This window comes from Miniopterus natalensis, chromosome 3 (genome assembly GCF_054644295.1).
Source record: "Miniopterus natalensis isolate mMinNat1 chromosome 3, mMinNat1.hap1, whole genome shotgun sequence".
In the NCBI taxonomy this organism is placed as follows: Eukaryota; Metazoa; Chordata; class Mammalia; order Chiroptera; family Miniopteridae; genus Miniopterus; species Miniopterus natalensis.
Genome location: NC_142083.1, coordinates 88,072,177 through 88,143,852, shown reverse-complemented (window position 1 = coordinate 88,143,852; position 71,676 = coordinate 88,072,177). Strand labels below are relative to the sequence as shown.

At 48.3% G+C, this 71,676-nt stretch overlaps 4 pseudogenes; 2 read left to right on the top strand and 2 right to left on the bottom strand.

Annotated features, from left to right (window-relative positions):
* Nucleotides 1–26,745: 26,745 nt before the first annotated feature.
* On the bottom strand, nucleotides 26,746–32,011 carry LOC148093551 (glutamate-rich protein 4-like; annotated as a pseudogene).
* Nucleotides 32,012–34,147: 2,136 nt separating this feature from the next.
* Nucleotides 34,148–35,758, bottom strand: LOC107538411 (elongation factor 1-alpha 1 pseudogene; annotated as a pseudogene).
* A 13,580-nt stretch (nucleotides 35,759–49,338) lies between these two features.
* Nucleotides 49,339–51,401, top strand: LOC107538035 (eukaryotic translation initiation factor 4B pseudogene; annotated as a pseudogene).
* Nucleotides 51,402–57,833: 6,432 nt separating this feature from the next.
* LOC107546521 (glutamate-rich protein 4-like) lies at nucleotides 57,834–68,718 on the top strand (annotated as a pseudogene).
* Nucleotides 68,719–71,676: the final 2,958 nt, after the last annotated feature.

Genomic DNA, 71,676 nt, shown 5'->3' with positions numbered 1-71,676 from the left:
GGGAGGGAAACAATTGAAATTTCCTCCTTGAAGTCCAAGGTATTGCTCTTCTAGATTGGGATGGATTTAGGGGTGCAATATGGAGAATGGAGGAATGGGCAAGGACTTGAAAACTCACATGAACCCGCCCGGCGTGGCTCAGCAGTTGAGAATCAACCTATGATCCAGGTGATCACAGTTCCAATAGTGGCCAGGGCACATGTCTGGGCTTCGGGCTCGATTCCCAGTAGGGGGCATGCAGGAGGCAGCCGATCAATGACTCATCATTGATGTTGCTCTCTCTCTCTTCCCCTCTCCCTTCCTCTCTCTAAAATAAATAAAGACATGTTAAAAAAGAAAGAAAGGAAGAAAACTCAGATTAGTGCTCTGACGTTGGGAACAAGAGGGAGCCCCAGATGTACAGGCCAACAGGGGCCATGAGAGAAAAGCCAAGTGGGAGAGGGACAGGGGCATCCAATGTGTGTGTGTGGGGGGGAGTTCTATGGGTCTGGAGAGCGATGAGGGATTGGCAAACTGAGGAGGCCATGAACACAGAAGATGAGCTGAGGGTGTTTGGGGACTTGATTCAGGAAGGGAGTTTGAGTGTGAGGTAATCAGACTCGAAAAGGAATTGGGATGGCAGTCTGGGGAAGGTGATGGGTGGGCTACAGAAAAGCAAAATGCTGCCCTCTTTTCAAAATCCTCCTTTATTTCAATAAACAAGCTAACCACGTCCCAAGCATTTGTACCTGAGTGTGTAAGGCTGAACAGGAGTTTTGACAGGTGGGTAAACTATGACTGCGTCAGGGATCGAGGTAAAGCATCATTTTGGAGCATGTGTCCCCTTTCCCTTCTTTGTTGACTTGTCAGAGTGAACTTCTGTGAGTCTGCAGGGGAGAGATGTGTGACAGGTCGCAGTGCTAGACCGGTAGGTGCCAATTGTCTTGGCCACCTGTCCTTGTCTAATCCAGGCTGTAACACTTCCACTTGTGGATGCTGCTCTCCCACCTGTCCTTAGGTTGGTGGGTGGGATAGAACCCAGGCCATGATCAGCAGTTCTTGCTACCGGGCATGTTCATCCTCCATGTCTCCTGAAGCTAGAAGCAGGTCAGGAATGTTGTTCTATTGCTGTAGAAACATGGCCTTGCTCCACACCCTGGGCATCTGCATGTTATTCTCTTATTAGGTCCCACCAGTGGCTTCAAAACTGGCCTTTCATCCTTCTAACATGGATTAGATAGAGGTTCAAGTGCGGCAACGGGTCCTTTACTCTGGAGGGTACGTTCCGCATGGCCCAGACTAATGGAGCCCTAAAAGCCTCATAGATGTAGCAGATCCCTGAATGGTCGCAGATGTGCACGTCCCTGTGTTATCGGCAAGAGGAGCGACCTCAGTTCTTTTCTCCTTGAATGAAAGATTCTATTCAAGAGACAAAGTGCATCAAAGCAAGCAAGAATTTATTGGCTGCAGCAAAAACAACTCAGGGCAGTGAACCAAGGAAGGGCCTAGAAGGAGCAACAGGAGAGCCCAGGCAGGGCGGCTTTGGCTCCCTGGGAAGTCAGAGAAAATGGGGCCTCGGAGACAGGTTCAGGGGGTGAGCCAGGGACAAGCTGCCATTGCCCATTGCTCCCCTTGTTGCAAGTCTCATGGGATCTGTTGGAGTTTAGGAGATACGTGTCTGTGGGGGAAGGGGAAGGGAATGGCATGGGCGTGCTCCCTGGTGGGAGAGGGCACCCTGGGTCTTTTGCATTGAGGGTATTTATCTCTCTCTTGCAAGTGGAAATCTTGGGGTGGGGGGGTGTCTCAGGGTAGGATCTGAATAGAATATCAGATTTCCAGATGTGCTCTTTCAGGGTCCTGGTCCCCACTGGTTGGCCAGCGCTTGGGCAGGGGGTCATTAGGCAATAGAACTGGTCGTGGGGCAGCCATGGTGTCACTTGTCTAATTTTGCTGCTTTTCTGGTTTTGGCAGCTGAAATACAACTTAGGACTAGATGTTACCTTCAGGGAGGAAATGCCAGGGGGTGTAAACCGCAGGACCATCAATATAAAAGGTCAGGAGTCCAAACCACATGACTAGCAATGTGCTGGGGGAGGAAAGGTGACCCTGGGGGTGAGGTCCTTTTCCCCCAGTTTTGCCCCTTGCTAGGCACCCAGGGCTTTGTGCCCTGGTGAGCTTCTCTACCTGGCCCATCATCCTTGCTCTGCTCGTGTCTGTCTAGCTGCCTATTATACCTATAGCTCATGGAACTCTCACACTTTGCTTAAATTGCTGATCGCTGGAGCTGATTCTGTCAGTGGCATCATTCTTGTCAGTGGATCTGATTGCCTTGGCTGTTGTCATTGACCATCAAGGAAGATAAGGCCCCGGGTCTTCCTCAGGCATTCCGAATACTTGCAATTTCTGGTTCAGATAGTCTGCTCATCGTGTGTCATCACTATAATGGACCAGCGATTTTCAACCAGTGGGCTGCAAGGATTTTTAAAGCATGCACTACCTAACTATCTAGTCAGGGCGACTGACTTCTTTTCCTTTAGATTGTCAAATAAAAAAATGCAACAGCCAACATGACAATAGCCATGTGGTGTGAAGGAATCAAAATTATACCTATTTTTTTGTCACATCAGCAACAAATATATTTTTTGTTGTGCCTCAGAATTTTAGTAATTAGTTTGTGAGCCATGAGATGAGAAAGGTTGAAAATCGCTGTAATGGACCAATGTGATGTCCTGAAATTGCCCAGAATCCTGTGGGCTACCCAGGTGGAGAGTGAGAGACCATGAATGGGTAGTTTTGGTGCCTTGTAAACGCACACTGTTGCTGAACCAGTTCCTGGTGAGTTTTGGAAAGACTGTTTTCAGATCAACAGCTGCCTAGCATGTATGTGAATGGTTAGCTGCTCTAGTTATCATACAACATTTGTCACAAAATGACAAGTTTTGTTTAAATTAGGTTGTGTTTGTGGTAATGCAGTGTTATCTGCCATTACCCATCTGGGTTTTGGAGATACTAATGAATTAAATGGGGGTATGCCGGGAACCGTGACCCCTGTATCCTTCATTTGGATGATGGCTCTAATCTCTCTCATTTGCCCTGGGACGCGATACGTTTTTCTTTTACTGAATTGTTAGTGGAGGAGAGAGAGTGATTGAGAAGCCTTCACTAAGCATCGTTTGTTTTTCCTACAGTGATAGCTTTTACCTACAGATCTAGAAACCACTGTGAGGATTCTCTTAACTGCTCTGTATATCCATTCTGTTTTAAGTTCAATCTTTATTGTTGAGAGTAGAACAGATGTCCCCTCCTTTTTCCCCCCCACTGTGCCCCTCCACCCGGATCCCACCCTGCCCCAGGCCTTCAGCACCCTGCTGTCTGTGACCAGGGGTAATGCATGTGTGCATATAAGTACTTTGGTTAATCTCTTCCCGGCCCCTCTCCCCCTTCTCTCTGAGATTCCTGTCTGTTCCATGTTTCCATGCCTAGGGTTCTATTTTATTCATCAGTTTATTTTGTTCATTAGATTCCTTGTTCATTTATTTTGATTTTTAGATTCATTTGTTGATAGATATGGATTTATTGCCATTTTATTGTTCATACTTTGCATCTTTTTTCTTCTCCTTAAAGAAGACCCTTCAACATTTCCTGTAGTGCTGGTCTGGTGGTGATAAACTCCTTTAGCTTTTTCTTGTCTGGGAAGCTCTTTATCTGACCTTCAGTTCTAAATGACAGCTTTGCTGGGTAGAGCAATCCTGTAGGCTCAGCAGTTGTACATTGAATTATGACCCAGGAGACCGAGGTTCGGTTCCTGGTCAGGGCACATGCTTGGGTTGTGGGCTCGATCCCTAGTAGGGGACGTGCAGGAGGCAGCCGATTAATAATTCTCAGCATTGATGTTTATATATCTCTCCCTCTCCCTCCCTCTCTGAAATCAATAAAGATATATTTTTTAAAAAATCACACGTGTGGTGAATGACCCACTCCTGGCTAGAGAGCTGGAAGGACCCTAACCACCAACACTGTACAATTCCACTTGCATCTTTGCCTCCATGTAAGAAAGCAGAAGCAAAAATCTTTCAAGATATTCTGTTATTGACACTGTGTGGGGTGTATGGGGTGTAAGGACTCCTTAAAGAGGCGGAAGAGTGGGGAGTCTCTACTAGACAGTCACATGTCCACCTGGGTATGCGCTCCTAATGCCTCCACTGCCCTGTGATCACCGGGTGCCCTCCAGGGGCTCAGCCACAACACAGGAGACCTTCTTGGCTTTCTATGTCATTTTCAAAAACTTTGTATGCCTGTTTCAAAGAGAGACCACAAACAGGATACAGGGTATTGGGAAATAGACCCTATCTTTGACATTCTGTTGGGCTTTGTTGGCTCTGGTTAGCTTCTGAGCATAGAGAAAATGCTAGAGAGACCTGCAGGCCAGATGGCCTTCAGAGACCAGGGGGCTGCAAGAGTGGGCAAGAAGGGCAGAGTTCCATGGTGACTGTAATCATTAAAGAGGAAGAGAGGAAAGGAGGGGCAGAGTTTGTTACTCTGGTGTCGGTGAAGGGCATGTAGAAGGTATTAGGAGGGGAGGTAGTGTGCAGGGGAAGCGAAGGACTCCAAATTGGGGTGGGGTTTGAATGGTGGGCCCACCCTCAGAGGAGTCCCTGGAGCTGGAGGAGGGGTTGGGAGAAAGAGGGAGCCATTCTTCCAGACCCGGGTGTGGTCTTGAGAGGCAGGGTGGCTTTTTGGAAGAAAGAGTTAGATTCTTGAAGACTCAGATGGGTGACTTTGATCGTGGGCCCAAACAAGTGATTTGGGGAACACATGGTGGGGTGTGCACGCCTGTAGGTGGGGGGGAAACACAGGAAAACATTTAGGAAAAAAAGGAAGGAAAAAGTACAGGGGCATGGGTGGGGGTTGAGGGGTGTGAGTCCTTAAAAACAGGTAGAGGGAGAAAGGTGGGACACTTATGACTAGAGGCCCACAGTTTAGGACTTGGCAGCCCCAAGGGAAGGGGCATCGGACCCTGGGAGAGCTGGGAGAAGGCGACTGGCGGCCACTGGGGGACCGGGAGCCTAGAGAGCAAGGAGGGATGGGAGGGCTTGAGGGACACGCAGGTGCAGGTGGGCTAGAAAAAGGCGGGTAGAGACCCTAAGGAGGGAGGAGGTGGGGGAAAGGGGTAGTGCAGGGGAGGGGTCTGCGCTTGGTGTCGGAGCTGAGCAGGGTTCCCAAACTCCTTCCTGGGGGAAGGGTGGGAAAGGAGGGCAGCAGGTGTTGGAAGGAGCACAGGAGAGAGACCAGGGCTCCGGGTTTCCAGGTTGAGAGCCAGGGTTTTCAATGTCTGGCTCCCGACCAGGGCGAGACTGGTGCTGCTCCTTCCCCAAGGTGTGTCTGGGTCGTGTAATTTCAGCTTCTCCCGGAAGCGCCCTCGAAACACAAACTGTCATCTCCCCAGTACCCCAAGACCTCTGACCCCCAGGCTGCAATTGGGAGTCAGTGCACAGGAAGGAGGCAGCGAGTGGAGGCTGAGCAGCGGCCTGGTGGTGGGTGTTGGGCTGCCTGACGGAAGGGGGGAGAGGCAGGTGTCCAAGGTGTCCTTGGAGCTGGCTGGGCCCAAGGGAGTGAGGAAGGCGGTGAGGAGGGTTGGGGACCCAGGACCTCAGATGCCTGCGGTCAACTTGAGGCGGGGTCCTCTGCAGGGGTCAGAGCTATCTGCTCAGATACAGTTCATGGTACCTGAAGGACCTCTGCAGTATAACGTGTCCTTGTCCTCTGAGCATGCCCGTCACTGCACTGTTTTCTCGAGAGGGCTGGTTGGATGCTGAGCCAACTAGTTTTCCACAGTTGTGTATTCAGGGGAACGTGCAGGGATCAGTCCCGGTCTCAAGACTTCCCACCAGGAGCACCTCCAGCCACCCAGGGGGTGCTGACAGAACCCTGAGAAGGGGTGCATCTGCGTGGCCGGCGTGGCTCAGTGGTTGAGCATCGACCTGGGATCCAGGAGATCCCTCTCCCTTCCTCTCTCCAAAATCAATAAAGATACATTAAAATATATACATATATTCTCTCATAGGAGTCTCTCTTTATCTTCAGAATCATAAACCATGGCTTTATTTCTTAAGTATGAATCTACTCCCACCGAAATGGACTGGTTGGGGACTGGACAGTGCCGGGCCTCACTCCTGGCACCTGTGGGCTGACAGCACCCTGTCCCCGCCCCTGGGTCCCTCTCTGAACCACACGCACCTTTGAGGCTCCCTCATTAAGGGAACAAGGGTTCTTTGTAGTGTCCTCACTGTTTGTCCCTCCAAATCTCAGACTCTGGGGCACAATTTGCTGTCCACTCTTGGGGGTGATACTTAAATTACCAGCTTCCAATGACTTTCATCCATCCTCACATGTGACAGACCCGGGAAGCGCCTTCTGCAGGTGATTTTGAAGGAAAAGTTCTCAAAAACAGTTGCCTTTGCCCACATAGCCGCATTTGTACACTTTTAGGGGTTTTGGGTGGTCAGATGCTTTCCAGCTCTAGGGGAACATGCGACTCTCTGTGTACCGGGATGAGGAGCCAGAATGGACAGAGACATCGTGTTAGCGTTCACAGAAGATGCTCCCTGTGAACCCTCGAGAGCTTAAAATCATGGGTGAGTCAACATAAAATCCCCATTCCAGTGCTAAAAGCATGGATGGGGCAGCTTTCACAGTTTCCTAAGAGCTAAGCCTCAAAAAGTGAACTAGAAAAGTAACAATGAACTAGAAAAGTAAAACATGCATCACGGTTACTGACAAATTTAAAAGGATTGTTTGCTTTCCTTTAAAGAGCACCCAGGGCATCCTTTTCATCCTGCAATGATGGAAGAGCGCCCTTCTGACAATAGGCTACCTACAATTTTGACCTAGTAGGAATTACTCTGTTTTTCCCCCTTTAACCTCAAATACAAAACTAGAGGCCCTGACCCAGGCCGCTCCGCCTAAGAACAGCAGCAGGAAGTGCTGAGGCCTGGGCTCCTCTGGTCCTCAGACAGCAGGGGCTCCCTGAGGCTGTCCCTGGGGGCACTGGTTAGCAGGTTGGGCCGTGCTCTTCGTGGCTCAAACCCTACCACCGGGCAGTGTCCAAGGACAACTAGAAGCTCCTGAAGCCCAGACCCTACTGGAAAGGACCAAAGTACACTCAGGTCTCTTGGCACCTCACGGAGCGGGGTGGGGAGGGGGGGACACCGCGACCCCCAGCTGCTGAACTAGAGGTGCCAGTGCCTGCAGGTGGCAGTCACTGAGACTTGGAGTCACTTTCCCACAACCTGACCCGGATCCCATCACCTGGCCCTTCTCTCGGATGGATGGCGGGAGGGTTACTGAGGCACAGGGTTTGGTCACATTGCACCTTGAGTGCGGGGACCCTGTGCCAGAGAGGCCCTGCTGAGGCCTGGGGCAGGGCAAGGAGGGGGTGTGGAGTCCGAGGTTGACCAGGAACCTGCAGTGAGAGCAGGAGGTGGAGCCAGAGCCCTGGCATCTGGGATCAGCCCCTGATGACAGATGGGAAGGTCCAGTCCTTGTGCCCAGGCAGGAACTCGGCAGAACTGTGGACTCAACTCCAGCGACAGTATCTGTGAGGGCGAGACAGAAGCCAGGCGGATATCCAGCTCTGCCTGTCTGCACCCTCGCTCATGCGTCTCAAACATGGTTAAATGGCTGAGGGACACCACACAACAGAAGCATGTCACTCCGTGTGACACCTGGGGTCAGAGCATGTTCCCTGTAGACCAGGGCCTGGGGTCAGCATGGGAGGAGGCCAGCAAGTGTCCGCGGCTGTCCCTGGGATGAGCCTCTACCCCTCAGACAGTTAGGAGGGAGGACGGGGTCTCCTAACACTAAGGGGTCTTGGGACAGTATAGGGGTTGTCCTAACAAGGCGTGTGTGTGTGTGTGTGTGTGTGTGTGTGTGTGTGTGTGTGGTTGAGAATCACAGCTAAAGAAGTCGAAGCCTCAGCAGTTCCCAGGAAAGAGAAAGGTAGAGGGAATGAAGAGGGAAGGAGGGGACAGGGGATTCAAGAATGAGACAGGAGGGAGAAGGAGGGTCCTAGGGAGAGACCCTGCCCCTCCCCCATGACCCAGGAAGGGCTCTGCCCTGAAAGGACGGCAGATTCCACAGGATGGGACAAAGGTGCCTGTGAGCTTTGCTGGACCCCAAGCACTGACTTGTGTGACTAGCAGGATATTAAGGGAATTACAGTGTGTGACTTCATAAGAGACAGCTCTGTCTTGCTGCCTTTTGAGTCACCTACTCCGAGGGGAAGCCATCTGCCATGTGGCGAGGACATGCGAGCAGCCGATGGAGGGGTCCATGTGGTGAGCTGCTGCCTCCTGCCAGCAGCCGCCACTAAGTTCCAGGCACGTGAGCCAACCCAGCCTTGGCAAAGGACCCACCAGCCCAAGTCAAGTCTTCAGATGACGGCGACTGTAGCCAACATCTTGACTACAACTTCACGAGAGACCCTGCGCTGGAACCATCCAGCTCAGCCACTTTTAGATTCCTGACTGACAGAAACTGTGAGATAATAAATGACTATTGCTTAGAGCCACTGAATCTGGGGTTATTTGTTACACAGCTAATACTTGTGCCTACCTCATAGTTTTGTGAAGATTCAATTTAATAATGTATATGAGAGCTTAGCATAGGGCCTTATATAAGTGTTGGTTTATGTCTGTAAATAAACATAATGTACACACATGCACAGAGACCACAGACTAATAGCGACCCCTGGGACAGTGGCAGAGTGACAAGGGCCATCAGAATGTCTTGAGGGAAGCTGACCAGTGTGGCTCAGCAGTTGAGCATCGACCCTTGAACCTGGAGATTATAGTTCGATTACCAGTGAGGGCACATGCCCAGGTTGCAGGCTCGATCCCCAGTCAGGGGCGTGCAGGAGGCAGCTGATCAATGACTCTTTCATCCTTGATGTTTCTATCTCTCTCCCTCTCCCTTCCTCTCTCTGAAATCAATAGATATATTTTTTTAAAGAAATGAAGTCACAGTGTACAACTCAAGAAATTGTTTTGACCCCTGGCCAGGTAGCTCAGTTGGTTAGAGTGTCATCCCAATACACCAAGGATGAGGGTTCGACCCCCCAGTCAGGGCACATACAAGAAGCAACCAATAAATACATAAATAAGTGGCACCACAAGATGGATCCATCTCTCTCTCTCTAAAAAAGGAAAAAAGAGCCCAACCCATGGTGGCTCAGTGGTTGAACATCGACCTAGAATCCAGGAGATCGCTGTTGGATTCCTAGTCAGGGCACATGCCCAGGTTACGGGCTCAATCCCCAGTCGGGGGCGTGCAGGAGGCGGCTGATCAATGACTCTCTCAACATTGATGTTTCTATCTCTGTCTCCTTCTTTCTTCTCTCTGAAATCAATAAAGATATTTTTTTTAAAATAGAATCCTCCACAGGCCAAAGAGGGTATCATTTGAGTATAGATAAGGATAACTGAGATGGATTGAAACATAGCAAATATATTTAAATCCATAAATTCATAGTCATACTTTTATTTATTTATTTAATATATCTTTATTGATTTCAGAGAGAGGACAGGAGAGGGAGAGAGAGACAGAAACATCAATGATGAGAGAGTCATTGATCGGCTGCCTAGCCCGCAACCTGGGCATGTGCCCCGACCGGGAATTGAACCCTGATCGCCTGGATCCTAGGTCGATGCTCAACTGCTGAGCAATCATACTTTGTTTAAAAAGCCTCACCTTGGAGGTTGCTAACTAACCAACTCATTATTTTGAAAACTGGTACGTCAAGGGCAAGAAACAAGCATCTGTTCTGCCTTTCTTCTCTGAATGGCACCTCGAGATAACCAAAGAGTGGATTAATGGAAGATCCTATCTGACATACGAAGAAGGAATCATTGATTCCGATTGTGACCATTTTTGCAACTTTTCATGAATTAGTACTCTGAGGCAATGAATGGCATCCAACATGACAAAAAGAGAGACAACAGGAGATGGTGTGCTTCCAGAAAGAAATATGCTTGCCATCCTGATGAAGTAGTCTGCCAAAACATGGAATCTGATTCTGATCAAGCCATTGGATCTATAGATTGTGGGAGAGCCTGGCACGGATCGCATTACTATGAGCTTTGTCAAAGGGATTGATCTTAAGTGCCAATTTAATGGAAGTACAGAGAACAGAGGGACATATAAGTGACATAGCCATGCATGCAATCAGCAAAACCTTACAATGAAAAAGAGAGAGACGGGCGGAACCAATACTAAAAGGGACTTAGCCACGTCAAGCCACTGAATGGACCTTATTTGTATATTGATCCAAACAAACAGTAAAACAACCTGAGAAATCTGAACATGACTGAATAGTTTATTGCATTAAGAAATTTCTGTTGAAATTATTACATGTGATGATGGTATTGTGACTATGATCTTTAGAAAGAGTCCTTATATGTTTGAGGTCCATTCTGAAATATTTATGAATGAAATAATGAAGTGCCAAAGTAATCTTTTGGGAGTAAGAAATGGGTGGGGTGGAGATGACACAAGGCTGGCCGTGAGCTGAGAGTGGGTGAAGCTGGGTGCTGGGCACAGGGTGGGGTCATTATACTGTTCTACTTTGGCATATGTTTGAAATTTTTCTCAAGAAAATTTAAAAACAGTGTGTATGTGGGAAAGGAGAGGATGTGTAAAACTAGTTGCTAGGATATGCAGACCATCCCTGGAAGGACAAAGGAGTTGCTGACAATGTTGACATGTGGGGTGAGAATTGTGGGGAGAGAGACAGGTGAAGGAGGGAGCCTTTTCTCTATTTCTTCTTTATGTCTGTTAAGCATACACACGTTTGATCTAAAAAAATGGATTAAAGGTAAGTCAGAATGCCTGGGGCAGGAGCAGAAAGAAGGGTGGTGCTTCAATCCACAGAGCAGAAAAGGACCATTTTGGACTGAGGACAGGGGAGAGACAGGTGACGGCGGCTGTGGTCCCTGCGTATCGGAGCCGAGGCCTCCACCTGGGGCTGAGTGAGGGCGCAGGATGGACGATGGACGAGAGGGACCTGCGGGGGCTGCATCCCGACAAAACACACCACAGAATCTCCCATCCCCGCTTCACAGGTGAGGAAGCAAAGGCAGGAGAGGTGAAGGGACTTGCAAATGGCAGAGCTAAGGCTGAACCCAGGCTTCCTGGAGCCCCGAGCAGGATAGAAGCAGCAGAGGATTCCAGAGCCTCAGAGGCCACGTAACCCAGATGGTGGACCCATGGCAACCATGTGGGTCAGTGACAGAGGGGACACTTTGGCACCTGCAAGGCTCCAGGACCACAGCACAGACATGGAGAGAGAGGGGCGGGTGTCCCAGGAAGGACGCAGGTTCAGAGGAACCTGAGCTCTAGAAGACAGGGAGTGAGCATTTTGCACAGCGCATTTGTGGCCTGTATTGCAGCAATGGGCCCTGGAAGCAGACGAGCCTAGGAGTCCATCTCACTGTGGCTCCACTGTGTGGCCTGTAAAATGGGATTAATAAGGATCCACTTCCTCGGATCACTGAGATAATGTAAAGGTACAGTACATATAAAACATTTAGCACATTAGATGAAGGCATGGGCATGAAGGGGACCAATTTTAGGTAAGGAGATGTTAGACTTCTCTGAAAAGGGTGTTTATATTGCGGTGTGAAGAGCAAGGAGGTATTAGCCAGGGAGTGAGCGGTGTGTTGGATGCTATAACGGTAAACCGGATGCTCTAACTGTACCTAATATAAATGAACCCACATGACAAAGGAGCTGGAGCTGCCATGCCAGAGGAAATGCTTTGCATGTCTTATACCTCAAACCTTAGAGTATTAAACACAGGGCAAAATAACCTAAGGCAGCACTGTGTTGCAAAGAACCATTTGCAAAGACAAGAAAGCAGTCATTATGTCTCCTGCACCGATGACGCCTGGACTGAAAATTAAAACATTGTTTAGCGTTACCATCACTGTTATGTTATTGGCACCAATAGAAACCCCTTCCTCCCACTGAAGTAATTGTTCCCCTTCCCCTTCTCATAAATACCCATCGCCTTTGTCTCTTAACAGGAACACTATTTGGGCTTCTGCCTGAATTAAGGATTCTGGAATAGTTATTCTCACTGATCTCAAATAAATGCTGTGGCCTCTCACTTTGAAAGGTCTTTTTAAGTTAGCTTAGAATAGGTAGCCTGTTCTCAGAAGGGCGCTCTCCCATCACTGCACAATGAAAATGATGCCCTGGATGTTCTCTAAAGGGAAGCAAACAATCCTTTCACTTCCTCCCCCTGCCCCCCACAGTATAAGGACGCTTTTATTTGGATTGAGGGGCGGCCCGGAAGAGGTGCTGCGTAAACCCAGTCACGCGGGGCGTCGCCTCCTGATCTCTTTTCCTTCCGGAAGCGGCCGCCCGCCGGCCCCGCCCCGTCCGCCCCCCCCCCCGCCGGTGGTTGGTCCAGCTGGGGCAGGCCCGCTGGCTTCCTGCGGCCGCCGACGAATCCAAGCGCCTGGATGAGGCCCTGCCTCCCGTAAGACGTAGACCCAGACGCCCGCAGGCTAGGACATGCCCAACCGCGCCTGCGCCCGGAGCGCCTGCCCCGCACCCTTGCCTACATCCGGGAGCCCTGGTCTGACCCGAGCTCTGGACCCGCCCTGCCCGCCGGGCAGCCACACCGGCTTCGGCCTCTAAGAGAATTCCTGTTTTACTTTTCTCGTTATTGTTAAGGCCACTTTTTGAGACTTAGCTCTTAGGAAACCGTGCAAGCTGCCCCATCCATGCTTTTAGCACTGGAATGGGGGTTTTATGTGGACTCACCCATGATTTTCAGCTCTCGAGGGTTCACAGGGAGCATCTTCTGTGAACGCTAACACGGTGTCTCTGTCCATTCTGGCTCCTCATCCCGGTACACAGAGAGTCGCATGTTCCCCTAGAGCTGGAAAGCATCTGACCACCCAAAACCCCTAAAAGTGTTCAAATGCGGCTATGTGGACAAAGACAACTGTTTTTGAGAACTTTTCCCTCAAAATCACCTGCAGAAGGCGCTTCCCGGGTCTGTCACATGTGGGGATGGATGAAAGTCATTGGAAGCTGGTAATTTAAGTATCACCCCCAAGAGTGGACAGCAAATTGTGCCCCAGAGTCTGAGGTTTGGAGGGACAAACAGTGAGGACACTACAAAGAACCCTTGTTCCCTTAATGAGGGAGCCTCAAAGGTGCGTGTGGTTCAGAGAGGGACCCAGGGGCGGGGACAGGGTGCTGTCAGCCCACAGGTGCCAGGAGGAGGCCCGGCACTGTCCAGTCCCCAGCCAGTCCATTTCGGTGGGAGTAGATCCATACTTAAGAAATAAAGCCATGGTTTATGATTCTGAAGATAAAGAGAGACTCCTATGAGAGAATATATGTATATATTTTAATGTATCTTTATTGATTTTGGAGAGAGGAAGGGAGAGGGATCTCCTGGATCCCAGGTCGATGCTCAGCCGCTGAGCCACGCTGGCCAGGCAGATGCACCCCTTCTCAGGGTTCTGTCAGCACCCCCTGGGTGGCTGGAGGCGCTCCTGGTGGGAAGTCTTGAGACCGGGACTGATCCCTGCATGTTCCCCTGAATACACAACTGTGGAAAATTAGTTGGCTCAGCATCCAACCAGCCCTCTCGGGAAAACAGTGCAGTGACGGGCATGCTCAGAGGACAAGGACACATTATACTGCAGAGGTCCTTCAGGTACCATGAACTATATATGAGCAGATAGCTCTGACCCCTGCAGAGGACCCTGCCTCAAGTTGACCGCAGGCATCTGAGGTCCTGGGTGCCCAACCTTCCTCACCGCTTTCCTCACTCCCTTGGGCCCAGCCAGCTCCAAGGACACCTTGGACACCTGCCTCTCCCCCCTTCCGTCAGGCAGCCCAACACCCACCACCAGGCCGCTGCTCAGCCTCCACTCGCTGCCTCCTTCCTGTGCACTGACTCCCAATTGCAGCCTGGGGGTCAGAGGTCTTGGGGTACTGGGGAGATGACAGTTTGTGTTTCGAGGGTGCTTCCAAGAGAAGCTGAAATTACACGACCCAGACACACCTTGGGGAAGGAGCAGCACCAGTCTCGCCCTGGTCGGGAGCCAGACATTGAAAACCCTGGCTCTCAGTCTGGAAACCCAGAGCTCTGGTCTCTCTCCTGTGCTCCCTCCAACACCTGCTGCCCACCTTTCCCACCCTTCCCACAGGAAGGAGTTTGGGAACCCTGCTCAGCTCCGACACCAAGCGCAGACCCCTCCCCTGCACTACCCCTTTCCCCCACTTCCTCCTTAGGGTCTCTACCAGCCTTTTTCTAGCCCACCGCACCTGGGTGTCCCTCAAGCCCTCCCATCCCTCCTTGCTCTCTAGGCTCCTGGTCCCCCAGTGGCCGCCAGTCCCCTTCTCCCAGCTCTCCCAGGGTCCGATGCCCCTTCCCCTGGGGTTGCCAAATCCTAAACTGTGGGCCTCTAGTCATAAGCGTCCCGCCTTTCTCCCTCTACCTGTTTTTAAGGACTCACCTCCTCAACCGCATCCCTGCCCCCTTTTTTTCTTTCCTTTTTTCTTTAAATGCTTTTCTGTGTTTCCCCCCACCTACAGGCGTGCACACCCCACCGTGGGCTTCCCAAATCACTTGTTTGGGCCCAGGATCAAAGGCACCCATCTGAGTCTTCAAGAGTCTAACTCTTTCTTCCAGAAAGCCACCCTGCCTCTCAAGACCACACCCGGGTCTGGAAGAATGGCTCCCTCTTTCTCCCAACCCCTCCTCCAGCTCCAGGGTCGCCTCTGAGGGTGGGCCCACCATGCAAACCCCACTCCAATTTGGAGGCCTCCGCCTCCCCCGTGCAGTAGCTCCCCGCTCCCCTCCTAATACCCGCTACATGCCTTTCACTGACACCAGAGTAACAAACTCTGCCCCTCCTTTCCTCTCTTCCTCTTTAATGATTACAGTCACCATGGAACTCTGCCCTTCTTGCCCGCTCTTGCAGCCCCCTGGTCTTTGAAGGCCATCTGGCCTGCAGGTCTCTCTAGCATTTTCTCTATGCTCAGAAGCTAACCAGAGCCAACAAAGCCCAACAGAATGTCAAAGATAGAGTCTATTTCCCAGACCCTGTATCCTATTTGTGGTCTCTCTTTGAAACAGGCATACAAAGTTTTTGAAAATGACATAGAAAGCCAACAATGTCTCCTGTGTTGTGGCTGAGCCCCTGGAGGGCACCCGGTGATCACAGGGCAGTGGAGGCATTAGGAGCGCATGCCCAGGTGGACATGTGACTGTCCAGTAGAGACTCCCCACTCTTCTGCCTCTTCAAGGAGTCCTTACACCCCATACACCCCACACAGTGTCGACAACAGAATATCTTGAAAGATTTTTTGCTTCTGCTTTCTTACATGGAGGCAAAGATGCAAGTGGAATTGCTACAGTGTTGGTGGTTAGGGTCCTTCCAGCTCTTTAGCCAGGAGTGGGTCATTCACCACACGTGTGATTTTTTTAAAAAAATATCTTTATTGATTTCAGAGAGGGAGGGAGAGGGAGAGATATATAAACATCAATGCTGAGAATTATTAATCGGCTGCCTCCTGCACGTCCCCTACTAGGGATCGAGCCCACAACCCAAGCATGTGCCCTGACCAGGAACCGAACTTCGATCTCCTGGGTCATAATTCAATGTACAACTGCTGAGCCTACAGGATTACTCTACCCAGGAAAGCTGTCATTTAGAACTGAAGGTCAGATAAAGAGCTTCCCAGACAAGAAAAAGCTAAAGGAGTTCATCACCACCAGACCAGCACTACAGGAAATGTTGAAGGGTCTTCTTTAAGGAGAAGAAAAAAGATGCAAAGTATGAACAATAAAATGGCAATAAATACATATCTATCAACAAATGAATCTAAAAATCAAAATAAATGAACAAGGAATCTAATGAACAAAATAAACTGATGAATAAAATAGAACCATAGGCATGGACACATGGAACAGACAGGAATCTCAGAGAGAAGGGGGAGAGGGGCCGGGAAGAGATTAACCAAAGTACTTATATGCACACATGCATTACCCCTGGTCACAGACAGCAGGGTGCTGAAGGCCTGGGGCAGGGTGGGATCCGGGTGGAGGGGCACAGTGGGGGGGAAAAAGGAGGGGACATCTGTTCTACTCTCAACAATAAAGATTGAACTTAAAACAGAATGGATATACAGAGCAGTTAAGAGAATCCTCACAGTGGTTTCTAGATCTGTAGGTAAAAGCTATCACTGTAGGAAAAACAAACGATGCTTAGTGAAGACTTCTCAATCACTCTCTCCTCCACTAACAATTCAGTAAAGGAAAAACATATCGCGTCCCAGGGCAAATGAGAGAGATTAGAGCCATCATCCAAATGAAGGATACAGGGGTCACGGTTCCCGGCATACCCCCATTTAATTCATTAGTATCTCCAAAACCCAGATGGGTAATGGCAGATAACACTGCATTACCACAAACACAACCTAATTTAAACAAAACTTATGGTTTTTGTGACAAATGTTGTATGATAACTAGAGCAGTTAACCATTCACATACGTGCTAGGCAGCTGTTGATCTGAAAACATAGCCTTTCCAAAACTCATCAGGAAGTGGTTCAGCAACAGTGTGCGTTTACATGGCACCAAAACTACACATTCATGGTCTCTCACTCTCCACCTGCGTAGCCCACAGGATTCTGGGCAATTTCAGGACATCACATTGGTTCATTACAGCGATTTTCAATCTTTCTCATCTCATGGCTCACATAAACTAATTACTAAAATCCTGAAGCACAACAAAAAATATATTTGTTGCTGATGTGACAAAAAAATAGGTATAATTTTGATTCCTTCACACCACATGGCTATTATGTTGGCTGTTGCACTTTTTTATTTGACAATCTAAAGGAAAAGAAGTCAGTCGCCCTGACTAGATAGTTAGGTAGTGCATGCTTTAAAAATCCTTGCAGCCCACTGGTTGAAAATCGCTGGTCCATTATATTGATGACACACGATGAGCAGACTATCTGAACCTGAAATTGCAAGTATTCAGAATGCCTGAGGAAGACCCGGGGCCTTATCTTCCTTGATGGTCAATGACAACAGCCAAGGCAATCAGATCCACTGACAGAATCAGCTCCAGCGATCAGCAATTTAAGCAAAGTGTGAGAGTTCCATGAGCTATAGGTATAATAGGCAGCTAGACAGACACGAGCAGAGCAAGGATGATGGGCCAGGTAGAGAAGCTCACCAGGGCACAAAGCCCTGGGTGCCTAGCAAGGGGCAAAACTGGGGGAAAAGGACCTCACCCCCAGGGTCACCTTTCCTCCCCCAGCACATTGCTAGTCCTGTGGTTTGGACTCCTGACCTTTTATATTGATGGTCATGCGGTTTAGACCCCCTGGCCTTTCCTCCCTGAAGGTAACATCTAGTCCTAAGTTGTATTTCAGCTCCCAAAACCAGAAAAGCAGCAAAATTAGTCAAGGGACACCATGGCTGCCCCACCACCAGTTCTATTGCCTAATGACCCCCTGCCCAAGTGCTGGCCAATCAGTGGGGACCAGGACCCTGAAAGAGCACATCTGGAAAGCTGATATTCTATTCAAATCCTACCCTGAGACACCCCCCCACCCCAAGATTTCCACTTGCAAGAGAGAGATAAATACCCTCAATGCAAAAGACCCAGGGTGCCCTCTCCCACCAGGGAGCACGCCCATGCCATTCCCTTTCCCTTCTCCTTCCCCCACAGGCACGTATCTCCTAAACTCCAACGGACCCCATGAGACTTGCAACAAGGGGAGCAATGGGCAATGGCAGCTTGTCCCTGGCTCACCCCCTGAACCTGACTCTGAGCCCCCAATTTCTCTGACTTCCCAGTGAGCCAAAGCTGCCCCACCTGGGCTCTGCTGTTGCTCCTTCTAGGCCCTTCCTTGTCTCACTGTCCTGAGTGTGTTTTTGCTGCGGCCAATAAATTCTTGCTTGCTTTGATGCACTTTGCCTCTTGAATAGAGTCTTTCATTCAAGGAGAAACAAACTGAAGTCGCCTCCTCTCGCCGATAACACAGGGATGTGAACATCTGCGATCATTCAGGGATCCACTACATCTATGAGGCTGTTAGGGCTCCATTAGTCTGGGCCATGCTGGACGTACTCTCCAGAGTAAAGGACCCGTTGCCGCACTTGAACCTCTATCTAATCCATGTTAGAAGGATGAAAGGCCAGTTTTGAAGCCTCTGGTGGGACCTAATAAGAGAATGGCATGCAGATGCCCAGGGTTTGGAGCAAGGCCATGTTTCTACAGCAATAGAACAACATTCCTGACCTGCTTCTCGCTTCAGGAGACATGGAGGATGAACATGCCCGGTAGCAAGAACTGCTGATCATGGCCTGGGTTCTATCCCACCCACCAACCTAAGGACAGGTGGGAGAGCAGCATCCACAACAAGTGGAAGTGTTACAGCCTGGATTAGACAAGGACAGGTGGCCAAGACAATTGGCACCTACCGGTCCAGCACTGCGACCTGTCACACATCTCTCCCCTGCAGACTCACAGAAGTTCACTCTGACAAGTCAACAAAGAAGGGAAAGGGGACACATGCTTCAAAATGATGCTTTACCTTGATCCCTGATGCAGTCATAGTTTCCCCACCTGTCGAAACTCCTGTTCAGCCTTACACACTCATGTACAAATGCTTGGGACGTGGTTAGCTTGTTTATTGAAATAAAGGAGGACTTTGAAAAGAGGGCAACATTTTGCTTTTGCAGCATGCCCCCTACTGGAAATTGAGCCCGCAACCCAGACATGTGCCCTGACCACTATTCGAACTGTGATCACCTGGGTCATAGGTTGATTCTCAACCGCTGAGTCACACGGGCCAGTCTCTTGTGAGTTTTCAAGTCCTTGTCCATTCCTCCATTCTCCATATTGCACCCCTAAATCCATCCCAATCTAGAAGAGCAATACCTTGGACTTCAAGGAGGAAATTTCAGTTGTTCCCTCTGAGATGGCAGGTCCACCCCTTATCCAGGGTCCTCATCTTCACCCTTAAGCCCCTCCTCCAAAAAGCCCTCCTCCCTGGCACCACTCCACTCACCTAATCCCCAATATATCCAACATCCCAAACCCCACCCAGGCTTTACAATTGGCTTATCCCGACTGCACAGGAGCCCATCCCTTCATGCTATTCTCTGCTGCCCATCTCTGGTCTCAACTCCCCACCTCTGGGTCAGATCCTCTAGGATTCAACCCAATGCTCGCTGGCCATCAGGAGGGACAAGCAAGACAACTCACAAGGTAGAAGCTCTTTCTCAGCTTCTGAGTGGTTTTTGCACTGTTTCAGATAGGCACGGCGAATCTGTGAAATGAACGGAGACAGCCCACACTTGAGAACCCAAATGTCAGCCCTGAGGTGGAAACCCAGGTGGGCACTGGGGAGAGAGCCTGCGGTGAGGCCATGGGCAGCTGACAGCAGCCGGGACCCTATTCCACCAGAGGGGGACGGCCGATGGCTTTGTAAGGGGTCATTACAATAAGCAGGCTGTCATCGTTATGACAAAATAGCTGTTAACATCTGTGTGATCCTGTTTCTCAAAGCAAAATGAATACATGGAATTACAACAATGTTGGCACTTAGGGCTGCTGCAGGGCTGCACCCTTCCCGGCCTCTACCAGGTCAGCCGGCTTCAGCTGCTGGGGACAGAGGCTGGCTCTTGGGGACCCTGTTTAGCCCATCACAGCATTAGAAGAACTTCCATAGTCAATCTTCCTATGCAAACAATGTTGGTCCTGTAGGAGGACTATATGCTCCCCGGTATTGTGTGTGATGTGGCCGGATGTGACATCCCGTCATTCCCTCCAAATTGACTGACGTTATGGCGCCCCAATCAGCTGCGCAGGAAGAGGAGTTTCGGAATCTGGCGAGTGAGGACCACAAAAAAATACCAGGACAACAACAAGGAAATGGCTTCCATGCTAGAAGTTGTAGAGACCCTTCTCCGGAGGCGCGTAGAAGAAGTTGGGGCTATTTTCAATAGGCGCAGAGAGGAGGTTTGGGCTTCCCTGTTTTCTGCTTTTTCTAAGTACTTATGGACTTTCTTAAGAAATAGACTGACAGCCCTGGGATTTGAGCAAGCCAGGCTTTTAGACCCATACGCTCCGGTCGCCATCGAGGTTTCTATGCTTCTTGTAGCCAGAGCGATTTTAGAGGCGTATAACTGATAGGACATGAAATGTTTACTTTAGAAAGATAATACTTTACGTTACTTTAGAAAGATAATACTTTACGTTACTCTAGAAAGATAATACTTTACGTTACTCTAGAAAGATAATACTTCAACTAGAAGAAGTGACTGTGCTTTAATTTCGGCTTATGAATCCTGCTTGCGTCTACACAATCCTTGTGAAATCTTAAAAGAGAAACTGACACTTGTATGGGATTCCCGGGGGGCGTCCTCCCGAGGCTGCGGAAGCGCCGGCAGGGATGTGCCCTTCTGAAGTTGGCCGTCGCCGTCCTACCACCAGCACCTTGAGCCTGACAGGGCAAAGGAGGCCCGACAAGAGTGTGGGGTCAGGGCCGGTTGTCGGGTGACTTTCTTCTCCTTGTGAGGTGAGTCTCTGGCCCGGGCGCTGAACAGGGAAGGGGTGGGGGGTCCGGAGGGAACCGCCGCGAGGGGCCGGAGGGAACCGGGAGACGAACATGGGGCAGGAGGACACACCCAGGGGGCAGGAGGTGCCAGCTCTGAGCCTGCGTGGGGCCTGGGGGATAGGGAGATTTTAGGGGGATAGGGAATTCTGTAATGGCGTCACCAGCCTTTGTAAACATGGCGTCAGTGAAACACGTGACGGCGCCACCCGGAAGAAGACATGAAGGCGTGGCTGCCACGAAGGCAGCGGAGAGGAGGGGAGCAGAGGGGAGGGGGGAGAGGAAGTGGGAGGGGAGGGAGGGGAGGGGAGGGGAGGGGCGGGGGAAGGGGAGGAGAGGGGGAAGGGGAGGGGAGGGGAGAGGGGGGAGGAGAGGGGGGAGGGGGGAGGGGAGGCCACTTCCGGGTTAGCGGGGAGACGTGGACAGGATGGCGGCGCAGAGAACATTCTCCCTAATGCAGTGGGTGCTGGGAAGAGGGCCCCCAGAGGGTCTTGGGCAGGAGGTCTTCAAGGTCAGGAGGGAACCGCCGCGAGGGGCCGGAGGGAACCGGGAGACGAACATGGGGCAGGAGGACACACCCAGGGGGCAGGAGGTGCCAGCTCTGAGCCTGCGTGGGGCCTGGGGGATAGGGAGATTTTAGGGGGATAGGGAATTCTGTAATGGAGTCACCAGCCTTTGAAAACAAGGCGTCAGGTGAAACACGTGACGGCACCACCCGGAAGAAGACATGAAGGCGTGGCTGCCACGAAGGCAGCGGAGAGGAGGGGAGCGGAGGGGAGGGGGGAGGGGAAGTGGGAGGGGAGGGGAGGGGAAAGGGGAGGGGAGGGGCGGGGGGAGGGGAGGGGCGGGGGAGGGGCGGGGGGAGGGGAGGGGCGGGGGAGGGGCGGGGGAGGGGAGGGGCGGGGGGAGGGGAGGGGCGGGGAGAGGGGGGAGGGGAGGGGAGGCCAGGCCACTTCCGGGTTAGCGGGGAGACGTGGACAGGATGCCGGCGCAGAGAACATTCTTAGTAACGCAGTGGGTGCTGGGAAGAGGGCCCCCAGCGGGTCTTGGGCAGGAGGCCTTCAAGGTCCTGGCTGCCGCCAGCGGGCCTGCGCACCGAAGGGTCACAGGCTGGTACCCGGGCTGCAGATTTCCCCGCCTCCTGGGGGCGGGCGGGTGAGCCAACCAGCCAGTGTGTCTCACATCCATCTCTCTCTCTCCTCCTCCCTCCCTCCCCCCTCTCTGAGAACACAGTGGAGCCGGGCCGGGCGTGGCTCAGCGGTTGGGCTTCGACCTAGGATCCAGGCTATCGGGGTTCCATTCCCAGTCGGGGCACATGCCTGGGTTTCCCGCTCCAGCCCCAGTGGGGGGCTTGCAAGAGGCATCCGATCAATGACTCTCATCACTGATGTTTCTATCTTTTTCCCTCCCTCTCCTTTTCTCTCTCTGAAATCAATAAAGATATATTTTAAAAAAACAAAAAACACAATGGAAGAAATATCCTCAGGTGAGGATTAACAACAAGAAGGGACAAGTGACAGTAGGGACGGAGGGAAGATGAAGCTCCGTGCTGCAGAGGATCCCCCAGAAGTTTAGAGACAGACTTTGGCTGGGCAGCGTGTGGACTTGAACAACCCCTACGCCGCCCTCAAGGGGGCGCTTAGACCTACAGTTTAAACAGCCTAGGATATGACTGAGGCCTCTGGGCAAGTAGTCCAAGCCCTGTAGGATAATCTCTCACCCCGAGATTGACCCCCCTGCTCCAGGGAATGGCCTTTCTTCATCCTTCCCTCACCCCTTTCTTCTTGCCCTCTCCCCCTCCCTCTCTTTTCTATATTCCTCTGGGCTCTGCCCATCCTGGCCCTCCAGGCCACAGCCCTCCATCTCCATTTTCCAGATTTTCCTGGGCTCCCTACACTCCAGGTCTCCCCGGTCCTCTATTCCCCTCCACCACAGCCTTCCCTGCTTTCTACATTCTTCTGCCTTCAGAACTCCAAGGTCTTCCCGCCCTCACCCTGCCCCCTTACCTCTCACAGGCTCCTTTTCAGCCTCCATATGGGGCCTCGGTTAGTTTCACGTACAGATCTTGGCATCTTGCTAACTGGAAAGCTTGGCTGAAGGACGTCTTGAAGCTCAGAGGTTGATATTAGCTTTCCTATCCACAACCAGAGACGCCACAACCACCCAACCCGTGGATGCCTTTGAAATCAACTGCATCACAGCCTGGTCGGAGTGCTAACTGGAAGCTGCCCCACTGCGGAAACAGGTACTTTTTCTGTCACACCCACGGGCCAGGGCAGGAAATACACCATATCCTGTTTTGAAGTGACCAACACCCTCCACCTCTGTCTCCACAGGGTCTGGATGTCATTCTCCAGTCCCTGCCCAGCCTCTGGATTTCTAGCCCCATCTGAAATTGAATCTCCCTCTTCACCTTTGTCCCTGTCTCCTCTCCCTTGTCGGTCTGTCCAGTGAGTCTTACTCCTCAACCTGCCAGCTCCTGCACCCCTGGAGTTTGCCCCTCTGTGTCCCTTAGTGTAACTCAACACATGCAGACACACATACACACAGTTACACATACATACGCATAATCGTGCTCATACACATGTACATAGACACACATATACACAGATATAGATACAGACACACACAATTACACATATATATATAACTGTGGTTGGCAGTTAGGCAGACATGAGCAGAGCAAGGACCATAGGCCAGGTACAGAAGGTCACCAGGGCAGAAATCCCTGGGTGCCCAGCAATGAGAAAAACTGGGAAACAAGGACCTCGTGCCCAGGGTGACCTTTCCTCCCCTAGTATATCGCTGGTCATGCAGTTTAGACCCTCCCCTGACCTTTCCTCTCCTGGCATGTGGCTAGTCGTGCTATAGACCCTCTTTGAGGGGGAATGAACAAAGGGCCGGAGAATAGCCCTAAAGCATTAAGCCCCCAGAACAATGAGGTTCCGATCTGCATCAAATACATCTGGGCCTCAGTTGTGTTTCAGCTTCAGGCCCAGACAAGCAGCAAAAGCAGACAAGCGATGCCATGGCTGGCATTGACTCAAATGACCCCCTATCCTGGCACCGACCAGTCAGTGGAGACCACAGCCCTGAAAGGGCACTCCTGGAAAGCTGATTAATATTCTATTGAGGTCCTCCCATGGGACTGCCCCTAAAATCCCCATCCTTAAAAGCCCTGAGAATGGAGGCAAGAGGTGGAGGGGCGGCTTCCTCCCTGACAGAAGGGCTGGCAGAGGCCATGGCTCCTTTGGCGAGTCCTCCCCTCACACACCCAGCAGGCAGGTGCCATATTTGAATCCCCAGCACCTGACTCACACCTTTGGCCCCGCCCCATGATTGCCGGAGGCCCCGACCCTCCCCACCTGCAGCTCATCCAGGCCATTTCCAGAGGCTTTTCTGCACAAGTGGCCTCTCGAGCATAATGCTTGGGACTTTCCTAAAATCTCTCAAACAAGCAGCAGTAGGCCCCATACAGCTTAATAAGTGGCCCCAGGCCTGGCACTAGCGGCAGCCTGCATTGGCTCATAGCTTGGCCTCTCCTGGACAATGCCAAGCCCAGCACAAGTAGCAGCCAACTACAGTTTGCTGTGTAGCTCATGCTGGGTGGCCCTGAGCAAGGCACTGGCACAGGCTGACTTTGCACCTCCCCGGAGGCCCCAGAGACAGTGCACCTGTTGGTCAGACTCGACCACGCTGGATTACAACCCTACCACATCCACGAGTGACACACTCAAGGGGGGCACTTGGTGAACACCAAAGCTCCACTGAAGTAAATCCTGATCCATAGGGGTGTCTCCAGCACAGCAGCTCTTTGGCTGTAGTTGCAGCTGGTCCTCACAGCTGATTGGCCTGGGGGTCAGTTCCTCCCAGGGACGCCAACAGCAACCAAGGCTCAACTACAACAGGACAGTGCACACAGCCCACACAGGGGAGCACCTAGAAGGCCCAGCTCAGATGACTGGGGAGGCTGAGCCACTGGATCCTACAGGACATCTACTACACAAAGCCACTCTACCAATTCCAGGAGACATAGCAGCTCTACCTAATACATAGAAACAAACACCAGGAAGCAGCCAAAATGTGGAGGCAAAGAAACATGTCACAAAGGAAAGAACAGAAGAAATCTCTAGAAGAGGAACTAAATGAAATAGATCCAAGCAAGCTAACAGATAGAGAGTTCAGAATTTTGGTTATAAGGATGTTTAAGCAGACTATTAGGGAAATAACTGAGAAAATCGATAACATAATAAAGTACCAATTTGAAATGAAGGCTACAGGAACTGAAATGAGGAATAATTTAGAGGGAATCAGCAGTAGAGTAGAAGACTCTGAGAATCAAATCAGCAATTTGGAACATGAGGAAACAAAAAACACCCATGCAGAGGAGCAAAAAGGAAAAAGAATCCAGAAATATGAAAATAGTATAAGGAGCCTCTGGGACAACTTCAAGAGGCCCAACATTCGTATTATTGGGGTGCCAGAAGAGGCAGAAAAAGATCAAGGAATTGAAACCCTATTTGAAAAAATAATTACAGAAAACTTCCCCTACCTGGGGAAAGAAATAGACTTATAAGCCCAGGAAGCACAGAGGGTCCCAAACAAGAGGAACCCAAAGAGGCCCACAGTGAGACACATCATAATTAAAATGCCAAAGGTTAAAGACAAAGAGAGAATCTTAAAAGCATCAAGAGAAAAGCAGTTAGTTACCTACAAGGGAGCATCCATACGACTGTCAGCTGATTTCTCAAAAGAAACTTTGCAGGCCAGAAGGGAGTGGCAAGAAATATTCAAAGTGGTGAAAAACATGGAACTACAACCAAGATTGCTCTACCCAGCAAAGCTATCATTTCAAATTGATGGTCAAATAAAAAGCTTCACAGATAAGAAAAAGCTAAAGGAGTTCATCACCACCAGACCAGCACTACAGGAAAAGTTGAAGGGTCTTCTTTAAGAAGCAGCTAGTGAACAAAAGAATCTGATGAACTAAATAGATCCAGAAACACTGAAGCATGCAATAGATGATCCTATTTCAGAGGAAAAAGGGAAGGGGGGTGGAGGGTGGGAAGAGATTAACCAAAGAAGTTATATGTATATATGCAGAACCCATAGACACAGTCAATAATGGGGTCAAGGCTTGGGAAGGGGGTGGGAGCGAAGTGGAGGTGATCAATTGGGGTGAAAAATGGGATACCTGTAATACTCTCAACAATAAAGATAAATTAAAAAAAAAAAAAAAAGTGACCCTGCTGGCTACATAGAAAGACTGGACAGGACAGGTGCATACTCTTTGGGAAACTGCCAAAGAGATGGGCCTGACCCTCACCCACACCCACAGTAAGGAAGCCTGCCAGGAATGTATGCCTTATTCCCTCGGATACAAGAAACACTCACCATGGCATCTTGGACAGACAGCAAGGACAGGAGCACCAGCCGTGGGGAGGCAGGTAAACTGCATCAGACCCTTGCCACTGTCTCAGGACTGCAGACCTGCATTATTACCACGTGTGCAGGGTAGTGGACTGAGCCATGCCCGTGTGTTGATACTGCCACCGTTGCAAGCATATCCAAGTAAGAAAGCAACCCAGAAGGCAGCCATACAGGGACTTAGGTAACTGTGTGCTACACGTGGACGGCCCATGGATATCAACAGTGACCAGAAGACTCACTTCATGGGTCACCAGGTGCAAGAATGGGCCAACGAGAACTATATAATGTAGCACTTCCATCTGCCCTACAATCCTAAAGTCCCTGGGTTGATTGACAAGATGAATGGACTGTTGAAACAGGCTCTGCAAAGAGAAACCTACTCTTTCAATGGGTGGACACGTGGGTTGCCAGAAGCTCTGACACAACCCAACAGCTACGCCAGACAAGCACATCCTAGTGTACAGCATCATTTAACCAGTGAACCACTGACAGCGATGAGGAATCTGCTGAGAGCTTGACAGCTGAATGGACTCTGCAACTGGGGCCACAAATGCCATATTACTGACGGCTCCACACAACCTAGGGCCAAGGACCAGTTACCTACGGGTACCTTGGGTATGGCAGGCTCCCCCCAGATGGTTTTGGCTCACTGGAGCCTAGAGGGAGGGACACAATCTTAACTTGCAGATAACTTGTTGGTTGCTTCCAACACCCCCTCGTCAGCTGGTGGTGAAAAACCCATCAGACCAAACACTAGGGGCACACCCTTCGTGGTGATTTGGAGTACAGTAAAAGCTTGGTATAACCAGTTCAGGTGAGGGGATATCCGTTAAAGCTGAAAGTAGGTTTTCCTAATGCGTATGTTAAAAAATTGAAAAGTCAGTCACCTCGAGCAAACAAATGCACTCGTCTGGGGTGTGGCTTAGCGCACTTTGGAACATCGGCTGGCATGCACCAAACTGCTGCAGAACATCATGCCCTGGAACGGCGGAACCAATTACTACATGCGACACTGTGTGATCGTGTGCTAATCATTCCCCCGAACATTGTTTAAGAGCAGTGACTCTTGGATTTAAATATGTGGGCAAGTCATAGATATGTGACATTTACTTATGTTGGCAAAATTACTACAGTGTTTTTACCAACATATGGTCTACTTGCTAAAATTTGTTAAAAACAACAGTGAAGTAACAAAAAACCCCTGTTGATTTAATTGTAAGCAAATCTCGGTTAAAAGCATTTTAAAATTAACAGTGTTAATTTCCACGTATGACATATGGACCGGAAACTTTGTCCATTAAATCCAAAGTTTGTTAAATCCAAAGTCTGTTAAATTGAGGTCCACAAAACTAAGGGTTTACTGTATTATGATTCCTCTCCTTATGTTAGTGTGCCAATTGCCCCATCCCCAGCCAGGAACTCCATGTGGTATTGTAAACCAGAGCAGAACCACTCCCAGCCACAGCTCTCAGTACAGTTGACAAAGTAGCCTGTATTTTGCCTGAAGCTTATAGTTCACCATTGCTTGTGCCTGCAGCTTCTTAGTCTTTCCTGCCATAGCATGCACGGTAACCTACTTGCCAACTGGGCTCACACATTGGCCCTACACCATAGTAAGAACTACCGGGTCCATGGGGAAATGCTTTCTTCTGCTGCCAACAGACTCCCATGGAAGAGCCAAGTCTCTACCATCCAGCAGTTAGGGACTGACCCTCTGTCCACTTGGTTCAGTCTTTATCATACCCGGCAAGGGGGTTCTAATAGGAGTTGTCACCTGCTTGTTGATTATGCTAGGCCTCTGTGGAGTATAATGCTGTTGTCCCCTCAGACTCCAAACCATTGTGGTACAAAGTGTGCAAGGCAATTCATGGAAGATCGTTGCGTGGAATGGAAGCACCCATATTACCTCTGGGTAGGAGTGTAGTGGAGCTCTCTTTAGAGATGCAGTATGGCTCCAGCAGCAAGCCACTGGCAAATGTCCAACTCTCTGTGATTATCTAACTCTCTGTAGCCTCAGGCTGGGCTGATTACCCAGAAAACCCCAATGTACTCAAGACAAACATCATGCCCTCAGGAAGGAGTTAATGAATGTATAGAATGTGACAACTGCCTGATATTATCTGTTAACTTAGAAATGCATTGCTCTTTTTTGTGGTCTATGACTACCAGCCATCTGATTTGACTGTTAACCCCCTGTAAAAAGGGATCCTGTCCTGGGAGGTATATGGAATTTTCCCACCAGCCACCACTGGGAACCACTGCTTTGCCGTGCATTTAAGTTTCTCCTATTAAAGTTCTTATGAATTGGAATGAGGCTATGTGTCACTTCTTCAGAGTCAATCCTAAATTTAGACTTTGGAGCTTTCCCCGCCAACAGCAGGTAAGATTAAATTAAGGATCTTGAGATTTGGAGATAATTCTGGATTATCCTGGTGGGCCCCATATAATTACAAGGGACTGTACAAGAGGGAGGCAGGAGGGGCAGTGTCAGAAAGGGATGTGGTGAAAGCAGAGGTTGGTTTTTGTATTTTGAACATGGAAGAGAGGACATGAGCCAATGAATGCAAGTGAAGAATCTACCCTTAGAGCCTCAAAAAAAACAAAACAAAACAAAAAACAGACCTGCCAGCACCTTTATTATAACCATCTAAGATTCACTTCTGACTTCTGACCTCCAAAACTGTAAGCTCATAAGTTTGTTATTTTAACCATTAAGCTTGTGGTAACTTGTTACATCAACAGCAGAAAACTAACATACCCTGTCTTCTGAAAGACTATGCTGATGCTTCCAATGAGGCAAGACAAGGTTGCCTTACAAGACAATGCAGGGCCCGTCACAAGCTGGACCCACCAGCCCTTCTCTTCACCACACCAACTAGGGCCAAATCTCAGCATAACCAGAAGGAACTGTTTTGCACTGGCTAACAGGAGGGGAGGGACTATACGACAAAGGAATTACAGAATCAGACTACCATGCACGAGAAGGGTCAGGAGAGTATTCCTGGGAGCCAGGACTTGGAGGATTCTGAGGATGAGAAACTATAAACTTGAATAGAGAGTTTGTCAATAAGGGACAAACTCCTATCACGCATGATTTAACCCATTGGCAATGGCCCCAGGGTGTAGGCACCCTGAGATAGTCCTTGGAAGCTTGGAGCAAATGAATGCCAAATGAATTCCAAAAGTACAGACTTGGGCTCTGTACAATGATTTATCTGGTCTTTCTCCATGGCTCCCTGGGAGGTAACTTCTAAAACTCTTGGCATTTTCTCATAATAGTAGTGTCTCTGTCATGTGTGAACCACTTAGATTACACCTGAGTTCATACCAACAAGGTCCAGAAGGGAGTGGATCACCAGAAAGACTAATGAAGTGACAAGAAGGTTGGGGCTTGGGGTCAGCCTGACCTCCACAGAGGGTAGGGGAAGCTGCAGACTGGGTTCTATCACATGGTTGAGAATGAAAAAAATCATGTCTACATGAGGTAACCCCAGGAAAAACTCTAGACACTGGGGACAGGGTGAGGGTCCTGGGTGGTGAACACATCGACGTGCCAGGAGTGGGCAGCAGCCTCACTCCGCAAGGAGAAGGCAACAGAGCTTGGCATCTGGAACTTTTCTTGACCTAGACATTTGCATCTCTCCCAAACTGTAGCCTTCCAAATTCATGAGCGCCCTAGCCAGATTGGCTCAGTGGTTAGAGCATTGGCCCGCAGACTAGAGGGTCTCAGGTTCGATTCCACTCAAGGGCATGTACCTGGGTTGATGGCTCAATCACTGACACTCGGAGGGCACGTGTGGGAGGCAACCCAGCGATGTGTCTCTCTCACATCGATGTTTCTCTCTCTCCCTTCCACTCTCTCTGAAAAGCAATGGAAAAAATATCCTATGTTAAGTATTTAAAAAAAAAGTTAAAATCATGAATTTTAATGTATATTTCACCACAATAAAAAATCCTTAAACAGGTGAAATTTGTTTTAGTAATATTTTATGTATCACAATATAGTCAAAATATTTTCATTTTAATATGTAACTAATTTTTAAGATTGAAATGTTTTATATTCTTGTTATCATACTAAAGCCTTTGAAAAGTTAGCATTCAGCGTGTATGCTACACTTACAGGGCACCCCAGTGAGGGCTAGCCAATTTCAAGTGCTCAGGAGCCTCATGGAGCCAGTGGACAGCCTTCATCTAAAACCTCATCTGCAAGCATCTCCATTCTACTTGCAAAGACCCACATGTTCCCTGCAACACTCCTGCAGCACCTCTGCAAATCCGCCTACAGGTTTTCTGCAAACTTCCCACATCATCTTCAAACACGCCCACAGCTCACAGGCCGATCCCTGAATCTCACTGCGGGCAGCTTCAGAACCTTTGCAGGTTGATCTGGCCTGCAAAGCACCCCTCTTCTTAGTGTAAAATGCCATATGCCCATGGGAAACACTCTGGCAGGGCCTCAGATAGTCCTCTCCAAGTCCGGAGCGGGGGGGGGGGGGGGGGGGGGGGGCCTGAGGCCAGACAGGAGACCCCAGGTGTCCTTCCTCTTGCTTCCCCTCAGGCTCTTCACCCTGGGCCTCTTCTAGGAAGGCAACCAGCTCCTCCCGCAGCACCAGGTCTCCAGCCCCAGGCTACACAGCTGGCCCAGCAGCTGGACATCACTCTTCAAAGTTTCTCCTGCCGGAGGGAAGGGAGAGTCATGGGCATTCCACCCCAGAGAGCATGCCCCCCAACCTGGGTGGAAGCAGGTCTCAGCTCAGGACCTGACAGAGTCTTTGCTTGACCTAACTTTAGTCAGGCTCCTGAAACTTCCCGTAGGCCCACCGGTGCACCGCCTCGTAAAATGCAGTCTTAGCAATAATCCCCATCCTCCATCCCTGAACACTCTCCATAGCTTATCTAGTCTGGTTCTTCACCTCCCACATCTCCCGGGTGATGTCTGATCACCGTGGCCTGTCTTCAGCAGGAATCCTGCTGAGTCGCTTGACCCAAAATGCCCCCTTCCTGCTGATGTAATTTTCTATCCACTGTCCCCCAGCGGCACCTACGCCGTAAATTTCCACTTGCCCATGCTGTACTTGGAGTTGAGCCCAATCTTTCTCGTCCACTGTAAAATCCCATCACAGTGGTCCCTGTTCCCATCACCTTACTACCTATACCATGTTCTTGGGCAGGTCCTTGCTGTGTCCCGGGACCTTATCTGCCATCCTGCTTCTCACGGTGTCTCTTGATCTGTCGCTCTCTCTCCATTTGTCTCTCCCTGTCTCTACCTCTCTCTGTGTGTGTCTGACTCTTAATCTCTTGGTCTCTCGTTTCCCTCTCTTGGTATCCATCTCTCTGTCTCCACCTGTCTGTCTGTTTCTATGTCTTTCCATACCCCATCTTTCTGTCTGCCTGTATTTCTCTGCCTTTGTCTCCACCTCTCTGTCTCTTAGATTTAATCTGAGTCTCTGTCTCTGTTGCTGTCCTCAATCTCTGCTTTCCATCTCCATCTCTTTCTGGGTCTCTCTTTGTGTCTGTCTCTATTCCTGCCTCTCACTCTTTGGGTCTATGTGTCTACCTCCCTTTGGGTCTCTCTCTAGCTCGCTCTCTCTCTCTCTGTGGCTTTATTTCTTGATTTCCGTCTCTCAATTTCTGTCTTTCAATCTCTGGCCCTTTCTATTTTCACACATTGACTTTCATTCATTCATTCATTCATTCATTCATTCATTCATTCATTCATTCTCCCCCACCCCTACTCTATCTCTTGCCCCTCCAAATTCCTCACTCACCAACTCCTCCCAGGTCCACAGCAGACTCTCCCTGCCACCTTCAGTGTCTGCCCCTGGGGACATGAGGGTCTAGTCAGCTCTCCCTGATGGGGGGGCACCTCTCAGGGCCCTGGGGGTTGGACCCAGCCCTGGAAGCACCAGTCCAGCCTGCCTCAGCTGCCTCCACAGCTCCATAGTCTCTGAGCAGTGGCTGCACAGAACAGGAAGTAGCAAGGTCCAGAATGACCCAGACCCCTGGAGACCTGGGGGGTGGGGGAAATAAAGGGCAGTGGAAGGGTCTGACATGGCATCCCAAAGCCCATTCTTCAGTGAGAATCAGCATTTTTTTCTTTCTGAAGCCTAATCTCAACTCTGCTTACAAGCATCCAACTCCACCCCTCCATGTCTCTTCCCAGGAATAACCCCTCCCTGTCTTTGATGTCTATTGATGCCTGGCCTCATCCTGTGTAGCCCTCTCCTGGGTCTCAGGTCCCAACACTCATCCTCAAACCCCAACTTGGTCCTTGCCTTTCTCCACTCAAGCCATCCAGGGCTTTCCAATCAGTGTGCCTGAGGAGCCAGGAGTGGCTTCCAAGAGAATGATCCCTCAGCTGGGCTGCCTCAATGTCCGGGCTGCTGGTATTTCGCTGAGCAGCCAACTCTGCTGACTCTAGACTTGCCCACAGATGGTATCACTTTCAGCACTGGGCCCTGCAGGGAAAAGGTTGGAACACACTGCAGGCCTCCCTCTGCTAGAGCCCCTCTGTCAGGCCCAGGACATTCAAATTCCTTTGATGTGTCAATGGCTTCAAAGTCCCTGACTCCAGTCTGACCTCCCTCCTGAGCTTCAGACCCCTACTCAGCATCTCCACCTGGATGTCTCAAGATGCATATGGTCAAAACAGAACTCTCAATTGGGACCTACCCCACCATATTAGTTTCCCGGTGCTGCTTTAACAAATTACCACAAAGTTAGTGGCTTAAAACAGCACAACGTTATTCTCTTTCAGTTCCAGAGGTCAGAAGTCTAAAGTGAGTGCACAGGGCTGGGTTCTTTCTGGAGACTCTAGGGGAGAATCAATTTTCTAACTTTACCAGCTTCTAGGAGCCACCCACATTTCCGGGCTCATAGCCCCTTCCTTGTATCACTCCAAGCTCTTCCATCTGTCATCAAGACTTTCCTGCCTCCGTTTTATAATATCCTCATGATTACATTGGGCCCACCTCAATTACCCAGGATAATCTCCCCATCTCAAGATTTCTAACTTAACCACATCTTTTGCATATCACTGATAGTGACAGACTCACAGGTTCCAGGGATCAGAACGTGGATATTTGAGAGGGGGGGGTCCTTCCAAGCACCTGCTACTCCCCAGTTTCCCCATCTCTCTGAGTGGCAGCACTGTCCTTGTAGTTTCTCGAGGTGCTGGCTCAAACTCCAAAAGAGATTCATAATCTGAGTACTTCTCACCATTTCCGTTGTCCCATCTCTGCTCCTGTCTCCATTCATCTCTGGTTTGGATGAGTATAGTAGCCTCTTTGCGCCCCCCCCCCCCCCACAAGATCTGTTTCCCGCCTGGCAGAATTGATCTTTACAAAATGTAAATTAGATGACACTGTCCTGAGAAGGGAATAAAACCCTACCAGGCCTGCACAGTCAGCTCCCGGCCCACCTGCCTGACCTGGTCTTCCACCTCTGTCTTCAAGACGGTTCTCACCTCTGGGCCTTTGCACTGGCTGCTACTCTGCCTGGAACACTTTCCTCCCAGATGTTTGAATGGCTGTTTCCTTCTTATCCTCCACTTAAATGTCATGTCTTCAGAGAGGCTTTTGCCAATGGCCCTGTACCGCTGTCACTCCCTATCATATTACCTGTTCGTATTTGCCTCTTATCAAATACTATCTGAAGTTACCTTGCTTCTTCTGGTGTTTCCTATCCATCCTCTCCCTGCCTGGAATGCTGACTCCCGGAGATGGGGCTGGGTCGGTCCTGTTCACCACGGTCACCTCAGCACCCAGAGCAGTGCCTGCGCCATGGTACCTGCTCAGTAAATATTTGTGGAGTGAATGAATGAGTGAATGAATGAATGATTCCATCCTCAAGACTTCACATCGACTCTTCACTCTGAGCTCCAAACTGAAGTCACACACACATCACAGTACTAATCTTTTTTTCCTTCTCCTCATTAATCTTTGTTTTAATGGGTCTCAACATCTGTGACAGATTTTTGGTCAAGTTGTTTCCATTAAAAACTAATAAATAAAAACTAATAACTAACTAAAACTAATAACTGATTTTAAAAACTAATAACTTAAAAACTGCCACACACACAAATGGTCCAGGAAACATTCTCCTTTCCTTCTGAAGGTTTTACGATGCATTGTAATCATTAACCAGTCTTTTACTATTAAACTTAAATGGCCAATTGAGACAAACAGTTCTGAGACTGTTCTTCCACCACTGATTAAGACTGGGGCGGCAGGTATTGGGGATAATATTCATTTAGCCTTCTGAGCTTTCTGGGCAGACTTGGTGACTTTGCCAGCTCCAGCTGCCTTCTTGTCCACTGCTTTGATGACACCAACAGCAACTGTCTGTCTCATGTCACGAACAGCAAAACGGCCCAGAGTCAGAGAAGCTCTCAACACACATGGGCTTGCCAAGCACCATATCAGCGATGGCAGCGTCACCAGATTTCAAAAACTTAGGGCCATCTTCCAGCTTTTTCCCAGAATGACAATCAATCTTCTCCTTCAGCTCAGCAAATTTGCAAGCGATATGAGCTGTGTGACAGTCCAGCACAGGTGCATACCCAGCACTGATCTGGCCTGGGTGGTTCAGGATAATCACCTGAGCTGTGAAGCCAGCTGCTTCCATTGGTGGATCATTTTTGCTGTCACCAGCCACACTGCCACGATGAACATCTTTGACAGACACATTCTTGACATTGAAGCCCACATTGTCCCCAGGAAGAGCTTCACTCAAAGCTTCATGGTGCATTTCAACAGACTTTACTTCAGTTGTAACATTGACTGGAGCAAAGGTGACCACCATGCCGGGCTTGAGAACACCAGTCTCCACTCGGCCCACAGGGACAGCACCAATACCACCAATTTTGTAGACATCCTGGAGGGGTAGACGCAGGGGCTTGTCAGTTGGACGAGTTGGTGGTAAGATGCAATGCAGAGCTTCAAGCAGTGCGGTTCCACTGGCATTGCCATCTTTACGGGTGACTTTCCATCCCTTGAACCAAGGCATATTAGCACTTGGCTCAAGCACGTTGTCACCATCCCAACCAGAAATTGGCATAAATGCTACCGTGTCAGGGTTGTAGCCAATTTTCTTAATATAGGTGCTGACTTCTTTAACAATTTCCTTGTATCTCTTCTGGCTGTAGGGTGGCTCAGTGGAATCCATTTTGTTAACACCAACAATCAGTTGTTTCACACCCAGTGTGTAAGCCAGAAGGGCATGTTCACGGGTCTGCCCATTCTTGGAGATACCTGCTTCAAATTCACCAACACCAGCAGCAACAATCGGGACAGCACAGTCAGCCTGAGATGTGCCTGTAATCATGTTTTTGATGATGTCTCTGTGTCCGGGGCATCAATGATGGTCACATAATACTTGCTGGTCTCGAATTTCCACAGGGAGATAGCAACGGTGATACCACGCTCACGTTCAGCTTTCAGTTTATCCAAGTCCCAGGCATACTTGAAAGAGCCCTTCCCCATCTCAGCTGCCTCCTTCTCAAATTTTTCGATGGTTCTTTTGTCGATCCCACCACATTTGTAGATCAGATGGCCAGTAGTGGTAGACTTGCCGGAATCTACGTGTCCAATGACGACAATGTTGATATGCGTCTTTTCCTTTCCCATTTTGGGTTTGTTAGTGGTGGTTTTCAAGACACCTGTGTTCTGGCGGCAAACCCGTTGCGAAAAAGGCTCACAGCACTAATCTTGAGATCTCCTCTCCATCCCTTACCCTGAAGTCTAACCTCGACACCTGCTCGATCTTTTTCCCAGGGGAAAATAATGCTGGGCAATTTGGGGGGCACTGAATTCCCTATTGCAAGGAGGGAGCGAGCGAGAGCTGGAGAACAGGGAGGCTCAGGGGAACCCTGACTTCAGTCAGAGGAAGGGAAGGTGCTCTCACTGGAAGGACTGCCCACCCTCTCCTAGGGAAAGGCTAGAGTCCCACTACAAAGCCTACAGAGAGGGCACTCAGAGAAATCCCTGAACCCAAAAAAGAGTAAAAAATACAAGCGCCTTCAAGAGGGGAGCGTGACCCAAAAAGACGTCAAACACGGAGCCAGGCGGGCTGGTAAAACGGACCGGCCCCTTCCAGTGACCTAATCTCAGCAAGACGGCGGCGCCCAGGGCGGTAGGTGATCGGAGTTCCTAGAGCCCCGAAATGGAAGTCCATTCAGCTGCCTCCGCCTTCAGGGCCAGTGTCGGCGCCCGGGAAGCAAGGAGCGTGGGGCAGCAGGAGGCCTCCCGGCTAGGCCTCGCGCTGCCAGTGTAGACACGCGGCTCTTGGGAGCCCGGGAGGAAGAGCGCAGGTTGCAGGCTGCTGAGGAGCTTCCGGGAGGAAGAGGGGGGGCGGGCGTTTGGCAGAGAGAAACCAATGCAGAAGCAGGAGATGTCTACCGGAAATGGCACACCCGGCCAATCAGAGGGAGGGATAAGGGAGTCGACGAGCCGTGGAGCGGACCCTGCGTTCTGGCCAGTGCGGCTCCCGGGTTAACGCATCGCCCCCCTGTCCCCGCCCCAACGGGTCTCAGGTTCGATTCCCGGGGGGGCACGTACCTGGGTTGCTGCTTCCATCCCCTGTTGGAGGCAGCCAACCAATCTCTCCTCTAAAAAAGCAACGGGGGTAAAATATCCTCGGGTAAGGATTAACCAAAACCCCCGAAACAACCCGAAGAAAGAGAGTGGGAGTGGGACCTGCAAGGGAAAGAGGACTCCAAGGAATGCAGGCGAGGGAAACTCATGGGAGAGTTAGGAATTCTGATGGAAAACCAAAGGCATGGTCGTCGGGTCGGGGAACCAAGAAGTATGGGAGTTCCAAGGAATTAAGGGGAGAATTTGCAGTATTGTGGAGAGGAATTTAGAAAGAAATGGGTAAAATAAGAGGTTGGGAGCTTATGAAGAATTTTTAAGGTTGGGAGCTTATGAAGAAAATAAGGGTTTGGGCCAAGTTCTGGGGGAAAATGAGAAATTGAAGAAAGAATTTAAGGGCGGTTTGAAAACAAATTAAACAAATTAAGGTTATATTTTAGGGAAATAAATCAGTTGTGCAGGAAGACTCCAGGGAGAATTTGGGGACATTTGTGGAAAATGAAGGGGTCAGATAATAGAGATTTTGAAAGAAAATAAGCATTGGTGGGGGGAAATAGGGGGAGAATTTGGGGAAACCAAGAATGTTTTGCTAAACCAAAGAGACAATTTAGGGTTGATTAGGAGGAAGAACTTGGGAAAAACAAGGAGGGAAATCTGCGAATCCCAAATGCAGAATTTGGAAGTTCTGAAAGGAGAATTTAGTGAATCAAGAAGCATTGGGGGGGGTAGGGAGGGAGGGGTGATCACAGACCAAGGACAGAACAGAGCGGCCCAGCCAGCTCGGCCTCAAAGGAGGCTCTCCAGGCTCAGCCTCTCCTTCCTCCCCAGTCCCGCCATCTGATGGCCACACTTGGAACAGGGGTACCAGGGGCACCCATGGCCTGAGCAGTGCAGTGGCCGCAGGGCCATCAGAGGAAGTTGCTCAAGTTCCTGACTGACTCTTTCTGTGATGTGGAGGCCCGGAGGGAGTGCCTGCTCCAAAAGCAGGCGTGAAAAGTGCACAGGAAAAATCGGTAAGAACCCCTGGCCTGCAAGACCCTCCTGCTCTGGCATCACTGGTCTCCGTTCGTTTCACAGATTCGCCGTGCCTATCTGAAACAGTGCAAAAACCACTCAGAAGCTGAGAAAGACCTTCTGCCCTGTGAGTTGTCTTGCTTGTCCCTCCTGATGGCCAGCAAGCATTGGGTTGAATCCTAGAGGATCTGACCCAGAGGTGGGGAGTTGAGACCAGAGATGGGCAGCAGGGAATGGCATGGAGGGATGGGCTCCTGTGCAGTCGGGATAAGCCAGTTGTAAAGCCTGGGTGGGGTTTGGGATGTTGGATAGATTGGGGATTAGGTGAGTGGAGTGGTGCCAGGGAGGAGAGCTTTTTTGGGGAGGGGCTTAAGGGTGAAGATGAGGACCCTGGATAATGGGTGGACCTACCATTTGAGGGGGGAACAATTGAAGTTGCCTCCTTGAAGCCCAGGGTATTGCTCTTCTAGACTGGGATGGATTTAGGGGTGCAATATGGACAATGGAGGGATGGGCAAGGACTTGAAAACTCACATGAGCCTGGCCGGTGTGGCTCAGCGGCTGAGAATCAACCTGATCCAGGGGATCACAGCTTGAATAGTGGTCAGGGCACATGTCTGGGTTGTGGGCTTGATTCCCAGTAGGGGCCAGGCAGGAGGCAGCCGATCAATGACTCTCTCATCATTGGTGTTTCTCTCTCTCTCTTCCCCTCTCCCTTCCTCTCTCTGAAATCAATAAAGACATATTAAAAAAGAAAGAAAAGAAGAAAACTCACATCAGTGCCCTGACGTTGGGGACAAGAGGGAGCCCAGGATGTACAGGCCAATAGGAGCCATGAGAAAAAGCCAAGTGGGAGAGGGACAGGGGGCACGTGATGTGTGTGTGTGTGGGGGGGTGTTCTATGGGTCTGGAGAGCGATGAGGGATTGGCGGACTGAGGAGGCCATGAACACAGAAGATGAGCTGAGGGTGTTTGGGGACTTGAGTCAGGAGGGAGTTTGAGTGTGAGGTAATCAGACTCCAAAAGGAATTGGGAAAGGTGATGAATGACCAGCAGGGAACAAATACACAGCAGGCAGTTTCCAGAGTGAGTGTCAAGGTTTCACAGTGTCAACCTGTGACCAGGTTGATGTGTGCCGCTTGCTGCAAAGGGTGTTCTGGAGTTAGACATTTTCAGCATCTCTTGGGTGGGCTACAGAAAAGCAAAATGTTGCCCTCTTTTCAAAGTCCTCCTTTATTCCAATAAACAAGATAACCATGTCCCAAGAATTTGTATGTGAGTGTGTAAGGCTGAACAGGAGTTTGGACAGGTGAGGAAACTGTGAGTGCGTCAGGGAGTGAGGTAAAGCATCACTTTGGAGCATGTGTCCCCTTTCCCTTTTTTGTTGACTTGTCAGAGTGAACTTCTGTGAGTCTGCAGGGGAGAGATGTGTGACAGGTCGCAGTGCTGGACCGGTAGGTGCCAATTGTCTTGGCCACCTGTCCTTGTCTAATCCAGGCTGTAACACTTCCACTTGTTGTGGATGCTGCTCTCCCACCTGTCCTTAGGTTGGTGGGTGGGATAGAACCCAGGCCATGATCAGCAGTTCTTGCTACCGGGCATGTTCATCCTCCATGTCTCCTGAAGCGAGAAGCAGGTCAGGAATGTTGTTCTATTGCTGTAGAAACATGGCCTTGCTCCAAACCCTGGGCATCTGCATGCCATTCTCTTATTAGGTCCCACCAGAGGCTTCAAAACTGGCCTTTCATCCTTCTAACATGGATTAGATAGAGGTTCAAGTGCGGCAACGGGTCCTTTACTCTGGAGGGTACGTCCAGCATGGCCCAGACTAATGGAGCCCTAAAAACCTCATAGATGTAGTGGATCCCTGAATGGTCGCAGATGTGCACATCCCTGTGTTATCGGCAAGAGGAGGCGACTTCAGTTTGTTTCTCCTCAAATGAAAGACTCTATTCAAGAGGCAAAGTGGGTCAAAGCAAGCAAGAATTTATTGGCCGCAGCAAAAACACACTCAGGACAGTGAAACAAGGAAGGGCCTAGAAGGAGCAACAGCAGAGCCCAGGTGGGGCAGCTTTGGCTCACTGGGAAGTCAGAGAAATTGGGGGCTCAGAGTCAGGTTCAGGGGGTGAGCCAGGGACAAGCTGCCATTGCCCATTGCTCCCCTTGTTGCAAGTCTCATGGGGTCCGTTGCAGTTTAGGAGATACGTGCCTGTGGGGGAAGGAGAAGGGAAAGGGAATGGCATGGGCGTGCTCCCTGGTGGGAGAGGGCACCCTGGGTCTTTTGCATTGAGGGTATTTATCTCTCTCTTGCAAGTGGAAATCTTGGGGGGGTGTCTCAGGGTAGAATCTCAATAGAATATCAGCTTTCCAGATGTGCTCTTTCAGGGTCCTGGTCCCCACTGATTGGCCAGCACTTGGGCAGGGGGTCATTAGGCAATAGAACTGGTAGTGGGGCAGCCATGGTGTCACTTGACTAATTTTGCTGCTTTTCTGGTTTTGGGAGCTGAAATACAACTTAGGACTAGATGTTACCTTTAGGGAGGAAATGCCAGGGGGTGTAAACCGCAGGACCATCAATATAAAAGGTCAGGAGTCCAAACCACATGACTAGCAATGTGCTGGGGGAGGAAAGGTGACCCTGGGGGTGGGGCCCTTTTCCCCCAGTTTTGCCCCTTGCTAGGCACCCAGGGCTTTGTGCCCTGGTGAGCTTCTCTACCTGGCCTATCATCCTTGCTCTGCTCCTGTCTGTCTAGCTGCCTATTATACCTATAGCTCATGGATCTCTCACACTTTGCTTCAATTGCTGATCGCTGGAGCTGATTCTGTCAGTGGCATCATTCTTGTCAGTGGATCTGATTGCCTTGGCTGTTGTCATTGACCATCAAGGAAGATAAGGCCCCGGGTCTTCCTCAGGCATTCCGAATACTTGCAATTTCTGGTTCAGATAGTCTGCTCATCGTGTATCATCAGTATAATGGACCAGCGATTTTCAACCAGTGGGCTGCAAGGATTTTTAAAGCATGCACTACCTAACTATCTAGTCAGGGCGACTGACTTCTTTTCCTTTAGATTGTCAAATAAAAAAGTGCAACAGCCCACACAATAGCCATGTGGTGTGAAGGAATCAAAATTATACCTATTTTTTTCTCAGATCAGCAACAAATATATTTTTTGTTGTGCTTCAGATTTTAGTAATTAGTTTATGTGAGCCATGAGATGAGAAAGGTTGAAAATCGCTGTAATGGACCAATGTGATGTCCTGAAATTGCCCAGAATCCTGTGGGCTACGCAGGTGGAGAGTGAGAGACCATGAATGTGTAGTTTTGGTGCCTTATAAATGCACACTGTTGCTGAACCAGTTCCTGGTGAGTTTTGGAAAGACTGTTTTCAGATCAACAGCTGCCTATCATGTATGTGAATGGTTAGCTGCTCTAGTTATCATACAACATTTGTCACAAAATGACAAGTTTGTTTAAATTAGGTTGTGTTTGTGGTAATGCAGTGTTATCTGCCATTACCCATCTGGGTTTTGGAGATACTAATGAATTAAATGGGGGTATGCCGTGAACCATGACCCCTGTATCCTTCATTTGGATGATGGCTCTAATCTCTCTCATTTGCCCTGGGACGCGATACGTTTTTCTTTTACTGAATTGTTAGTGGAGGAGAGAGAGTGATTGAGAAGTCTTCACTAAGCATCGTTTGTTTTTCCTACAGTGATAGCTTTTACCTACAGATCTAGAAACCACTGTGAGGATTCTCTTAACTGCTCTGTATATCCATTCTGTTTTAAGTTCAATCTTTATTGTTGAGAGTAGAACAGATGTCCCCTCCTTTTTCCCCCCCACTGTGCCCCTCCACCCGGATCCCACCCTGCCCCAGGCCTTCAGCACCCTGCTATCTGTGACCAGGGGTAATGCATGTGTGCATATAAGTACTTTGGTTAATCTCTTCCCGGCCCCTCTCCCCCTTCTCTCTGAGATTCCTGTCTGTTCCATGTTTCCATGTCTATGGTTCTATTTTATTCATCAGTTTATTTTGTTCATTAGATTCCTTGTTCATTTATTTTTATTTTTAGATTCATTTGTTGATAGATATGTATTTATTGCCATTTTATTGTTCATACTTTGGATCTTTTTTCTTCTTCTCCTTAAAGAAGACCCTTCAACATTTCCTGTAGTGCTGGTCTGGTGGTGATGAACTCCTTTAGCTTTTTCTTGTCTGGGAAGCTCTTTATCTGTCCTTCAGTTCTAAATGACAGCTTTCCTGGGTAGAGCAATCCTGTAGGCTCAGCAGTTGTACATCGAATTATGACCCAGGAGACCGAGGTTCGGTTCCTGGTCAGGGCACATGCTTGGGTTGTGGGCTTGATCCCTAGTAGGGGACGTGCAGGAGGCAGCTGATTAATAATTCTCAGCATTGATGTTTATATATCTCTCCCTCTCCCTCCCTCTCTGAAATCAATAAAGATATATTTTTTAAAAAAATCACACGTGTGGTAAATGACCCACTCCTGGCTAAAGAGCTGGAAGGACCCTAACCACCAACACTGTAGCAATTCCACTTGCATCTTTGCCTCCATGTAAGAAAGCAGAAGCAAAAATCTTTCAAGATATTCTGTTATCGAACCTCAACACTGTGTGGGGTGTATGGGGTGTAAGGACTCCTTAAAGAGGCAGAAGAGTGGGGAGTCTCTACTAGACAGTCACATGTCCACCTGGGCATGCGCTCCTAATGCCTCCACTGCCCTGTGATCACCGGGTGCCCTCCAGGGGCTCAGCCACAACACAGGAGACCTTCTTGGCTTTCTATGTCATTTTCAAAAACTTTGTATGCCTGTTTCAAAGAGAGACCACAAATAGGATACAGGGTATTGGGAAATAGACCCTATCTTTGACATTCTGTTGGGCTTTGTTGGCTCTAGTTAGCTTCTGAGCATAGAGAAAATGCTACAGAGACCTGCAGGCCAGATGGCCTTCAGAGACCAGGGGGCTGCAAGAGCGGGCAAGAAGGGCAGAGTTCCATGGTGACTGTAATCATTAAAGAGGAAGAGAGGAAAGGAGGGGCAGAGTTTGTTACTCTGGTGTTGGTGAAAGCCATGTAGAAAGTATTAGGAGGGGAGCTAGTGCACAGGGGAGGCGGAGGACTCCAAATTGGGGTGGGGTTTGAATGGTGGGCCCACTCTCAGTGGTGACCCTGGAGCTGGAGAAGGGGTTGGTATGAAGAGGGAGCCATTCTTCCAGACCTGAGTGTGTTCTTGAGAGGCAGGGTGGCTTTTTGAATGAGTTAGATTCTTGAAGACTCAGATGGGTGCCTTTGATCCTGGGCCCAAACAAGTGATTTGAGGAACACATGGTGGGGTGTGCACGCCTGTAGGTGGGGGGGAAACACAGGAAAACATTTAAAGAAAAAAGGAAGGAAAAAAGGGGGCAGGGGTGAGGGTTGAGAGGGTGAGTCCTTAAAAACAGGTAGAGGGAGAAAGGCGGGACACTTATGACTAGAGGCCCACAGTTTAGGACTTGGCAGCCCCAAGGGAAGGGGCATCGGACCCTGGGAGAGCTGGGAGAAGGGGACTGGCGGCCACTGGGGGACCAGGAGCCTAGAGAGCAAGGAGGGATGGGAGGGCTTGAGGGACACGCAGGTGCAGTGGGCTAGAAAAAGGCCGGTAGAGACCCTAAGGAGGGAGGAGGTGGGGGAAAGGGGTAGTGCAGGGGAGGGGTCTGCGCTTGGTGTCGGAGCTGAGCAGGGTTCCCAAACTCCTTCCTGGGGGAAGGGTGGGAAAGGAGGGCAGCAGGTGTTGGAAGGAGCACAGGAGAGAGACCAGGGCTCCGGGTTTCCAGGTTGAGAGCCAGGGTTTTCAATGTCTGGCTCCCGACCAGGGCGAGACTGGTGCTGCTCCTTCCCCAAGGTGGGTCTGGGTCGTGTAATTTCAGCTTCTCCTGGAAGCGCCCTCGAAACACAAACTGTCATCTCCCCAGTACCCCAAGACCTCTGACCCCCAGGCTGCAATTGGGAGTCAGTGCACAGGAAGGAGGCAGCGAGTGGAGGCTGAGCAGCGGCCTGGTGGTGGGTGTTGGGCTGCCTGACGGAAGGGGGGAGAGGCAGGTGTCCAAGGTGTCCTTGGAGCTGGCTGGGCCCAAGGGAGTGAGGAAGGCGGTGAGGAGGGTTGGGGACCCAGGACCTCAGATGCCTGCGGTCAACTTGAGGCGGGGTCCTCTGCAGGGGTCAGAGCTGTCTGCTCAGATACAGTTCATGGTACCTGAAGGACCTCTGCAGTATAATGTGTCCTTGTCCTCTGAGTATGCCCGTCACTGCACTGTTTTCCCGAGAGGGCTGGTTGGATGCTGAGCCAACTAGTTTTCCACAGTTGTGTATTCAGGGGAACGCGCAGGGATCAGTCCCGGTCTCAAGACTTCCCACCAGGAGCGCCTCCAGCCACCCAGGGGGTGCGGACAGAACCCTGAGAAGGGGTGCATCTGCCTGGCCGGCGTGGCTCAGCGGCTGAGCATCGACCTGGGATCCAGGAGATCCCTCTCCCTTCCTCTCTCCAAAATCAATAAAGATACATTAAAATATATACATATATTCTCTCATAGGAGTCTCTCTTTATCTTCAGAATCATAAACCATGGCTTTATTTCTTAAGTATGGATCTACTCCCACCGAAATGGACTGGCTGGGGACTGGACAGTGCCGGGCCTCCTCCTGGCACCTGTGGGCTGACAGCACCCTGTCCCCGCCCCTGGGTCCCTCTCTGAACCACACGCACCTTTGAGGCTCCCTCATTAAGGGAACAAGGGTTCTTTGTAGTGTCCTCACTGTTTGTCCCTCCAAATCTCAGACTCTGGGGCACAATTTGCTGTCCACTCTTGGGGGTGATACTTAAATTACCAGCTTCCAATGACTTTCATCCATCCTCACATGTGACAGACCCGGGAAGCGCCTTCTGCAGGTGATTTTGAGGGAAAAGTTCTCAAAAACAGTTACCTTTGCCCACATTGCCGCATTTGTACACTTTTAGGGGTTTTTGGTGGTCAGATGCTTTCCAGCTCTAGGGGAACATCCGACTCTCTGTGTACCGGGATGAGGAGCCAGAATGGACAGAGACATCGTGTTAGCGTTCACAGAAGGTGCTCCCTGTGAACCCTCGAGAGCTGAAAATCATGGGTGAGTCAACATAAAATCCCCATTCCAGTACTAAAAGTATGGATGGGGCAACTTTCACGGTTTCCTAAGAGCTAAGCCTCAAAAAGTGAACTAGAAAAGTAAAAATGAACTAGAAAAGTAAAACATGCATCACGGTTACTGACAAATTTAAAAGGATTGTTTCCTTTCCTTTGCCTTGGCACCCAGGGCATCCTTTTCATCCCGCAATGATGGAAGAGCGCCCTTCTGACAACAGGCTACCTACAATTTTGACCTAGTAGGAATTACTCTGTTTTTCCCCCTTAAACCTCAAATACAAAACTAGAGGCCCTGACCCAGGCCGCTCCGCCTAAGAACAGCAGCAGGATGTGCTGAGGCCTGGGCTCCTCTGGTCCTCAGACAGCAGGGGCTCCCTGAGGCTGTCCCTGGGGGCACTGGTTAGCAGGTGGGAGGTGCTTTTCATGGCTCAAACCCTACCACCCAGCAGTGTCCGAGGACAACTAGAAGCTCCTGAAGCCCAGTCCCTACTGGAAAGGACCAAAGCACACTCAGATCTCTTGGAGGCTCATGGAGCGGGGTGGGGAAGGGGGACACCACGACTCCCAGCTGCTGAACTAGAGGTGCCAGTGCCTGCAGGTGGCAGTCACTGAGACTTGGAGTCACTTTCCCACAACCTGACCCGGATCCCATCACCTGGCCCTTCTCTCGGATGGATGGCGGGAGGGTTACTGAGGCACAGGGTTTGGTCACATTGCGCCTTGAGTGCGGGGACCCTGTGCCAGAGAGGCCCTGCTGAGGCCTGGGGCAGGGCAAGGAGGGGGTGTGGAGTCCGAGGTTGACCAGGAACCTGCAGTGAGAGCAGGAGGTGGAGCCAGAGCCCTGGCATCTGGGATCAGCCCCTGATGACAGATGGGAAGGTCCAGTCCTTGTGCCCAGGCAGAAACTCGGCAGAACTGTGGACTCAACTCCAGCGACAGTATCTGTGAGGGCGAGACAGAAGCCAGGCGGATATCCAGCTCTGCCTGTCTGCACCCTCGCTCATGCGTCTCAGACATGGTTAAATGGCTGAGGGACACCACACAACAGAAGCATGTCACTCCGTGTGACACCTGGGGTCAGAGCATGTTCCCTGTAGACCAGGGCCTGGAGTCAGCATGGGAGGAGGCCAGCAAGTGTCCGCGGCTGTCCCTGGGATGAGCCTCTACCCCTCAGACAGTTAGGAGGGAGGACGGGGTCTCCTAACACTGAAGGGTCTTGGGACAGTATAGGGGTTGTCCTAACAAGGCGTGTGTGTGTGTGTGTGTGTGTGTGTGTGTGTGGTTGAGAATCACAGCTAAAGAAGTCGAAGCCTCAGCAGTTCCCAGGAAAGAGAAATGTAGTGGGAATGAAGGGGGAAGGAGGGGACAGGGGATTCAAGAATGAGACAGGAGGGAGAGGGAGGGTCCTAGGGAGAGACCCTGCCCCTCCCCCATGACCCAGGAAGGGCTCTGCCCTGAAAGGACGGCAGGTTCCACAGGATGGGACAAAGGTGCCTGTGAGCTTTTCTGGACCCCAAGCACTGACTTGTGTGACTAGCAGGATATTAAGGGAATTACAGTGTGTGACTTCATAAGAGACAGCTCTGTCTTGCTGCCTTTTGAGTCACCTACTCCGAGGGGAAGCCATCTGCCATGTGGCGAGGACATGCGAGCAGCCGATGGAGGGGTCCATGTGGTGAGCTGCTGCCTCCTGCCAGCAGCCGCCACTAAGTTCCAGGCACGTGAGCCAACCCAGCCTTGGCAAAGGACCCACCAGCCCAAGTCAAGTCTTCAGATGACGGCGACTGTAGCCAACATCTTGACTACAACTTCACGAGAGACCCTGCGCTGGAACCATCCAGCTCAGCCGCTTTTACATTCCTGACTGACAGAAACTGTGAGATAATAAATGACTATTGCTTAGAGCCACTGAATCTGGGGTTATTTGTTACACAGCTAATACTTGTGCCTACCTCATAGTTTTGTGAAGATTCAATTTAATAATGTATATGAGAGCTTAGCATAGGGCCTTATATAAGTGTTGATTTATGTGTGTAAATAAACAATGTACACACATGCACAGAGACCACAGACTAATAGCGACCCCTGGGACAGTGGCAGAGTGACAAGGGCCATCAGAATGTCTTGATGGGAGCTGACCAGTGTGGCTCAGCAGTTGAGCATCAACCCTTGAACCTGGAGATTATAGTTCAATTACCAGTGAGGGCACATGCCCAGGTTGCAGGATCAATCCCCAATCGGGCGTGCAGGAGGCAGCTGATCAATGACTCTTTCATCATTGATGTTTCTATCTCTCTCTCTCTCCCTCTCCCTTCCTCTCTCTGAAATCAATAGATATAATTTTTTAAAAATCAAGTCACCATGTACAACTCAAGAAATTGTTTTGACCCCTGACCAGGTAGCTCAGTTGGTTAGAGTGTCGTCCCAGTACACCAAGGATGGGGGTTCGACCCCCAGTCAGGGCACATACAAGAAGCAACCAATAAATACATAAATAAGTGGCACCACAAGATGGATCCCTCTCTCTCTCTCTCTAAAAAAGGAAAAAAGAGCCCGGTGGGGGGTGGCTCAGTGGTTGAACATCGACCTAGAATCCAGGAGATCGAGGTTTGATTCCTAGTCAGGGCACATGCCCGGGTAACGGGCTCAATCCCCAGTCGGGGGCGTGCAGGAGGCAGCTGATCAATGACTCTCTCATCACTGATGCTTCTATCTCTCCCTCTCCCTCTCCTTTCCTCTCTCTGAAATCAACACAGATATATTAAAAAGAAATAAAAATAAATAAATAAAAAAGGAAGAAAGAAAGAAAGAAAGAGAAAGGAAGAAAGGAAGAAAGAAAAGTTGTTTTGACATCAAAGCCCACATTTCCAGTTTCGCTGAAAAATTCCTAAGATGCGGCAGCACTGCCCACATTTTCCCAGCAACAAGCCCCTGGAATTCAGTGGTAGCTGCCCCTTTAGAGAGAGACTGCAGTTCTCCACGGTCCCCACTGCTCCCTACTGCCCCCCACACTGAGGCTGAAACCCAAAGCCAATTATTATTTGAACACCAGATGCTGGTTTTCCCTTGGCCGAGCGATATTTCTCAGTACCCGTTTCTCTACCAAACATGGGAAAGAAAGTTAGGCAGCGGGGCTGTTTGGCATTGGAAAAGTACCCTAAGTGCTGAGTTATGCAAAGAAAGATTACTCAGCCTCCCTGGCATTTAGTTCCCCGAACTTACCTTTCTGAACTTGAGATTCTTGCGGACACTTGGCAGAAGCTGACGAGACGAGGAGGGAGGGGCTGGGTGCGGGGAGAAGGGAGAGCACAGGCGCTCCCAGGGCCCAGTTGGCTCCATCGCTACAGTCTCAGCTGGTGGGGAACGGAAGAGCCCGGGAGGCTCCGAGGGACAGGCGACGGACGAACTGCCGCTTCCTTCAGGCTCCCGCACAGGGCCCGCATTCCGGGCGGTGCAGCGAGTCTTGGGCCAGGGGACCTCGTCAGCCACGAGCATTAAAACACAACTGCTGGGTGCAGCACAGCTTCCCGCTCCAATAAGCAGTGTGTTGTCCGGTCAGAGTGACTCAGTTGGTTGAGTGTTGTCCTGTGCACTGAAAGGTTGCGGGTTCGATTCCCAGTCAGGCACATGGCCAGGTTGCGGGTTCAATCCCCAGTTGGGGCATGGGTGGGAGGCAACCCATTGATGTTTCTCTCTCTCTTTCTCTCTCTCATTGATGTTTCTCTCTCTCTCTCTCAAAATCAATATGAAAAAAAAAAGAGCACTGCGCCTCCTTTGTAAGAAGTAGTATGTTAATAAGAATTGTTGAATTGAAAGGGTTTCTTTTAAGATGGGGGGAAGGGGAAGTAAGAAAGATTAGGTTAATGACCTATCTGATCACCTAGTCAATGTGTTCTGTGCATTTGGGGGCTTTTGTTTTCAAAAGTCCAAAGCACATTATGTGGAATGAAATCCAAGATATACCATGATGTGGAGAAGATGCAGAATGCCTTGACTCACTCCCTGAAGCTTATTTTGGGCGGAAAAAGAAAGCTGTGTAGCCCTCGTGCCCAGATGGCCCCTGGGACAAATGGCTGTTCAGATCTGGAGTAGGAAATATAGAAGGTGAGCACGGCAGCTGTAAAGGACTGCTGGGGTCATATCAGTGGTCTCAGGTGCCATGGTAAAGCCGGCATGGCTCAGCAGTTGAGCATCAACCTAGGATCCCAGAGATCATGGTCAGGGCACATGCCAGGGTTGCGGGCTCAATCTCCACCAGGGGGCGTGCAGGAGGCAGCCCATCAGTGACTCTCATCATTTATGTTTCTATCTCTTTCTCCCTCTCTCTGAAATCAATAAAGATTTTTTTTTTTTTTTAAAGAAAGAGTCTTCCACAGGCCAAAGAGGGTATCATTTGAGTATCAATAAGGATAACTGAGATGGGCTGAAATATAGCAAATACATTAAAATCCAGATCTGCGCGAGGTTGGAGCGGGGAGTAATCATGGACTCTGGCTTGAGTTGGAATGAAGAGGAGGCACAGAAAGATCTGCGGGAGGCCGGAGGCCTTCTCATAGACACGAAGCACACTGCCAGCGTGAAGGCGTGGAGGAAAGAAGGCGCAAAAAAGAAGAATAAGAAGGGGGAGACTATCTCCCTAACAGACTTTCTGGCTGAGGATGGAGGGACTGGTGGAGGAAGCACCTATGTCCCCAAACCAGTCAGCTGGGCTGATGAAACAGACGACTTGGAAGGAGATGTTTCAACCACTTGGCACAGTAATGACGATGATGCTATAGGGCACCTCCAATTGACCGTTCCATCCTGCCCACTGCTCCACGGGCTGCTCGGGAACCCAATATTGACAGGAACCGTCCTCCCAAATCACCTCCCTACACTGCTTTTCTAGGGAACCTGCCCTATGATGTGACAGAAGACTCCATTAAGGAATTCTTTAGAGGATTAAATATCAGTGCAGTGCGTTTGCCACGTGAACCCAGCAATCCAGAGAGGTTGAAAGGTTTTGGTTATGCTGAGTTTGAGGACCTGGATTCCTTGTTCAATGCCCTGAGCCTCAATGAAGAATCTCTAGGTAACAGGAGAATTCGAGTGGACGTTGCCCATCAAGCCCAGGATAAAGACAGGGATGATCGTTCTTTTGGCCGAGATAGAAATCGGGATTCTGACAAAACAGATACAGACTGGAGGGCCCGTCCTGCCGCAGACAGCTTTGATGACTACCCACCTAGAAGAGGTGATGATAGCTTTGGAGACAAGCATCGAGATCAAGATCGTTATGATTCAGACCGATACGGTGATGGGTATCAGGACGGTTATCGTGATGGCCCACACCGGGATATGGATCGATACAGTGGCCGGGATCGCTATGATGACGGAGGCAGCAGAGACTATGTAGAGGCTCTGATTCCAGGACAAGCAGTGGCAGAAGAGCATTTGGTAGCGGGTAGCGTAGGGACGATGACTACAGAGGAGGCGGGGACCGCTATGAGGACAGATATGAGAGACGTGATGATTACTCCTGGGATGATTATAGGCGTGATGACAGAGGTCCCCCCCAAAGACCCAAGCTGAATCTAAAGCCTCGGAGCACTCCTAAGGAAGATGATTCCTCTGCTAGCACCTCCCAGTCCGGTCGAGCAGCCTCTATCTTTGGAGGGGCAAAGCCTGTTGACACGGCTGCTAGAGAACGAGAAGTAGAGGAGCGGCTACAGAAGGAACAGGAGAAACTGCAGCGTCAGCTGGATGAGCCAAAACTAGAACGGCGGCCTCGGGAGAGACGCACAAGCTGGCGAAGTGAAGAAACTCAGGAACAGGAACGATCAAGGACAGGAGGTGAGTCATCACAGACTGGGACCTCGGCCGCTTGGGGCAGAAATGCGCGAAGGAGAGAGAGTGAGAAGTCTCTAGAAAATGAAACGTTCGATAAGGAAGAAGACTGTCACTCTCCAACTTCTAAGCCTCCCAAACCTGAACAGCCTCTAAAGGTAATGCCAGCCCCTCCACCAAAGGAGAATGCTTGGGTGAAGCGAAGTTTTAACCCTCTTGCTCGATCTCAGAGCTCAGACACAGAGCAGCAATCCCCTACAAGTGGTGGGGGGAAAGTCGTTCCAGCTCAACCATCTGAGGAAGGGCCAGCAAGGAAAGCAGATGAAAATAAAGCGGATGGGGTGAGTGTCCCAAAAGGCCAAAGTGGGAACTCCAGCCATGGTCTAGGAGATGGAGGGAACAAAGACCACTGGAAGGAGTCAGACAGGAAAGATGGCAAAAAGGATGAAGACTCCAGATCTGCACCTGAGCCAAAGAAACCTGAAGAAAATCCAGCCTCCAAGTTTAGTTCTGCAAGCAAGTACGCTGCTCTCTCTGTGGATGGTGAAGATGAAAATGCGGGAGAAGGTTACACCGAATAGGCCTCTACATCCGGTGTTTTCTCCGAGTCTCTCTCTACCCTGGAACATTCAAGAGCAAACCAAACCTCTAGCCAGACGAGACAAAATAAAACTCACCATCTCCTGGAGACTTTCTTAACTTTTTTTAAAAAACAAAAACAAAAAACCAACATGAAGTGAAATTCTTTTGCATGCTGCTGCAGCCTTTAAAGTATTGAACTAACTGGAAAATTGCCAATATAGCCAGAAAGAAAGACGTATTTTAATGGAAAAGTTGTGTGTTTTTATGACACATGCAGTTGCTTGTGTGATTAGTGCCTAGGGCCCTCCATTTAGGAAAATGACAGTGACAGTGATGCAATGTCTGGAATCTGGTTGGGCAGTAGGCAGGTATGAGGAAGAATATGCGATTTCTTCCTTTAATTCTTACTTTCCTAATGTGGCATATATGAATTCTCAAACATCTGAATAAATTCTCCATCCTTGGAAAGGTAGGTTTAGTCTCTGAAGTTTTAGTCTCCAGGAGGCTGCCAGCCCCTCCTTATTTAATTCTGAGTTACTGAGGCCAGCCTAGGGGAAATTCCTTCATTTTTAGCCCCCAGGGGGGTACTGGGAGTGAGTCTTTGGGCCACTAAAGAATAGGACTACTTGGTGACCAAAATAAGTGGGAAAATCGTGGTTTGAAAAGCAGCTTTGGGGAGGTGATGAATTATTTTGCACCAGTAATAGGGGAAAACGGTATGACCTCCAGTAAGCACATGAATGGTTACTTCCTGGAGCAGGAAACCAGGGTGGTGGTGGTGCAGGAATTCCCAAGTTTCCGTATGTCCTGGTTTCGCCCTGAAACACTATCCTTTCTGAAAGTTCAAATACCCACATTCTGTTGGAATCTTGAAGCTTTAAAAATTTACATTCTTGTCCTCTTGTTCCTCATGCTACTCTTTCCTGTAACCTCCCAAAAAGCAGCTTCTCTTGAAGCCACACACCTAGTCTCTCCCATGCATCTGGATCAGCCCCTGGGAGCTGTCAAATGAGGAATCACTGCTCTTCTCAAGTAAATCTTGGCTCCTTAGTCTTGACTCTCTTTCTATTCACTCCTGCTCCTGCTTCTTTGACCCCTTTTATACCTCAGAAGACTCTAGAATGGTCTTAGGTGGTGAGTGGGGGTGGATAAACAGGGACAGTTAAATTGGGAGTCTTTCTTATGACCTTGATTGGGGTTTTTGTTTAGGGCGTTTTATTTTGTTGGGGGCGGGTTGTTTTGTTTTTTATACAAGTCTCCTTTCCTCCACTAAAATCCCACACCAATGTTTGGATTTATAACGTGGCCTAGACCTATGTGTGGTTTGGTTTTGTTTTTAGCTTCCCTTGAAATAAATGATAATGGAGAGAACTCGTAAAAAAAAAAATCCATAAATTCATAATCATACTTTTTTTAAAAAGCCTCACCTTGGAGGGTTGCTAACTAACCAACTCATTATTTTGAAAACTGGTACATCAAGGGCAAGAAACAAGCATCTGTTCTGCCTTTCTTCTCTGAATGGCACCTCGAGATAACCAAAGAGTGGATTAATGGAAGATTCCATCTGATATAAGAAGAAGGAATCATTGATTCCGATTGTCACCATTTTTGCAACTTTTCATGAATTAGTAGGCTGAGGCAATGAATGGCATCCAACATGACAAAAAGAGAGACAACAGGAGATTGTGTGCTTCCAGAAAGAAATATGCTTGCCATCCTGATGAAGTAGTCTGCCAAAACATGGAATCTGACTCTGATCAAGCCATTGGATCTATAGATTGTGGGAGAGCCTGGCACGGATCGCATTACTATGAGCTTTGTCAAAGGGATTGATCTTAAGTGCCAATTTAATGGAAGTACAGAGAACAGAGGGACATATAAGTGACATAGCCATGGATGCAATCAGCAAAACCTTACAATGAAAAAGAGAGAGACGGGCGGAACCAATACTAAACGGGACTTAGCCACGTCAATCCACTGAACGGACCTTATTTGTACATTGATCCAAACAAACAGTAAAACAACCTGAGAAATCTGAACATGACTGCATAGTTTATTGCATTAAGAAATTTCTGTTGAAATTATTACATGTGATGATGGTATTGTGACTATGATCTTTAGAAAGAGTCCTTATATGTTTGAGGTCCATTCTGAAATATTTATGAATGAAATAATGAAGTGCCAAAGTAATCTTTTGGGAGCAAGAAGTGGGTGGGGTGGAGATGACACAAGGCTGGCCGTGAGCTGAGAGTGGGTGAAGCTGGGTGCTGGGCACAGGGTGGGGTCGTTATACTGTTCTCTCTACTTCGGCATATGTTTGAAATTTTTCTCAAGAAAATTTAAAAACAGTGTGTATGTGGGAAAGGAGAGGATGTGTAAAACTAGTTGCTAGGATATGCAGACCATCCCTGGAAGGACAAAGGAGTTGCTGACAATGTTGACATGTGGGGTGAGAATTGTGGGGAGAGAGACAGGTGAAGGAGGGAGCCTTTTCTCTATTTCTTCTTTATGTCTGTTAAGCATATACATGTTTTATCTAAAAAAATGGATTAAAGGTAAGTCAGAATGCCTGGGGCAGGAGCAGGAAGAAGGGTGGTGCTTCGATCCACAGAGCAGAAAAGGACCATTTTGGACTGAGGACAGGGGAGAGACAGGTGACGGCGGCTGTGGTCCCTGCGTATCGGAGCCGAGGCCTCCACCTGGGGCTGAGTGAGGGCGCAGGATGGACGATGGACGAGAGGGACCTGCTGGGGCTGCATCCCGACAAAACACACCACAGAATCTCCCATCCCCGCGTCACAGGCGAGGAAGCAAAGGCAGGAGAGGTGAAGGGACTTGCAAATGGCAGAGCTAAGGCTGAACCCAGGCTTCCTGGAGCCCCGAGCAGGACAGAAGCAGCAGAGGATTCCAGAGCCTCAGAGGCCACGTAACCCAGATGGTGGACCCATGGCAACCATGTGGGTCAGTGACAGAGGGGACACTTTGGCACCTGCAAGGCTCCAGGACCACAGCACAGACATGGAGAGAGAGGGGCGGGTGTCCCAGGAAGGACGCAGGTTCGGAGGAACCTGAGCTCTAGAAGACAGCGAGTGAGCATTTTGCACAGCGCATTTGTGGCCTGTATTGTAGCAATGGGCCCTGGAAGCAGACGAGCCTAGGAGTCCATCTCACTGTGGCTCCACTGTGTGGCCTGTAAAATGGGATTAATAAGGATCCACTTCCTCGGATCACTGAGATAATGTAAAGGTACAGTACATATAAAACATTTAGCACATTAGATGAAGGCATGGGCATGAAGGGGACCAATTTTAGGTAAGGAGATGTTAGACTTCTCTGAAAAGGGTGTTTATATTGAGGTGTGAAGAGCAAGGAGGTATTAGCCAGGGAGTGAGCGGTGTGTTGGATGCTATAACGGTAAACCGGATGCTCTAACTGTACCTAATATAAATGAACCCACATGACAAAGGAGCTGGAGCTGCCATGCCAGAGGAAATGCTTTGCATGTCTTATACCTCAAACCTTAGAGTATTAAACACAGGGCAAAATAACCTAAGGCAGCACTGTGTTGCAAAGAACCATTTGCAAAGACAAGAAAGCAGTCATTATGTCTCCTGCACCGATGACGCCTGGACTGAAAATTAAAACATTGTTTAGCGTTACCATCACTGTTATGTTATTGGCACCAATAGAAACCCCTTCCTCCCATTGAAGTAATTGTTCCCCTTCCCCTTCTCATAAATACCCATCGCCTTTGTCTCTTAACAGGAACACTATTTGGGCTTCTGCCTGAATTAAGGATTCTGGAATAGTTATTCTCACTGATCTCAAATAAATGCTGTGGCCTCTCACTTTGAAAGGTCTTTTTAAGTTAGCTTAGAATAGGTAGCCTGTTCTCAGAGGGCGCTCTCCCATCACTGCACAATGAAAATGATGCCCTGGATGTTCTCCAAAGGGAAGCAAACAATCCTTTCAGTCCCCGCCCGGCCCGCCCCCCCACTAGCCCGGCCCGCCCCCGCCCCGCCCCCGCACGGCCACGCCCCCGCCCCGCCCCCGCCCCCCCCTGCCCCCGCCCCCCGCCGGTGGGTGGTCCGGCTCGCGCGGACCCGCTGGCTTCCTGCGGCCGCCGACAAATCCAAGCGCCTGGATGAGGCCCTGCCTCCCGTAAGACGTAGACCCAGACGCCCGCCAGCGAGGACACGCCCACCCGCGCCTGCGCCGGGAGCGCCTGCGCCGCACCCTTGCCTACAACCGGGAGCCCTGGTCTGACCCGAGCTCTGGACCCGCCCTGCCTCCCGGGAGCCACACCGACTTCTGCCTCTCGGATGACTCATGTTTTCTAGCTCTGTGGTAAGTTTCACAGGAAAACGGAAACGGTGAAACTTACCACAGAGCTAGAGAGCTAGAAAAGTAAAAAAGTGAACTTAACACAGAGCTACAGAGCTAGAAAAGTAAAAAAGTGAACTTAACACAGAGCTACAGAGCTAGAAAAGTAAAACATGACCAAAAATCTGTCACAGAATGTTGAGACCCATTAAAACAAAGTTTAATGAGAGGAAAAAAAAAGATTAGTACTGTGATGTGTGTGTGACTTCAGTTTGGAGCTCCGAGTGAAGAGTCGATGTGAAGTCTTGAGGATGGAATCATTCATTCATTCACTCATTCATTCACTCCACAAATATTTACTGAGCAGGTACCATGGCGCAGGCACTGCTCTGGGTGCTGAGGTGACCGTGGTGAACAGGACCGACCCAGCCCCATCTCCGGGAGTCAGCATTCCAGGCAGCGAGAGGATGGATAGGAAACACCAGAAGAAGCAAGGTAACTTCAGATAGTATTTGATAAGAGGCAAATACGAACAGGTAATATGATAGGGAGTGACAGCGGTACAGGGCCATTGGCAAAAGCCTCTCTGAAGACATGACATTTAAGTGGAGGATAAGAAGGAAACGGCCATTCAAACATCTGGGAGGAAAGTGTTCCAGGCAGGGTAGCAGCCAGTGCAAAGGCCCAGAGGTGGGAACCGTCTTGAAGACAGAGGTGGAAGACCAGGTCAGGCAGGTGGGCCGGGAGCTGACTGTGCAGGCCTGGTAGGATTTTATTCCCTTCTCAGGACAGTGTCATCTAATTTACATTTTGTAAAGATCAATTCTGCCAGGTGGGAAACAGATCTTAGAGGGCGGGGGGGGGGGGGGGGAGGGGGCCGCAAAGAGGCTACTATACTCATCCAAACCAGAGATGAATGGAGACAGGAGCAGAGATGGGGCAACGGAAATGGTGAGAAGTACTCAGATTATGAATCTCTTTTTGAGTTGGAGCCAGCACCTTGAGAAACTACAAGGACAGTGCTGCCACTCAGAGAGATGGGGAAACTGGGGAGTAGCAGGTGCTTGGAAGGACAGGTGTGGTAGGCTGAGATGACCCCCCCTCAAATATCCATGTTCTGATCCCTGGAACCTGTGAGTATGTCACTATCAGTGATACGCAAAAGATGTGGTTAAGTTAGAAATCTTGAGATGGGGAGATTATCCTGGGTAATTGAGGTGGGCCCAATGTAATCATGAGGATATTATAAAATGGAGGCAGGAAAGTCCTGATGATAGATGGAAGAGCTTGGAGTGATACAAGGAAGGGGCTATGAGCCCGGAAATGTGGGTCGCTCCTAGAAGCTGTTAAAGTTAGAAAATTGATTCTCCCCTAGAGTCTCCAGAAAGAACCCAGCCCTGTGCACCCACTTTAGACTTGTGACCTCTGGAGCTGTAAGAGAATAACATTGTGCTGTTTTAAGCCACTAAGTTTGTGGTAATTTGTTAAAGCAGCACCGGGAAACTAATACGGTGGGGTAGGTCCCAATTGAGAGTTCTGTTTTGACCATATGCATCTTGAGACATCCAGGTGGAGATGCTGAATAGGGGTCTGAAGCTCAGGAGGGAGGTCAGACTGGAGTCAGGGACTTTGAAGCCATTGACACATCAAAGGAATTTGAATGTCCTGGGCCTGACAGAGGGGCTCTAGCAGAGGGAGGCCTGCAGTGTGTTCCAACCTTTTCCCTGGCAGGGCCCAGTGCTGAAAGTGATACCATCTGTGGGCAAGTCTAGAGTCAGCAGAGTTGGCTGCTCAGTGAAATACCAGCAGCCCGGACATTGAGGCAGCCCAGCCGAGGGATCATTCTCTTGGAAGCCATTCCTGGCTCCTCAGGCACACTGATTGGGAAGCCCTGGATGGCTTGAGTGGAGAAAGGCAAGGACGAAGTTGGGGTTTGAGGATGAGTGTTGGGACCTGAGACCCAGGAGAGGGCTACACAGGATGAGGCCAGGCATCAATAGCCATCAAAGACAGGGAGGGGTTATTCCTGGGAAGAGACATGGAGGGGTGGAGTTGGATGCTTGTAAGCGGAGTTGAGATTAGGCTTCAGAAAGAAAAAAATGCTGATTCTCACTGAAGAATGGGCTTTGGGATGCCATGTCAGACCCTTCCACTGCCCTTTATTTCCCCCACCCCCCAGGTCTCCAGGGGGCTGGGTCATTCTGGACCTTGCTACTTCCTGTTCTGTGCAGCCACTGCTCAGAGACTATGGAGCTGTGGAGGCAGCTGAGGCAGGCTGGACTGGTGCCTGCAGGGCTGGGTCCAACCCCCAGGGCCCTGAGAGGTGCCCCCCCATCAGGGAGAGCTGACCAGACCCTCATGTCCCCAGGGGCAGACACTGAAGGTGGCAGGGAGAGTCTGCTGTGGACCTGGGAGGAGTTGGTGAGTGAGGAATTTGGAGGGGCAAGAGATAGAGTAGGGGTGGGGGAGAATGAATGAATGAATGAATGAATGAATGAATGAATGAATTAAAGGCAATGTGTGAAAATAGAAAGGGCCAGAGATTGAAAGACAGAAATTGAGAGACGGAAATTGAGAAATAAAGCCAGGGACACAGAGAGAGAGAGAGAGAGCGAGCTAGAGAGAGACCCAAAGAGAGGTAGACACATGGACCCAAAGAGTGAGAGGCAGGAATAGAGACAGACACAAAGAGAGACCCAGAAAGAGATGGAAATGGAAAGCAGAGATTGAGGACAGCAACAGAGACAGAGACTCAGATTAAATCTAAGAGACAGAGAGATGGAGACAAAGGCAGAGAAATACAGGCAGACAGAAAGACGGGGTATGGAAAGACATAGAAACAGACAGACAGGTGAAGACAGGGAGATGGATACCAAGAGAGGGAAACGAGAGACCAAGAGATTAAGAGTCAGACACACACAGACGTAGAGACAGGGAGAGACAAATGGAGAGAGAGCGACAGATCAAGAGACACCGCGAGAAGCAGGATGGCAGATAAGGTCCCGGGACACAGCAAGGACCTGCCCAAGAACATGGTATAGGTAGTAAGGTGATGGGAACAGGGACTACTGTGATGGGATTTTACAGTGGACGAGAAAGGTTGGGCTCAACTCCAAGTACAGCATGGGCAAGTGGAAATTTACGGCGTAGGTGCCGCTGGGGGACAGTGGATAGAAAATTACATCAGCAGGAAGGGGGCATTTTGGGTCAAGCGACTCAGCAGGATTCCTGCTGAAGACAGGCCAAGGTGATCAGACATCACCCGGGAGATGTGGGAGGTGAAGAACCAGACTAGATAAGCTATGGAGAGTGTTCAGGGATGGAGGATGGGGATTATTGCTAAGACTGCATTTTACGAGGCGGTGCACAGGTGGGCCTACGGGAAGTTTCAGGAGCCTGACTAAAGTTAGGTCAAGCAAAGACTCTGTCAGGTCCTGAGCTGGGACCTGCTTCCACCCAGGTTGGGGGGCATGCTCTCTGGGGTGGAATGCCCATGACTCTCCCTTCCCTCCTGCAGGAGAAACTTTGAAGAGCGATATCCAGCTGCTGGGCCAGCTGTGTAGCCTGGGGCTGGAGACCCGGTGCTTCGGGAGGAGCTGGTTGCCTTCCTAGAAGAGGCCCAGGATGAAGAGCCTGAGGGGAAGCAAGAGGAAGGACACCTGGGGTCTCCTGTCCGGCCTCAGCCCCCCGCCCCCCGGACTTGGAGAGGACTATGTGGGGCCCTGCCAGAGTGTTTCCCATGGGCATATGGCATTTTACACTAAGAAGAGGGGTGCTTTGCAGGCCAGATCAACCTGCAAAGGTTCTGAAGCTGCCCGCAGTGAGATTCGGGGATCGGCCTGTGAGCTGTGGGCGTGTTTGAAGATGATGTGGGAAGTTTGCAGAAAACCTGTAGGCGGATTTGCAGAGGTGCTGCAGGAGTGTTGCAGGGAACCTGTGGGTCTTTGCAAGTAGAATGGAGATGCTTGCAGATGAGGTTTTAGATGAAGGCTGTCCACTGGCTCCATGAGGCTATTGAGCACTTGAAATTGGCTAGCCCTCACTGCGGTGCCCTGTAAGTGTAGCGTACACACTGAATGCTAACTTTTCAAAGGCTTTAGTATGATAACAAGAATATAAAACATTTCAATCTTAAAAATTAGTTACATATTGAAATGAAAATATTTTGACTATATTGTGATCCATAAAATATTACTAAAACAAATTTCACCTGTTTAAGGTTTTTTTATTGTGGTGAAATATACATTAAAATTCATGATTTTAACTTTTTTTTTAACCGTTACCAGAGGATATTTTTTCCATTGCTTTTCAGAGAGAGTGGAAGGGAGAGAGAGAAACATCGATGTGAGAGAGACATATCGATGGGTTGCCTCCCGCACGTGCTCTCGGAGTATCAGTGATTGAGCCGTCAACCCAGGTACATGCCCTTGAGTGGAATTGAACCCGAGACCCTCTAGTCTGCGGGCCAATGCTCTAACCACTGAGCCAATCTGGCTAGGGCGCTCATGAATTTGGAAGGCTACAGTTTGGGAGAGATGCAAGTGTCTAGGTCAAGAAAAGTTCCAGATGCCAAGCTCTGTTGCCTTCTCCTTGCGGAGTGAGGCTGCTGCCCACTCCTGGCACATCGATGTGTTCACCACCCAGGACCCTCACCCTGTCCCCAGTGTCTAGAGTTTTTCCTGGGGTTACCTCATGTAGACATGATTTTTTTCATTCTCAACCATGTGATAGAACCCAGTCTGCAGCTTCCCCTACCCTCTGTGGAGGTCAGGCTGACCCCAAGCCCCAACCTTCTTGTCACTTCATTAGTCTTTCTGGTGATCCACTCCCTTCAGGATCTTGTTGGTATGAACTCAGGTGTAATCTAAGTGGTTCACACATGACAAAGACACTACTATTATGAGAAAATGCCAAGAGTTTTAGAAGTTACCTCCCAGGGAGCCATGGAGAAAGACCAGACAAATCATTGTACAGAGCCCAAGTCTGTACTTTTGGAATTCATTTGGCATTCATTTGCTCCAAGCTTCCAAGGGCTATCTCAGGGTGCCTACACCCTGGGGCCATTGCCAATGGGTTAAATCATGCGTGATAGGAGTTTGTCCCTTATTGACAAACTCTCTATTCAAGTTTATAGTTTCTCATCCTCAGAATCCTCCAAGTCCTGGCTCCCAGGAATACTCTCCTGACCCTTCTCGTGCATGGTAGTCTGATTCTGTAATTCCTTTGTCGTATAGTCCCTCCCCTCCTGTTAGCCAGTGCAAAACAGTTCCTTCTGGTTATGCTGAGATTTGGCCCTAGTTGGTTGGTGACCAGAAGGGCTGGTGGGTCCAGCTTGTGACGGGCCCTGCATTGTCTTATAAGGCAACCTTGTCTTGCCTCATTGGAGGCATCAGCATAGTCTTTCAGAAGGCAGGGTGTGTTAGTTTTCTATTGTTGATGTAACAAGTTACCACAAATGTAATGATTAAAATAACACAAACTTATGAGCTTACAGTTTTGGATGTCAGAAGTCAGAAATGAATCTTAGATGGTCATAATAAAGGTGCTGGCAGGTCTGATTTTTTTGTTTTGTTTTTTTTTTGGAGGCTTTAAGGGCAGATTCTTCACTTGCATTCATTGGCTCATGGCCCCTTCTTCCATATTCAAAATACAAAAGCCAACCTCTGCCTCCACCACATCCCCTTCTGACACTGCCCCTCCTGCCTCCGTCTTGTACAGTCCCTTGTAATTATATGGGGCCCATATCCCACTTTCTCTGGAGATGTAAACACAGGTAGTCTAACTCCCAATACGTGGCTATACCACGGTGAGGGTCGAGAGACACTTTAGTTCAATGAGACTGAGCCAATAATTCAAGTTTCAAGAAGGGAGACAGAGACAAACATAAAGCAAATCACACAGGGTTTCTTTACCAGTTCCCGATGGTTCTCGGCACCAGCAGGCCACCCGGAGGATCCGCCGAAAGACACACACACGGGGATGCCGCCGCCACGGCGTCGGTCACTGCAGCCCTCTGGAAGCTCTGGCAGAGAGGTGCAGGGCAGAGCAAGGCAGGGTCACCTTTCCCGGAGCTGGGGACGAAGTCTGTGGGGAGCAGACAAGCATCCAAGGATGTGGCCGAAAAGCTCCTGCTTTTAACAGTTCAGTTGAAGGTGTGGTGCATCTTCGGTGTGTCTTATCGGGGTCCGACAGAGCTCGGGGCCTGGTTGGAGGCTGGGGCTACAAAGTGTTAATCTTATCGTGGCACGCAGGCATCACAGCTACACTCAGTCACACAAGATGGAGTTACTTATGTCAAGTCTAATACACACATCAAACTTAGATTCCTGACTCTAATACACACACAAATCTATTTCTATAACAGTCCACCCGGGGATTCCCGGGGATTTAGTCCAAAGGAATCAGACTAAAAAGGTTTCTCCTTCCGGGGAAGAAGAGTAAAAATCATCTTAAGAAAGAGATAAAGCAAAAAGAAATAAGCAAAACCAAGAGCAATTTCCTTAATCAGAGTCCAAGTATTTTGTAAAGAAGAAAATCCATGTTGAATGAGGGTCACGGGGTTCAGCGCGTTCCAGTTGGGAGTGCAGGGTACCATTCTCCAAAGTGAGAGGAGGGTATCTCCGAGATGGCAGGTGGTGTGTAGTTTCCTGACGTCCTCCTTGGTCGCAATGGTCCCAGCATTTGGTACGTAAGCGATGTGATGTAGTTTGTCTATTGGCTTCTTGAGTTGTTGAAGCGTCTTCTTAGTGAGACCCTCAAGTTGTGCTAACTTAGTAGAAGATTTGTTAAGGGTAGGCGGGGCGGTATGATGCTTGGTAGTTAGGGTAGGGACAAGGGGCACAGAAGGGTGCCAAAAGATAGTTGAAGATTCTGTATAAGTAGTATAATGTGTGACATTATTTATAGAAATGTTCATAGCATTAGTAAGGAGAGAGCAATTATTGATGCCTTGAAATGTTGACATCCAAAAAGGTCTTATGGTCCAAGTAGGAAAAGTTAGAGAAACAAATTACCCAATTATGTCTTCCTAAAGAGTAGAAAGTGGGTCTAGGCTGATGTGGGATTAAAGCAACAGGAAAAGAGTCTGCATAAAGTGCATTATGAGCAATGAAGACAGTGGGCGAGAATTCAATAAGATCTGATTTTTTGAAGAAGTAGGGATCAACGAACAAAAGATCACCTACAGGTAAGACATAATCTTCCCCTATTTTGGTAGGGATGTCAATAGTGGAGTAGGCTAGGAGATTTTCTCCGCCAATAGTTGTTAGAATAGATATTTTGCAGTCTGCCGTGTCACAACCAACAGGTTTAGAGAAGTCAACTCTTGCAGTAGCATCACTCCATAAGGGATTAAATCCAGTACCTAACTGCATTAAATTAAGCATGTCTCTGTGGGCCTGAGTCAAATGGTCTTGAATTTTTATGCATTGCCATTTGAATTGATACATTTGGAATCGAATATTGAGGTCCTCTAGGTCCATGTGAAGCTTTTGGATAGCCTCATTCTGTTGTTCAGTTGCTTCAGATAATAATCTGATTTGTTGTTGAGTCTGTGCAGCTAGTGCGTAGGCCGAATCGAAAGAAGATGAGACTAACCTCATGATTTTTGCCTGTTCCATGGCCGTTTCTGACATGAAGACATTTAAGTCACGTGTCAGTTTGTTGATCTTAATAGAATTAGCTATAGATACAGTTAGGGAGAGAGATGCCATTGCAAATGAGGCTGCATCAAGTTGTAGGAGTTTCATAACATTAGAATGAAACACCATATGGTAGGTTAGGATGTAAAATCATGAATTTGTGAATGGAACAGTTGGGGAAAGGGTGGTAATTGTAAGTTAAGTTGTTGTGAAGCGCATGCAGGTATAAGAGAGGTTACAAGAAAGTCGGAAGGTGAAAAGTACAGAGTGGTGCGTTGAATTTGTGGTTTGTAAATAATTCGAATTGGATTATCAGAGTGGGTCATGACAGGAGGTGGTGTTAAAATGGTAGGTGCAGGCTTAATAATACCATATGAATAGATGGAAGGAAAATGTAAAGTCCTTAAACATATGGTGCTATTATAACATCCTCTATAGATAATGCAGGGGTCTAGAGGTGTCTTGGTGAAGCATTGATCTCTCGGGTTTGGTACATGGAAGAAATCAGAATTAGGTAATACTGTGTGGTTAGTAATAGGTGAGTGATGGTGTAGGAAAGCTTTTTTCCATCCTCCTTCGAGGTACATTATCATGTATGATTGATAACCTAGTGATAAACTTCCTGCGATTCTAAAGGTGTTGTGAGTGTTAATCTTTGCACCAAAAGTAGAAAACCAAGAGGTTGGTTTCATTCCATAAGAGACATTTTAAGTGAGATTAATCCTAGGGTCTAATACCTGAGAACAAAGATCCCAATGAGTTTTGTCTAAAGGGAATGGTGTTGGTCGGGTAACATTTTCAGGAAACTTGTACCATTTCTGCATAGTGTGAGGTGCTGCACTAGTAAGAGTGCCCTGAGTATAATCAAATTTTACTGATATATTCCTATACTTTGTGATAGGAAAAGGGCCATAAGAGTAAGGATGATATCTAAAGGGTGCAGCTTTAGTGTTAATGGAATGTACTGGAATAACACCATATGGTAGGTTAGGATGTAAAATCATGAATTTGTGAATGGAACAGTCATGGTATGTCTGACTTTCCCTTGTTAAATTGATACTAGAGGTGTTACTTCTGAATAAAAATATAGGAAATGTTGTTTGTTGAAATTGGATAGACAAAAATTGGAGTGTGATATTGCCAATAAGTGAGGCATTTAGATTATCGGGTTCTTCCCTTATTAAGATACGAGTAGACTGAAGCCAATTGTGTAAGGTTGTGTCTATTTTTGATGTAAATGTCATTGTACTTGTTGTGATGTTAGAGCAGCCTTGTGGTGAGTATTCAAGAGCTTTTATAGGTGTTTTTGTGCCTGCAATCATAGTACTTAATAGTTGTTTGTATAATATTTCCTTTGCCTCGGCATAAGTGAGTACTATTAAGCATGCCCCTCTGTTTTGGTAAGTTCTATGTGTTTTGGGTAAATCCTAGAGCCGATGGCGTTCTGAGCTTAGATGCTAATGTGATTGTTTTTTGATAGGTATGTTTCTGTAAGAGTTCCTTCATCGGTTTTGGTAGGAAAGAAGGGTCTCTACAATAAATTGCCTTTTCTATGAATGTAAAGCTTTGATCGAAAGGGTCGGTATTATTGAGAGGAAAAGAATTATTCACTATGCCTGCCGCAAAATTGATAGATGGGACCAAATCGAGGTGCTTCCCATAATTTGGGTTCTATGGTGAAATCATCATAAGTGACAGGGGAAATTAGATGAGTCAGCACCTGAGGTATATGTCTAAAAGGCCCAAAATTATTGTCCTTCTCTAGGTATTCTTCAGGTGTGATTGTATCATCTAATGGTGTCCTCATATGAGAGGCAAATGCAGCGCCTTCGGAGGCACCCATAGTGCACTCTATTCCAATGCAAAAATTGCCAAAGGTTGGAAAATTTGGAAACTCTGTAAGATAATATTGATAATATGTTATGTCACCTTCCTTTACTGTATGATTAATAGGATGTCCTTCAGGGAAGCCTTCTGGTAATGTGGGATTCAAAATTGGTGGTGAGAAAAAGGGTTTGGGATTCATGAAAGTTGGAGTGGTTGGTGAGGTTTCAGGAGTAGTGGTCTCTATGGTTGAGGATGTTTCTGTTCTTTCTGTTGAGGCGGCTAGATTCGAACTAGTATTGTCCTCATCATCATACTCATAGTCCTCTATATCTGTGTCATCTAGTTCTCCTGTGTTCCAAAAACTCATTAAGTGTTCCATGAAGGGTACTACATTAAAAGTTGCTCTTTGTATACAAGTATTGTTTTCTTCAGCGCTATAAGGGCCTATTGACTGTATTGGCATTATGATGGATCCTCTCCATTGTAAAAGGGTATCATTAGAGACATGATAAGTTATGCCCTGTGGTTCCCGAGATTGAGTGTCAACAATTGATACAGATCTAGTATGTAATGCATCCTGAAACCATTGAAGTTTCACACAGTCTTTAAGTTGTGTGTGATGGTATGCTCTTAGAGTAGTCTGATCTTCATTTAAAGCTTGTAGCTGACAATACTTCTGTGTATAATAACTGGGACATAGTTTATGTGTAGCAGTGTAATATAGAGAAGTGTTGAAATCAAAGTGTCCTATAGTTAGACAAAAAAGAGTATTGTTAGTGAAGATATAAGGAGGGTGAAAGATGTAATGTTGTGGAAGTTGTTCTAAAGTAATGTTATGAAGAGGTGGTTCCATAGTCATAGCTGCTGCTATAGTATTTGGTTTTATAGTAGTAGAAGTTTCAGAAGAAGTTTCAAAAGAAGTAGCTATAGTAGGAGAAATAGTTGTGCCATTGCAGATTTTGAAGAGTATTACAGAAGCTAGAGTTATATAAATGACTCCTCTTCCTCTATCATTTGCATAAGTTCCTCCGATTCTTTTTCTCGTTGGGTAATAGCTGGGTGGAAATGCCATTCTGGGGTTGATTCGGGAGCTCCTAGGCTTCCTAAACAAAGTTGAGTAAGAAATTCTGTTGGTGTGGACAATGAGAGTATCTGAGGTGAATTTCTATCTTCTGCATAAATTGCTTGTTATATAATTATTGTTATATAATCTTTCAGCATAGAAATCCAATCAATTGCAGCCTGACCTGGTAAATATTCAGAAAGGCTTTGAATATCATTAAGGGTTCCTTGAACTATTTCTATAATTCCACCCGAGAGAGCAGAGCAAATAGGTTGTGGGTAAGCAATCGCATCTAGTAAAGCAATCCTAGTGTACCATGAGGGGTTGATAAGATCAGGATAGAGTCTGTGGTAATGTCTCTGTTGTGGCGGTGGGTTCAGGTGTGAAAGTGGGTAAAGAGGAGTAGAAGGCTGTAAAGGTTGGGTTGCAGTAGGTGCTGAAGGGGTATGAGTAGGAGGTTGTGGTAAAGCCACAATATCAGCAATATCTGGCGATGGAGGAGGAGTAGGATTAGAAAGTTGAATAGTATCAGGTGATGGGGTAACTATATTTCCTTTGACATTCTGAAGGAATTCGGTTATGTTGAGCTCCCATCGCTCCAGGATAGACCTGTCAGGATACAGACAGTGTGATTATAGAACCAAGATGTGGGGGTAGTGAGGTTGGAAATGATATCATGAATTATTCCTCGAAGATGTTCGGTATCATTAGATGTGATGGGTGGAGTGTATGTTCTCCATTGGCACCACATAAGAGTCAGGGTGCCCATCGCTATGGCGAGGAGTAGAATAAGAGTAAGAAGGAAAGTAACGATTTTCACAACGGTCCCTAAACGCATCCTGTGAGATAAAGACTATAAGGATTTGTAAGAGAAAGAAAGAAGGTATGGCTGATAGAAGTGCGTAAAGCAATATGATAAGTGTAGGCCTCAAGTAAAGGGTTGAGAATTGCATATCTTGGTCTGTTGTAAATGTCCCTTGTTATTTACAGTCCAATATAGCGAGGCTCCGCTGTGTGCAATTATTTCCTGTGAGGATAGGGAGCCATCTTTAGGATTTTTGGTTAAGATTTTATAAGGTAAATTTCTATGAATTTTAGGTGTAGGTGGAACAAATTCATAATCTGGGATTTTTTCAAGATGAGGAGCATAAAGTTCTTCAAATGGTGATAACCTCTGTGGTCTAGGTCTGCTATTTAGTAAAAGGGTAGCTCTATCTAACAGCTCTTGTAGAGACGTGAAGTGTCTGTCCATCATCAAAGTTTGAATCTTATGTTTAAGAAGACCATTATGTCTTTCAATTGTACCTGCTGCTGTAGGGTTATAAGGTAAATGAAAATTCCAATCAATATCACATTCCTGTGCTAATTTCTGAACTTTTGCGGCTGTAAAGCGTGAACCTTGATCTGATTCAATGCATTGTGGAGGACTAAAACGGGTCATCCAACTTTGGATTGTTTTAAGAGTAGTATTGGCATCTGGGTGATTAGGACCAATTGCAGTTAGAATTCCAGTGCATACATCTACTAAGGTACAAGCATATTTTTGGGTAAAAGGTACTGTTAATGGACCAATAAAGTCAATTTGTAGAAGTTGATTAGGAAATAAGGGTTTACTAATTCTGGGTGGTTGTAAAGCCCTAAACATCTGAGTTCCTTTACAAGTTTCACAAGAATTTACAGCTGATTTAATATCTTTAATGGGGGTCTTAATATTTCTTTTATAGAACCAATTTATGAGTGCAGAGTGTCCAATGTGTCCTAAATTAGCATGAATCTGTTTAATGAATTGGATTGGTAGAATAAGTTCTTCCTTAGGTTTGTCAACCATGTATTTGCCATCTCTCTTTTTTAACTTGATAGTTGGAATTAGAGGTATAAAATAGTTACCATCCTTGTCTTTCTTAATGGATAATTTGATGGGTAATGATTTAGTTCTATCAAGGATTGTGACTTCTTGATCGGGTGTGAGCCCTTTAGCTAATTGATCTGCTACTTGATTGTGTAATGTAGTAGGTGAGTTGTCTGTAGCGTGTGCACTAACATGTGTGACATATATCTTAATCCTTTCTGAAAATTCATCTAACTTAGCCCAGTAAGGTTTGGACCAAATTTCCTTTCCATTAATACTCCAATCAGTTTCTTTCCATTTCCTAGACCATAATATAACACCATTATATACGGCCCAAGAGTCGGTGTAAATATACACCTTAGCTCTATGTTGTTCTACAGAGTCTCACTGCTAGGTATGCTGCAATGAGTTCTGCATGCTGAGCAGATTTGGACTCACCCTTTGCTGTCAGGGCTTGACATGTCGCGGGATTGAAAGCCGCAGCTCTCCAAGTATGTCGGTCGCCAGACACGGAGGCTGATCCGTCTGTAAACCAGGCATTTTTCAAGGTGGGTATTTCGGTCCACGCCCTCCAATGGGTTTTGCCATTGGGGCAAGCTTGTTGGCACGGGTAGGTGGCTCTACCTCAAGCTTGCAAACCTCCTCGGTGAGGAGGGCTGGTTCTCCAGCGCCGCTGGTACTACGCCAATTGATATACCACTTCCATGCGAGTACCTTCTCCTCAATTTGGATACCTGCCAATTCTTCCGCTGACATATCTAACCATGCCTTCAGTGGCAAGGTACTCCTGACCTTAATGGGTTGAAGTCCCGTCAAAGGCTCAGGATGCAATAATGCAGCATACAAAGTCCAAATTAACTTTTCATAAGGGGAGTATTTAAAATGAGAATATGTAAATTTTTTTGGACCAAAATCCCACTGGAATTAATCTGGTGACTTTTTGTAAAGCCCCCAGTGACCATGATCCTGTAGGAAAGCTATGTCTAATACTATCTTATCTCCCGGTCTTATAGACTGGAGGGTAGAAAAGAGGTGTATGTACTCCTTAAGTTGTTGAAAAGCCTCCTCCTGTTCCTCATTCCAAACAAAATCGATTGCTTTCCTGGTGACTTTGTAAATTGGTTTAGCTATGTCTGCTAAATATGGTATGTGTTGCCTCAAGAACATAAATAATCCCATAAGTTGTTGTGCTTTCTTCTTGTTAGTAGGTGATTTTAGAGAATCTAATTTATTAATAACCTTCTCTGGAACAGATCTGCCTTGAGAGCTCCAGTTAATGCCTAAGACGGTAACTTGTGTGGCAGGCTTTTGTATTTTGTCTGGGTTAATTGTCCACCCATTTTGCTGCAAATAAGATACTAAGGAGTCTAAGTCTTTTCTCAAGACTTCTAAATTGTTGTTGTATAGCATGATATCATCTATGTACTGTATGATTTTTGAGGTGTATTTTGTGGGAATCAATGTAAGAAGCTGGAAGATTGTGAGCTATGGTGGGCGAATTTTTGTAACCTTGTGGTAATCTTTTAAATTGATATTGCTTTCCTTGCCATGTAAAAGTAGTAAACTGTCTAGAGTCCTCATGAAGTGGGATGGAAAAAACATGTCTGACAAATCAACTGCTGCCATATATTTGGGCAGGTCAGATTGGATAATATTAATAACTTCAGTTGCATTAGGTAATGTTCCTGGAAGAGTGGGTGAGACCTTATTCAAATTTCTGTAATCAATGGTAATTCTGTATGTTCCATTAGGTTTTTTAACTGGCCAAATTGGACTATTATAAGTGTGAGATCTACCTATTTCAATAATATCTTCTTTGAGTAATTTCTCCAATGCTGCTGTGACATCAGCATGGCCACCCTTGAGTGGATATTGGGGAGTAAAGGAAGCTTGTGTCGGAGTAGGTGAAGTAACTGGCTCTATATTGATGGCTGCTAGATTGGTATGAAACTTCGTAACTGCCAAACTCTTGATTGAGGAACAGAATATATTAGAAATGACATCCATGTCTATTAGGTTAGCTACGTTAGGTGCTGTATATAAGGTGCAGGGAATTTTCCTATCTCTACAGAGAATAGTGCATTTAAGTGAGTTAGCAATAATGGTATTTCCTGTAACTCCTTCAATAACAATAGATTTTCCATTTGAATTAGAGAAGTTAGAATTGTATAAAGAAATCTGTGATCCAGTATCTACAAGAAAGGTGGTAGGGACAGTGTTGGAATTTATGACTATAGTAAGTGTAATATAAGGTCTATTATCGGTATGTATATAGTGTATACCTGAGAAATCAAACTGCTTACACTCATTTAGATCATAATTCCTTTGATAATCTATCAGCCCCCTTCCGTCAAATACTGTGGTCGGGGGCCCTTCCAGTTTCCCTGTTGACTGAAAGTGTTTCCCTGTTGCTGCCTACGGAATGGGTTTCGATTTGGGGAAGAAATTTGATTCTGATTCTGATAATTTTGTCTATTAATGTTGTTGTTATTGTTGGACCTAAAAGGGTTGTGATTTCTAAAAAGATTGTTGTTAGAGTTGTTTGTTCGTGGGTAAGAAGGTTTTTTGAAAAAAGGATTATTAGATTTCCAGTATCCTCCTTGTTTCTGTAGATATTGAGGCCTATTATTGTTGCCTGAAAATTGTTTTCTGGGCTTAAATGACATGTTCTGTTGACCTCTAATGTTAGTTAGGAAAGCAAAGGTAGATTCTATGGGTGGTTCCTTGCCTTTTTCCCTTGTTGAAAAGGTGAATTTCTTATCCTGAATTAAGTTCTCATGAAGAGTAATCTTAGTTTTAACTTCATTAGCAGTGGTGGCACCAGAAATTAAATTCTGGAGTTGAATTTTGTATCCTTCTGGTGCATTTCTAATTAATGCTCTTATAATGCCTTGTATATTCTGGCATTCCCAAGGGCTGTCGTTTTCTGGATGGGAGACACCATTCAGAATGACTAATTTTCTGAGCTGTTTCTGTAATTCTCCTAATGATCTCCACTCTCGAGAGAATTGTGAGGAAGTAAAATCTACAGTTGGAAATGCTCTCCTCCAAGCTTCAGAAATCCACTGCCATAAAGATTGAACTAAATCTCTGTTACTTTCCATAGCTCTCTTTACCTCATCCTTTACTTTAGAAAGTTCGATTGCATCCACTACCTGTGCCAATTCATCTGCACTAAGCGTGGTGGTATGTCCTCCCTTTTCAAAGATAGAAACTAACCAATCTACATCTGTCTTGTCTCCTTTAATAATAATTTGTCTAAGTTCTGATAATTCCTTTCTGTCAAAAGATGTAAATTCTACAACCTCTTCAGGTTGATTCTCTCCTTGTTCTCTCTTAATAATCTTCTTTCCGACTATGCGGGTTTGGCTGAGTATTTGTTAACTACCTTTTTTGCCAATTCTTTCCCTCTGTCATTATCTTCCTGCAAATTGTGGATAGTATGTAGCAATATAGGTACTATCTCCTGAGGTGGTGCTCTCTCTATCGCTGGTATGAATGTAGCTGGATTATTGGTTACGTCAGCATTAAGCCTGGGTGTATGAGCTACAGTATGTTTCTTTCTCAGCGCGTCCTCTAGGGTGCGCCACTTACTCTCTCCTGGGATGTTTGCCAAGGGAGGTTGTTTATGCGTTAGTCTCCTCCAACAGGCCCTGAGTTTCTCCATCTTATTTTCTAACTGTGAATCTAATTACTGGCCCATTCCTACCA